Genomic DNA, 72,089 nt, shown 5'->3' with positions numbered 1-72,089 from the left:
TTCCTGCAGCTGTTTGTTTCAAAGCTGTCTGCTGACATTTGTGCTCCACAAAGTTCTGCTTGCAGCCATCAGCTCTTCTTTGTGTCTTTGCTCCAACAGACTCCTTTAAAGTGCGTGCAGAAGAAGCAGCCGTGCACGCTCACATGCACTCTGAGTCCTGCTGCTGTGTTTCAGCAGATGCAGCTGGGAGTCCAGCGGCTGATGTTTGTGAGCAGACAGTGACAGTCTGCTGCAGCTGGATGCTGCTCTGACAGACACATCCTCCACAAACATCCTCACCTTTTCATCCACAAACATCATCACATCATCCATCAAAGCTCCCAGCAGCTTCTGACTCTTCATTCAGAGCTGAAGTCATGCTTGATCAGGGATCAATGTCCAACATTTGCTGCTGACTCTTCCTCATCACTTCCTTCTTCTCTCTGCTTTGATCTGTTGGAGCTGAAAGTCTCTGCTTGAAGGGCTGCAGCAGAGAAGGACTGGAAGATCATCTCCTGAAAACTGGGAGGAAGACTTTCCAGCATCCTGCTGCTGAAATTCTCCCATGATTCAGTGCTGTTTGGAGAAAAGCTGAGCAGAACGAGAAAGTGGACTTTGTCTGCTGTTTGTGCGACAAACGTGATGTATGACAGGGGAAATCCTCGCGCCACACCCCTCACCGGCGTTTCTGAGGAAGTCAGCTGGCCACGCCATCTCGTCACCACCCCCTTATATAGTTTTTTACTGAAGTTCCCCAATTATTTAGTTTTGATTCTTTTCCTTTTGAAGCATAATTTACATGAAAAATCAGGCAACCACCGTTTTCCACAGCAGGAATACATACATTACACATTTTTTATACAAAACATAAATTCCTGATAGTACCATGTCTTAAGAATTTTCCTCTAACTTTGTTTTGCACAACATCAGTGTAATGTGACATTGTCACAGCGTGGCCTAGAGATCTGCTTGGGCTCTACATATTTTCCTTTACTTTCTTTTCCCTCATAAGGTTTGTCTGACATAATTGTTTGGTGTTTCTGACATTATTCTTTTTAATTTTTAAATAGAGATTTTTCAACCACCCACATTGTAAAAATAGTTGTGGCTGTTAGAATAAACCAGCTGCTCCACCCGAGTGAACCATGTATCTGAGCGGAGCAGCCCGTCTCGTAGCTTAGTGTTTGCGGGCAGGGGAGGGGCTTTGTTACGGGGTGTGCTACGGACGAGGCAATCTGGACTCAGGAGAACCGTGTCTCCCGGGAGATTTGTATCTCCAAGCAGAGGAGCAGCTTTGGGACGGGCGGAGGCAGTTTTTGAATAAACAGTCCTGAGAAACCGTACAAACAATCATGTGAATTTGTGTTTCCAGTCAGTTCCAGACAAAATGAAGGCCGATTTTATTCCAATTTAAGTTCATCCATGGCTAAATATTGTTAGCATGACTAACACCCTCCCCTGCCAGCAAACAAGTCTACGAGCTACAAACTATGAGTCCGGCTGCTCTACTCAGAGTCATGAACACGCAACGTGTGTGCATGCACAGTTGCGCAACAGTACGAGCACAATTGATTAATGCGTGTGAACGATTTATCAGATTTAAAAAATTTTTTTTTTTTAAACCACTGGCACTTGGAGGGCTCTCATTGGTTTAGATCAGTGTTTTTCATCCAGTGTACCGTGAGAGATGGTCAGGTGTGCCGCGGGAAACAAATTTAAAAACATTTACATCTCCAGAACATAAGCTTTGTGTTAATCAAAAAGGCTCATGTTTCACACCGAGTAGTTTGTCAACAGCTTTGTGGAGCTCTTTAAAAAATTATGCACCGGATCTCCCATGTCTTTTATAAGAAGGGGGAGAATAACTTTTGACAAGTGTCCAGCTGCAACTTTGATGTGTGATAAATCAAAGGCGGAGTATGCGAATTAGATGCCCGCATGGCGCTTGATGTAAACATGTAATTTGAATTGAGCACATGGAGGGGGGGGGGGGGGGCAATCTTCGGCAAACGTCTGTGCAGAACCACGTCTAGTGATCCAAACGGATCACTGATCCTTTGAGCACACCTAGAAGCTTACCGGGGATCCGTTGTCAGACCGTGTAAAAAGTGAATAAAAGAATGAACCTCAGAGGCGCGAGTCTGTCCGACATCAGCCCCACTGCATTCACTACAACTCCCATGATGCATTAGAATAATGTGACAGCATTTCTTCCTGTGCTGCTGTTAACTGTCGTAAAGCTCAACAAATGCAAACATCTGTTCTAACAGTTTGCAAATATTCCTGATAAAAGCAGGAAAACTGTTTATTTCTCCTTTAAGGTTTTTGTCGAAGAACAAAAAAATTAAAATCAGAGATTTCAGTGTTTGATGAATAAGGTTGAAAAGCACAAACTTTGTCTTTAAAATCAACTCTTTGATCTGGATTCAGGTTGAGGAACTGCAGTTTGTCAAAGTCCAGCTGTGCTGCTCTGGTCTCAGCTCTGAAGTCCAACCCGTCCCACCTGACAGAACTGGACCTGAGATACAACAACCTTTATTCTTCAGATGTTCAGCAGCTCCAGGATCTGGTGAAGAGTCCAAACTCCAAACTGCAGACTCTGAGGTCAGTAGAGGGTTGGAGTCAGTCCAGCTGCTTCCAGATGTTTGGTCCTAAAGTTAGTCTGAGAGCAAAGATGCAGAGTTTCCTGTGAAGCTGCAGCTTCTCAGTGAAGCTCTGAGGAGAATGATGACAGGCTTCAGGACAACAGTCAGCTAATCAGAGCAGCAGAAGCTCCAACAGGTGAAGATGACAGGAAGCTGCTGCTCTGAACAGGACTGAAGCTCCTGCTGCTCTTTCTGCTGCTGTGCTGCATCACTGACTGACAGACCAGGATCAGGAGACACTCCTTCATCTCTGGCTCTACACTTTCTCTCTGCAGGTGGGGGTGGAAGGACTGATGTTCCTCCTGGAGGAGCAGAGAGGAGCAGCAGCAGCAGCTGGTCTGCAGAGATGTTGTGACTGGACGGTGTTCCTGGGAGGTGGAGAGCAGAGTGATGGAGGAATCAGAGGAAGTGGAGATGAGTGTCAGAGCTGCAGCAGGAACTGATCTGAGATCAGCTCCACTGTCTCTCTCAGCATCAAGTGGACAGTTATTGTGCTGCAGCTCCCCCGGTGGACTGATGGAGAACTGCACTTCATCTTCTTCTAACTTGGATCTGAAACGTCACTATAGGTTCAAATAAAGATCATCTTAAAATGACTGAAAAATTTGAAATTTTGAAAACAGTTTTAAACTCAAAAGTACACATCATTAACTTGAAGGAATTATGGAAAATGTTAAAATAAAATTGTAAAACTAAAAAAAGAAATTGTAAAGTTGAAAGAAATATTTGAAACAATTGCAACATATAAAAAGAAAATTATAAACCAAAGACTGTTACCAAACAATAAAAATATTAATGTATTTTCAACTTTTTCCAGTTTCTAGCTCTTTGATTTCTCAGTTTGTGGTTTCAGTTCCATTTTTCAAGTTTTCACTGCTGAGCTGACATGGGGGCGGGGCTTTGAGCTCATTGGCTACCAGCACATGATTTCCCATGTAGTGACAGAGGAAACTCCTCACTACACACTTTCTACTCTTTTCTCAGACAAACATGAACATTTTCACACTTAAGTGATGATGCTCTCCCAAAGTTTGGAACATCAGTGTGTGTGTGTGTGTGTGTGTGTGTGTGTGTGTGTGTGTGTGGTGTTTGTATTTCTACCCTTGTGGGATCCGGGACCTGAAATTTCACCCACCTCGTGGGTACCAATTTTTTCCGTGGGGACCGAAGCTCGGTCCCCACAGGCACAAGCATTGGAATCAATAGAAAAAAGCCTCCTGATATGCCTAGTGCTGTTTTTTTTGCAAAGTAAAATTGGTCCCCTGGAGATGACTTTTCATGACAAGGTGTGTTTCACCATGACACCCTAGTGGTCAGAGTGGGTATAGCAGTGTGTGACGTTGGACTAATGGGGACATTTTCCTGACAAAGTGTGTACTTTTTCAATATCATATTTTATGATTACAAATGTTGAAATTACTTTTGGAAAGTGACAATATTTGTATTGTCAAACAGATATACTTAGTTGAAACAAATTATGTCATTTTTAAAGCCAGGATAACCTGGCAATTTCTACTCAAATGTCAAAGGTAAAAAAGTGAGGCTTGAGGCCTAGTCCTGAAACAACACCTTTTGGGGTCTTGTGAGGGGAAATGTGATCGTAGGAGCATCACACTTTGTACAGTAGCTAAGTACAAGGTTTTAACCATTACTGGTAAGTTTGGTAGTTCTCACTCTAAGCAGATCTGAGAAATTAAAGAAAACACCTCATCAGGAAAATCTAGGATGAGCTTATTGTAAATGTTTGCGTCTCCCTTGGTGGCCCAGATTACGCTAGAGACTCCAAACTCTGGATGGTGCATTAGGGTAACAGCCTGATGTAATGCAAGAAGTTTCAGCCCCCCAGGTCAAAGCATTGTTCCGGTAGCCCCCTGTACCCTTGTTTCGGCCTACTCCAATTCAAGTGTGAAATCAAGATTAAAAATGCTTCCCTTTGGCCAACAAAGCCCATCTTTGACTATGTTGTATCATTCATCCCCCTGATGCAAAATAACTTTGTTGTTTGTTGCTAGCATGATGCTAAAGCTAACTATCTAACCAGGCAAACAAGCAATCTAAAATTTGGTGAACTTATTAAGCACCCCATGAGGGGCTCTCATGTGAATTTTTTCCTGTTTTTAAACAATATTGGCCCAAGGGGGCAGCTCCAAATAGCTGAAAAACAGAAGTTCCAGGGTTCACAGTTTCAAAAATATATGTCTGATTGTGGCAAAACAGACGTCTCCCAGTTTGCGAACCCCTGTACAACATGTTAAAAATGTGGGTGCACAGAAACCCCTAGATATTTTTCATCCCCAAACTCCTTGGAAGAAAAATCAGGAAGACGTACACAGTTACCCCATTCTGAAAGAAAACAGCAATTTTCAAAATGTTTTTGGATGGATTTTCCCCCACAGGCCCATTTGAACCAGTGACCAAAGCCTGGGTTCAAAATTTGAATGTAACTTAAACACTAAAGGTGTTTTTTTTCCCCTAACAGAAGGCATTTTGTTAATATCCATCCAAAAAGGGTTTTTTGTGTAGGTACAGAACACCATCCCTCCTAATGCATTAGCATTAGCATAATGCTAATGCTTATGCTAACGACACACTGCCAGAGCTCCACAACAATATCAGCTCGCTCCAGCATAAGCACCCGGAGGCATTTTACGTGGTTGCAGGAGACTTAAACCATGTAAACCTGACAGACACTTTGTTCAAGTTCCACCAGCATGGGAAATAACACTCTGGACTGTGTCCACATCAACAAAAAAGATGCACACAGAGCTGTCCCCATCCTCATTTGGGCTTCTCCGACCACATCGCAATCGTGCTGGTTCCTGTTTACTGCCCTTTCCCCAGACGCCAGGCACCAACACAGAGGACCATCACAGTGTAGCCCAATGAGACTGCCGCAGCTAACCAAGACACAGACTGGCAGGTCTTCAGAAGGCAGCTTTGCACTAGGTGGAGGAGCACCTGGAGGATTATACATCAGGTGTCCTCAGGTACATCAGGAAGTGCATGGAGAACTTCACCAGCACCATGACTGTAACGTACTATCCCAACCAGAAACCCTGGCTGAACGCAGAAGTGCAGTCTCTACTGAAAAACAGGAATGCTGCTTTCCAGTCTGGTGACAAGGTAGCACTCAGAGTAGTGAGAAGGGATCTGCACGCTGGGGTGAACAGGGCCAAGCATACCCTCAGAGGATCCAGCAACATTTTACGTCCAATAATCCCCGTAGTATGTGGAAGGGCATTAAGTGCATCACAGACTACAACACCAGAGTTGTTCCGAAGACCCCTTTCTACAAGACGCACTCAACCTTTTGTACTGCTGCTTTGAGCTTTGAGGACTCCAACCCTGAAGAGTGGAGAGCCTTCCAGTGTGACACCCGCAGAAGTGAGGAAGACCATCCAGAGGATCAATCTTCACAAAGCTTCTGGACCTGACAACATCACTGGACGGGTCCTGACAGACACCAGCTCACAGAGGTGCTAACAGACATTTTCAACACCCCCCTGAAGCAGGCAGTGTTCCCTACCTGCCTGAAGACCGTAACGATCATCCCAAACTCCAAAACATCCTCAGTGACAGGTCTGACGGACTATTGGCCAGTGATCCTAGCTCCAATGGTCATAAAATGTTTTGAAAAACTGTTCATGACCCACATCACAGAATCCATTGGTGTTACCAAGGACCTGCACCAATATGCATACAGGTCAAACCGATTCACACAAGATGTCACTAGTGGTCCACACAACACTCACCCACCTACAGAATAAGAACTCGTGTGTTTGCCTGCCCTTTGTGGAGTTCACATCAGCCTTCAACATAATCATCCCAAATACCCTCATCCATAAACTGCACACATAGGACTGTGTTTCACTCTTTGCAACTAGGTCTTGGACTTCCTGAAAGACCATAGTCTATGAAGATCTGTGACCCCCCCCGATCACCCTCAGCACGGGCCTCCCACAGGGCTCTGTGCTAAGCCCCGTCCTGTTCACCTTGCTCACGCATGACTTCACAGCAAGTCACTCCAGCAGTCTGATTGTGAAGTTTGTAGATGCCACATCTATACTTGGACGAATCACCAACAACGATGAGTCCAACTACAGGGAGGAGGTGGAGCATTAGGAGGGCTGGTGCAGAGACAACAACCTCTGCATCAATGTGAAGAAGACCAAGGAGATGATCGTGGACTTCAGGAAGGACAGACATCCTCCTCCTCCTCCTCTTTACATCGGTGGGGCTGAGGTGGAAGTGGTTTTTAGCCTCAGGTATTTGGGTGTGCACATCTCCAACGACCTCACCTGGAGCACCAACCCAACCTGCCTGGTGAAGAAGGCACATCAACGCCTCTATTTCCTGATTAGGCTCAAGCGTGTTGTGATTAGAATCTCAGTCCTGACCACCAATATGTGCATAGTGGAGAGTGTCCTGACCTCCTCCATCACTGTGTGGCACGGCAACTGTTCTGTGGCAGAGAGAAAAGCTCTGCAACGGCTGGCTAAAGCTGTGCAGAGGACTGTGGTTTCACCTGCAGTTCACCACTGAGATCTACAAAACTGGATGCAGGAAACGAGCCTCCTGCATCCTGAAAGACCCCAGTCAGCCCTTGCACCCTCTGTTCTCCCTGCTCTTCTCAGGCAGGTAGTGACAGAGCATTAAGAGCAGGACCACAAGACTGAGGAACAGTTTCTTCCCAAAAGCAGTAAGACTGGTGAAGATTCGGTGATATTTGTATCGATTTTAAATGCTGTCAGGCTGATAATTATTTAATTATTTATGAGCGCCCTGCAGCGTTTAACTCTTGTTTTCCATGTAACCCTTGTGCTATCCTAGGCACTTTAACATTGGGAGTTGGGTCATCTAGACCCACTACATAGTGCTCTGAACCTTTTTTCTTCAATGATTTGTGATCTTCACTGGTGTCCATGGATTACATGAAATCTTTCCACCTTTATCAACCTTTGTCATGGTAGGGAGAAGAGGTCAATGTAAGGGTGGGGTCATCTTAGATAGCATAAGGGTTAAGCCTCCGACCGCTAGTTGGCACCGAGCCTCTTTTGGCAGCTGTGATGGTGTGGCTCTACACCCCACCCCAAATGAAAAGATCTCAGTGAGAAGCAACTTGTTTTTATGAGACATGAACCACGTTGACCACAGTCAACGTCACCCCCCCGAAGACGATGACATCACGGCCAGCGACCCCGTCAAAAAAATTAATGGGCCGAAAATCGTGTATTTCACACACAAAAAGATTAGTCTGAAACTGAAGTCGAAATGTTCGTCTTCCCGAGGCAACCAAATCATTAAAGGGTTGCTATGGAGATAAAATCAACAGAAAAGCCGCCATTTTGAAAAACGTGGATTTTTTTAATCATGTGATGACATATAGCTCTCACCAATGGAGCAATGTCTTTTTCTGAGTCAGTTGATGATACTGATCCCTAAGCTAGCACTTTTAGCCACATTAGCATAACTAGCATAGTTAGCATTATTAGCATTTTGAGCAATGTGTTTTTCAGAGAGAGTTGATGATGCTGATCTCAATGCTAGCACTTTTAGCCACATTAGCATAACTGGCATTGTTAGCTTAATTAACATTTTGAGCAATGTGTTTTTCAGACAGAGGTGATGGTGCTGATCGCTATGCTTGCACTTTTTGCCACATTAGCGTAGCTAGCTTAGTTAGCATAATTAGCATTTTGAGCAATGTGTTTTTCTTAGAGAATTGATGATGGTGATCGCAATGCTAGCACTTTTAGCCATATTGGCATAGCTAGTATAGTTAGCATAATTAGCATATGCAGCTTTGACTAGCCTTGATCAAAGGTGGGTGATGAGGGCGGTGAGGCTGGGGAGGGCGGTAAGAGCGGCGGTTGTGCTTAGAGTTGGGCGTGGAAGGCAGATTGCGTCTGCTATACAACGCTATACAACGCTGGTTGCGGCTTTAATTTTTACTTAGGATGGGCACCAAACCCATCCTACCATTGCAACAACACATCATCAGTTGGGTGGTTTGGGGACCACAGGATTTCCTCTCTGCTCTGTGCACATGATATTGTCCTGTTGGCTTCATCGAGCCAGGACCTACAGCATGCATTGGGGTGGTTTGTGGCCGAGTTTGAAGCGGCTGGGATGAGGGTCAGCACCGCCAAACCAAATCCATAGATCTCGACCGGAGAAAGGTAGTTTGCCATCTCTCGGTGGGTGGAGTGTCGCTGCCCCAGGTGGAGGAGTTTAAATATCTTGGGGTCTTGTTTAAGAGTGAGGGAAGATCGGAGTGTAAGATTGATTGGCAGATCGGAGCAGCGTCCGTAGTTATGTGGTCGCTGTATCAGTCTGAAGAGAGAGCTAAGCCAAAGAGCAAAGCTCTTAATTTACTGGTCGATCTTCATTCCAATACTCACTTATGGTCATGAGCTCTGGGTCATGACCCAAAGAACCAGGGCCCGAATACAAGTGGCTGAAATGAGCTTCCTCTGTGGGTTCACACTGTGGGGTGAGAAGCTTGGTCACCTGCGGAGAGCTGGAGGAAGTGAGCTCTTTGGGCATCTTTGCTTAGACTCCTGCCCTCGTGACCCGATCCCGGAAAAGAGGAGGAGGATGGATGGATGGATGGATTGATGGATGGATGGATGGATACATACTGAACCGAAACTCTGTGCCATGTTGCTGCCAGTATCAAATAAAAACACAAATTGGGGATAAGAACGGGTGGAGCAGAGCCTCTGACCAGCAAATGCATGGAGCATCATCCAAAATGCTGTTGGCAAAGCCTGTCAAAGTGCAGACTGTCACGTAAATAAAGCATCTTAGGCACATTAAAGCACTCTCCTTCATCCTGTCATGATGCCTCATCATCACACTTTTTTTGTTTTCTGTAAAGAATTTATGTTTTTATTTTCCTTTATTTTTGAAGCACCGTTCAGGCTCCTGAACCGTTTAAAAGTAAGAAACTAAATTAAGCAATGTTGAAAATAAACAGCATTTATTTCCTCAATCAGCCTTTTAGGGCCTTATTGGTTTAGCAACATCCATTCCATTTTTATTCTTTCTTATAGAAGAATATTTTGTTTTGGAAATCAAACAATGTTGACTGTGCCCTTTATATATTTTAAGTTACCAAAATAAAAGCACTATGAATTTGCTTGGGTAAAAGCAACTTATATATTATATACAGTTGCAGGGCTTAACATTGTGCTAATCAAATAAATTGAATTTTACACTTTTATTCTAATGAAAGATGTATTACTCTTGTTTATCTGCTTATTTAATATAATAATATCCTATTTTCTATTTGCGATTACGTAGGATTTGCTGTGTAAATTAGGGTTCTTAATTACTCTTTCATTTTACCCCCCACCTTAGTAGCTGGCATAAGACATAAATTCTTCCCTGTGAGATTATTAAAGTTCGATTTCTGCATTTATTTATAAACAAAACAAACTTTTTAATGATTACACAAGTGAATATAGGTGCTGTAGTAAAGCTGAGGCACCCATATAGTAAATAGTTGCCAGTTCCTGACTTTTCGGGTTCCCACCGTGACTATCCCCCTCCCCCACCAAGACTGAGAGAAGGGTGAGCAGAGCAAAGCCACACCCGCTCAGCTCCACAGGTGCATCGTCTCCCTCTCAGCTCAGGCAGCAGTGCAGACAGCTAACCCACTGGAGTCTCAGAACGGCAAGGATTTTTCATGGAATCTAGGTAAGTCTCATCAAAACTTTTTAAAAACAGACACTAAATGACTTTGAGACATATTTAGTCTGTCTAGGCATGCTTTTCTCCGGTGGAAATGCTCGAGAGCCGAGCACATGGCGATGCTAGCTAGCTCGGTCCTTTGAAGCTAACGCAGCATGTGCTTGTGGGGAAGCTAGCTTTCCAAATGATTTTGGTCAGGCTGTTACAGATCCTAAATACATTTTAAATTTAATTTATTGAAGTGTGGCCTTAAATGTATTAATTTGTCTTAAATTCTGTGAGTTAACACCCCCCCCCCCCCCCCCCCTTCGCGCTGCGCCAATCTTGCTGCTTGCAGTTTGTGCAAAAGTGTTGATAATTTTGATGCTCCAGCAAAAGCATCGTAGTCACGTCTGCATATCTGGGATCATTACATCGTTTAGATATTCTTTGTACCGGGATCAAAGCTCCCGCTGCAGGAGCTCCGTCTGAGTCACGTGACCCAGTCTCACTGTCCCGCATTAACCCGAGAGGGTAAAACTAGAATAGTTTGAGGATCTCATTTTTTTCCTCTTGATGAAAATAAGAAAAATATCAAAGTTTAGGAGGCCCGACCGAAATTTAATGCTTCATCAGTTTGACATGTTCTTACATTTAATGCTTGTATGTATGCTTGCTTAGATAAACATGTTTATGGTCTTTGTAAATATGATTTATATATTTTAAAATGATCTTTAAAAGGTCTTAAAGTCTTAAATTTAACTTTTTAAAATCTGTAACCATCTTGGTAGTGTTTATGTTTTTTTTTATTTGAAAATGCTTACCAATTTGATTTACTTTGGTTAATTTGTTTGTTTGTTTTAAAACCAGGATCACTTCAGTATTTTGTGGTCTTGTTCTTTAGAGCTAAACAAAAAATGTATGACACCATGATGGTGCCCTGTTGTACGGTAATCAAGTGACTTTAAAAAGTATTTCTGGTTCCAACATTTAGTAATATTTTGATCATGTCTTTTGTTTAAAACTCGAGTCCCGCTTACATGTTTTTATACTTTTGCTTCCTGGTTGGTTCATGGTGCAGTAGTAAATAATTGAGCACATTTAGTACTGAGCATTTATCTAAATACTTTAAATCAAAAACTCAGGAAGGTCCAAAGCTAATGTTCATTTTGTGAACCTCATCTGCACAGACCCACTGCTGGGTCATCATTAAGATAATTGTGTAAAGTAAACTTTGTTTATATAATAGTTTATCAGTAAGGACATTTTTTTAGCTGAGTCTGTCTTTCATCTGAGTGTTTAATTAAACAACCTTTCTGTGTTTGATTCTTAGAAGAACCTTCAGATTTAAAAAGCGTGTGAAGATGCTTAGGGAGCAAAAGAAAAGGTGCCAGAAGAGGTACACAGAGGGCCTGAAGACCAAACATCCACCTGTGCAGGTAAAGTTTTTTTGCCACTGTTTTCAGTATACTATTTATTGGGATCAAAATACTTATTTATAGTAGATTTCTTCTTTGTAACAAGATTCTTAAAAAAATTCACATTGCAAAATAATTTATCATCTCCTTTTTAATAATGTAATATCTATTAGATGTGAAAGCATTGGTTAGCACATTTCTGCTAAACTGATGTAAACGAGTAAAGTCATTTGTGTCCCCTTTATAGCCCTCTGTATCCACTGAAAGCTGCAGCTCCTTGGTTGGATCTTCAGACATCCCAGAAAGAGAAGATGCTGTTGGCAATAGCTGGGTAAGTGTCAAAAAGAACAGCGTTTTTTACCCTATGTTAACTGTTATGAAATTCCTGCTTGCCAGAAATAAATAGCCTGCTAAATGCCTTGGGTGGGGGGAAAAATAAAAATGTGGTTAAAAGTAAAACTGCAAAGATTTAACTTGTAGAGTTTTAATTCATAAATCAGTTAAATATCTTAAAATGTAGATATTTAATTTAGTGAAAAATTAAATCCAACATGTGATTAAACTTGTGCAGTTTTAATTTGTACCTTTTTAATTTTAAAAAGTAAAAATAATCTCTTAAGGAATTGGAACCAGACACCAACACCACTGCCTGTGTCCAACGAGAACAGTCAGATACAGATGAGCCAGAGGTTCCTCCTCTGACAAGAACAGACAGTGTATTTGTAAGTATTTATCATGGAATCCAGCCAATATCAAATACTTTTGTCAATGTTTTTATCAATAGGGCTCAGAATCTTTAGCATCAAACTTTGCCTTAGACCAGGGGTGGGCAAACTTTCTGACTCGAGGGCCACATTGGGTTCTAAAGTTTGATAGAAGAGCCGGACCAGGAGCAGATGCCAGGAGTGAGAATGAAATAATATGGAATCTGGATGAAAGCACTTTTCAAGCAAAATTATATTTTACAACATTTTAGAGTTTTTAAGTTAAAACTTTTGTTTTCATTTTAGAGCCAATTACACTAACAGCTTGATGTATGTTGTGAAAACTCAGAGAAATGCTCCATTCATGTGGTGTTTGAATGATCATAAGAATGAAAAAAAAAAACACATATTCAAACACCACATGGATGATAAAGCGGAGCCCCCAAACCTTTTCTTATGAGGGCCACAATAAGTCTTTTTTCTTTAAAACTTTAAGCTTCTTTATTTTATTGTGAAGCCCTATAATAAAGTTTTATTAATTCATGATCCTTTTAATACAACAAATAACACTATTTATGAAATAAAAAATAACCAAATTACTCTCTGTGATTTTCAAAGACAAAAAGTCAGGAAACAATATGCTGATACATTAAAAAGAAAAAAATAATGAATAGTGGATCCTCTCCCGTCTTCGTCCCGCTGAGACTTTGAAGCTGCAGCTCCTCACACGTCTCATAGTTTGCTCTAATACTGAGCAGCTGTGTCCTGCATGTCGTTTTCTTATCCAGTAATAATGAAAAAAGCAAATTTCTCTGTCTTCTGCTGCAGCTAATCGTATATCTGCGTTACCTTTTCACCAGTACAGAGTTCTTCGTTTTTTGCAGGAGTTATGTTCTGAAAATAACCGTGATCTGTGAAATCCACGGAGTTTGGTTACTTACAGACGTTTTTTTATGGTAGTAAAACTTCTCACTGCCTTAATACACTTTTCTCACACAGACATGAACATTTTCACCTTTTCTCTTGTTTAAATTCTCAAACCTTCATAGAAATTAGGTCCAGGATCTTAGAATGAAAACAAATTTCTGTAGATCTAAAGCGCTCCGCCTTTCTGTACAGGAGACATGGAGATTGACTGACAGGGTCTTCAGCCAATCAGGACACAGAACAGGGTGTTTAAAAAAGCAGCATAATCGATCTAAAAGAATGAGCTAAACTGGGAAAGATGAACTGTGACGTAGAAAGGGAAGACTGTCTTCTGCTCTATTTGACAGATTTTTAGAGGGTTTCAGGTTGGAGCTCAGACTGCAGAAGGGGGGAAGAAAATGTCACTTCTAAAATGGGCAGATAAAAAAAAACATGGGTCTCTGATATTGTTCAATGGGCCGTACCAAACATGGAGGCGGGCCGGATCCAGCCAGCGGGCCGCAGTTTGCCCACCCCTGCTTTAGACTGAACTCTTAACTTTTATAAAATATTATTTACAAAGTAGTGTATTACAATTTAAAATGAAAAACTTGTTTCTTTTCTCCAGCTCACTAAAGACTACTTTACCAAGCATGCCATGGTTCAAGATCTGTCAGACGTCCCCTCAAGCTGCATAGAAACTAAAAAAGCAGTAGCCTGCAGAGACTTTCGGCTAGCAGACAGATTGTGAGGATAATTATTTACTGACGGAGTTTTTTTAAATGTGTTTTTAGCTTTTGTTTATTTTTTCTGATGGCCTGCAATCTACCCTGCTCATTACGTTAATGAGCACTCCATTTTAACACTTGTTCTATTCTGTTTTTACAGGGACTTCGGGACTTCAACATCTTCAACAAAACATCAAATGGAGTCAAGGAGTGAAGACAGTGAATCTGGTATTACAACCCCCCACTTCTAAATTTAATCTTTTTATACAAGCGTTCCCAGTTGAGTTTTAATTGTGAAATCGACTATTTTAGTCAAAATAACTAAACATATTTTGCTTTAAAGACAAAAACAAAACCTAACAGAGTAGTGTGATGTCGCACACAGGGAGTTCCATCTTGCCCTGATAGCTAAAATCTGGCTCAAAACTGTCTGGCAGGATTGATCCAATATTGCTTGTCATTATTTTTGCCCCACTAATATTAGCGTGAGGCTATAAGCTCGTGCTCGCACAAACGGCTATCTGTGACATGGAGGGGAAGGAAGCCCAGTATTGTATTTCTAATGAACCACTGCCTATGGTCTTAAAGAATGTCTTACAAAAGCAACACAGCTTTTGGATCTTGGCTAAAAACTGCACAATCATTATTAGGAGATCACTTTTAACGATTTTGACAAAAGAAAAAAAATGCATGTCTATGAAGACTCTCATTTATCCAGGTTGATTCCATTTCCACATCATAGTACAGGGGTGGGCAATTATTTTAAGTCGCATTGGGTTATAAAAATTGGATAGAAGGGCCGGACCAGGAGCAGATGCGTGGAGTGAAAATGATTTAACATGGAATGTAGATGAAAACATTTGGGTTGAAAATTATATTCTAAAACAGAATATTCTAGAGTTTTTAGTTTAAAACTTTTGTTCCCATTTTAGATCTCTATTTTATTGTGAAGCCCTTTGGTACCTTCAAGGAGTTGTAAAGTGTTGTATGAATAAAGTTTCATTCATTCATGATCCTTTTAAGAAAATAAATAACACTATTTATGAAATAAAACAATGACCAAACAACACTCTCTATGATTTTCAAAGACAAAAATTCAGGAAAAGTATACTGACATTTAAAAACAAAAACAATAAATGATGGATCCTCTCTCGTCATAATTCCTCAGAGACTTTGAGCTCATCTTGCGTCTCACAGTTTGGGCAGCTGCGCTTTCTGTTTTCATCCAGTAATACAGAAAAAGCAAATTTATCTGTCTTCTGCTGCAACTACACATATATCTGTGTTACCTTTTCACCACTACAGAGTTCCCTCCTTTATTGCAGGAGTTTCGTTGTAAAAATAACCGTGATCGGTGAAATCCACGGAGAATGATTACAGACGTTTTAAATTTATGGTAGTAAAACTCCTCGCTGCCTAAATACACTTTTCTCAGACAGACATGAACATTTTCACCATTTTCTCTTGTTTAAATTCTTAAACCTTCATAGAAATTAGGTCCAGGATCTTAAAATGAAAACAAAGATCTGATCGCGATCAAAGATTTCTATAGATCTGAGAGCTGCGCGTTTCTGTACAGGAGTTGAGGCACGGACTGGGGAGATTGACAAGGTCTCCAGCCAATCAGGACACAGAACAGGGCGCACTGTTTAAAAAAGGCAGCATGATCGCTCAGATATAATGAGCTAAACCGGGAAAGATGAAATGCGACGTGGAAAGAGAAGACTGTCTTCTGTTCTATTTGACAGTGATTTTAGAGGTTTTCAGGTAGAACACAGACTGCAGAAGGTGAAATAAAATGTCACATCTTGATCGTGTGGCCAGATTAAAAAAAGTGTTCGGCGGGCCGGACCAAAGATGGAGGCGGGCCGAATCCAGCCCGCGGGCCGTAGTTTGCCCACCCCTGTCATAGTAGTAGGTTTAGGGGCTGTCATCTGGACTTGGTTTTTAAAGTTAGAAAACGTTTCACCTCTTATCCAAAAGGCTTTGTCAATTCTGACAGAAAGCTAAACCTACTACTATGAAAGAAAAAAAATGTACAGTCAGGACCATAAATATTTGGACAGAGACACATTTTTTTCCAATTTAGTTTCTGTACATTACCACAGTGAATTTTCAATAAAACAACTCAGATGCCATTGAAGTGCAGACTTTCAGCTTTTATTCCATGGGTTGAACAAAAAGATTGCAGAAAAATGTGAAAAACTAAAGTTTTTTTTTTTTTAAACACCACCCCATCCTTTCATGGGCTCGTTAGTCATTGGACAAATGAAATAACTGAAAACAAAATGGTCGTTACTAATACTTGGTGGAAAAGCCTTTGTTGTCAATGACAGCCTGAAGTCTTGAACTCATGGACATCACCAGATGCTGGGTTTTCTCCTTCTGAATGCTCTGCCAGGCCTTTACTGCAGCGGCTTTCAGTTGCTGTTTGTTTTTGGGCCTTTCTGTCTGAAGTTTAGTCTTCAACAAGTGAAATGCTCCTCAATTGGGTTAAGATCAGGTGACTGACTTCGCCATTCAAGAATATTCCACTTCTTTGCTTTAATAAACTCCTGAGTTGCTTTGGCTGTATGTTTTAGGTCATTGTGCTTCTGTATTATGAAACGCCGCCCAATCAGTTTGGATGCATTCACCTGGAAGAGATTGTGTTTAAAAAATGCTTTTGTTTTTCACATTTTCATGCAATCTTTTTGTTCAATCTATGGAATAAAAGCTGAAAGTCTGCACTTCAATGGCATCTGACTTGTTTTATTTAAAATTCACTGTGGTAATTGACAGAAACTAAATTAGAAAGAATGTGTCTCTGTCCAAATATTTGTGGTCCTGACTGTAGTTGAAGCTGGACTTGAAGAGCTGCTTCACAGTGCTTCCATGGCTGTTGTGTATGTGCCATTAGGGCATGGGTCTTTAATATTGACATTTTCTCAATTCAGGGAAGACAAAAAGTGTATGATTGTCATTTTAAAATAACCATATTGGTACAATGAACAGGACTCAAGACTGAAGAACGGACACGGCAGTGAAAAAGTCTAAAAGTCTAAGAAGCGACCCTTACAAACAGGTATGCTTCCTACATGTTACACTTTTAAAAGTTTCTTAAAAATGGCACAAACTATGTTTTCTAACAACCATTTTTAAGGGAGGGGGGTATTATTTATTATTACATTTCTTGCTTATAGCATATGTAGTTCAAAGATAAAATGTTACTAATAATTGTGCACAAGAGGTACATGTCATCAAAACTGTCTAAATCAGACTTTGAAACATCTCACTGCCAACATTGAAAGACTTGAGTTTCATGAAATTGTCTTATGTCAGCTTTCAATGAAAATGTGAGGTTGTGTGGTTCTTGTTGGGTTTTTAATTAAAATGTTTTCACAAATGGAGCCCATGGTTTCTACACAGCAGAGAGACTAAGGCATCGATACTGCTGAGACGGGTAACTTTGCACAATACAGAATCATTTCTAACTACACCAGCAACGTGGCTCTGATACTTTCAACACAAGATAAGAAAATCTATTTCTGTGGGCTTTCTTTTCTAATGAACATCTGACATTTAGTTAACACTGTTACAGGTAGTCAGACGTTTTGCTGAGCTTTTGATATATATCGTAGCATCTCCTTAGTTTTTGTAAATAAGAAATGCTCATTACCTTGAATCTGGTCTAATCACGTTTTGTAAGTTGGTGACTTATAACATTTTTTCCTTTCTTTTTCTAAGGAGCTTAAAAAAAAGGACCTGGTCTTCAGCAGAGTGCCGAGCATTGGAAAAAATTTTAGGAATCTGCATTGAAGGTGGGAGGGTACCAGGAAAACATATCTTTCCTGCATAGAAGCTTCGCCGAGGGAGCTGGAAGGACGAACATGGCAGGCAGTCAAGTTTTTTGTTAGGAACAAAATCACAGCACTGAGGCGGTAAAGTTCAAAAAGACGTTAGTTTTTGTTAGTTAGAAAGATTATGTGATTCAACTTTATTTTGTTTTCTTTAATTTAAACCAGTGCTTGTAAATCTAAGTTCCAAATTTAAGCTTCAGACACGTGCACTTATTTATCTTAGTGACCTTTTTTTCCGGAAGCACTTAATTTTCATTTGAAGCACGTGTATCGGTCAAAGGTGACCTTTTAATTTCTGAAGCATTTTATTTGTATTTAAAACAATTGTATAGGTCAAAGGTGACTTTTTTTTCCTGAAGCACTTGATTTCATTTTGTAATTTTTTGACAGGTCAAATGTCACTTTGTTTTTATAAAGCACTTAATTTGAGTTCAACAGGTCTTTGTTTTCTGGTTAAATCTGTGTTTACGTTGTGGAACTCCAGGCCTTTAGGGCTGATGTCATTTTAGTTTTCCAGATCTTTTTGCTCTACCCCCTTCCGATCCGCTGCCCCGGTGATTCCAGTCAGTTAAAAGTAGGAAAGGGAAAACGAGGGGGAGCCCTAACTTTTGTTTTCCAACAACTCCTGCTTCTGATTGACTGAGCTCACCTGGCTCAGTAGATCAACAGGAAGTAGAAGAAGAAAATCTGGAAAACAAGCAGGATGTCAACCCTCCAAACCTGGAGTTCAAGAGCCCTGCAGTAAGTGTGTGATAGAACGTTTAACGGGTCAAAGGGAACCTTGTTCTGTCCAACAGCAGTATATTTAGTTTTATAGATTGGTAACTATAAATAAATTGCCCTTGTCTCTTATTTGCTGTTCGCAGTTTCCTTCATAACAAACATATTTTGACAGTGAATGATGCCTCGCATGTTTGGTAAATGACTTTATTAGTCAGGAAGTGTGAAATGAGTACTACAATCCCAATTGCCTTAGTTACAGAGCTGTTAACCAAAGTTAGAGTAACTACTGTTGTATGGGTGGTCCCCATGGGAAACCAAAATTCAGGTTTATTTTTCATGTTAGTGTTTTCAGTATTTGAAATGATAACACTCCTTGAAAAAAAATTACATTATTTTAGCAGTTAAAACCATCTCAGAAAACCTTGTAGAAAAGGTGGATCCCACCAGGAGGGTCCTAGTCATGGGACCTCACGGGGTAAGAAATACGGGTATGTGTGTGTGTGTGTGTGTGTGTGTGTGTGTCCGTGTGTGCGTGGTGGGGGGGCACATGAACAGACATCGTTCCAGAGCAGAAAAGGCCTCACATTACCAGAACCTCTTTGGAAATCATGGAAATATGTCTCCCGGTAGCCAATTAGCTCAAAACCCGCCCATCATGCAAAAATAGGATCCGTTTGGCAGTGAAAATTTAATTGAACCTAAAAACTGAGAAATGAGAAAAAAATGCTGAAAATACAAAACATTTTTTGATGACAGGTTTATATGTCAATTTTCTTTTTATGCTAGTTTTAAAATTACAATTATTTTTTCCAATTTTCGATGTTTCTTTCAAGTTAACAATGTGTACTTTTAAGTTCAAAACTGTTTTCTAATTTTCTGGGGTTTTTGTATTCACTTTAAGCTGATCCTAATTTGACCCCATAGATCAGTTGGATTCAGATGTTCAGCAGCTCCAGGATCTGGAGAAAAACAGATTATTTTCTAGATCATCACTTTCTTCTTTGATCTACATTTGATGGACAGATGTGAGTTTGTGATGGACCAATCAAGGATTAAGGGAATTATTGATCAGACAGAACATTTCTGGATGACATAGATCTATGTGTGGGTCAGGGGAAAACACAGTCAGGTGTTGAATCCTGGTTCTGACTCTGGAACAGGGAAAGATTTATATCTTTAATACAAAATAACGTATTTCAGTTTAGTTTTTATCTCTGTTGGGAAGTTTGTTTATTTTATGCAATTAAATACTGATATGAATTTGTAACAAGTAACCTTGTAAATAACTGATAAACTAGCCTGGATCCAGTTAGTTTACATTTTAAAGGTGTTACTAAATTTTTTTCCTCTTGATTCAAAGTAAACCTGAACTGGTTTATCTAAACTGAGGTGGATGTACGCTCTAGCTCTAGTGTAAACACAGCTACAATGTGAAGGGGATTGTCATAGATTGTTACCTCTCAGGTTGCCCCTAACCAGGTGCCAGTGGTTGTATTGATGAGAGGGGATCAGATAAAAGAAGAGTTGGACCAGAATTGCAGCTCCAGTCTGCAGTCCAATGGTGGTGACACCAGGCTGGACTCGTGGACTTATTTGAAGAGAGTGAAACTATCACCTTTGTTTTAGGGGAGAGGTGCCATTTCTTTCAATTTGTTTTTCTTGTGTTGCTTTTAGTGGCCAGCATGTAAGTTTGTAACTTTTATTTTGTTTGATCTTAATTAAATCTATTTTCCATGTTTACAAGAGGTGTGTTGTTGTGTTAGCATTGACTCTATGAATTTAAGATGCTTCTACAACAAATTCAATTTATTCTTTATCTCCAGTAGTTTTTTTTTTGTTTTTTCTCTACACATCGTTATCGACTGCACAACAAAGCCTTGTGTGGGCGTCACATAGATGCACATCCACACTGTGAACACTGCTGAACTGAAATACACTGAATTATGACAATTTATGTATATTTATAGACACAAGTCCCCTTCACAACTGATGCAAGACGCTAGCTAGACCACCAGGAGCATCAAGAGGTTTAGAGTCTAACCCAAGTACGCTTTGACACATGAACAGAAAAGGCAGGAATCAAACCTTCAATGTTTTAATCACAGGGAAACCACTCTACCTCTGTGTCACAGCCAACCGCGAACAGCTGTGTGGCGAGTGGCCACTACAGGTTAGAGTGATTGAGAATACTCAGGAGCAACAACCTGGAGAAGAAGCTGCTGGTGAGTTTCTAAAGAGCCACCATAGAGAGCATCCTGACGTACTGCATCACAGCCTGGTACGCAGGATGCTCGGCCGCAGACAGGAAAGTTCTACAGAAGATGATCAACTTGACCCAGAAGATCACCGGCTCCCCCCTGCCCAGCCTAGAGGACATTGCCAGTTCTCGCTACACGAGGAGAGCCAAACAAATCATCAAGGAGTCCTACCATCCCAACCACCACCTGTTCAGACTGCACAAGGCTTGCACAAATAGACACAGCTTTTTCCCCTGAGATGTCAAACTCCATAACAAAATATGAACCTTATAAAACAAAAACAAAAAATAACTGTTTAACAGTCATGTGCAATATTTAGCAGTTCAATAATGGTTATGTGCAATACATGTAAGTATGTGTCCATAGTTCCTCTAATTCTTCTTCTTCTTCTATTTTTATTCTATGTACATATTTATTTTATTTTAGATTTTCCAAAAACCAGGAGATCACCAGGATTTTCGTTACAAGCTTCTTTTGTAACAATGACTTAAGGATTTCTGTTTTACCACTTTCCTCATACACCAGCAGCAGCAGAGCAAGAGGGAGGTTCTGTAGATGTTACCATGACGACGCGTCACACCACGTATCAAATAGTCCGGTCCTTATGAAAAAAAAAAAATTGAAGTATAAAGAATAAAAGATATAGAAGTACTAGTAAGTGATTTCGTTAGTGAGGTGTCAATTAACAGAAATTAATGTGAATTTCTGATAATAGAAACCTCAAATCCCTACCATGACAAAGGTGGATAAAGGTGGAAAGATTTCATGTAATCCATGGACACCAGTGAAGATCACAAATCATTGAAGAAAAAAGGTTCAGGGCACTGTCTAGTGGGTCTAGATGACCCAACTTCCAATGGTAAAGTGCCTAGGATAGCACAAGGGTTACACAAAAAGTTAAAAGAATTTATTGAAACCACCCCATCAATGAAAGTTTGTGAATATAGAACCGGTCTTCTCATTTAGTCCTTAAAGATCCAAAGAATCTGGTCTTCTGGAGTTTGTGCGACCGGCTGACCCACCATGGCTTCAGTCAGCTCCTCCAGCTGTAACTGTAGTCGTTCATGGAGATGTGAGAGAGGGCAGACTGGCCTAAGCTGGGGGGCTGCTGCAGCTGCTCCACCGAGGTGGGGGGCAGGCCGATGCCTGATAGATCCACTGTGGTGTCCTGCAAACAACACAAGCGCAACAGTCTCTGACCAGACAAAACTTGATAGTTAATCATGTTTAGCATTCTATCACAGTCAGCTGTTGAGTTTGAAGGCAAAACTTTATTGATTCAACGAACGGGGCTGTGCTGATTCATGAAGCCAGGACAGCGCACCCAACGGATCCCACTGGGCTTTCAGTGAAGCTGAGGTTAGGATTTCAGAGAAGAATCTCCAACCAAGGTCATGGTTAACATCAGCAAATGAACCATAGGCTGTATTTCTCAGATAAGTAGAGACCACTGACCTTTTTGGTCAAAACCGTTTACGAGAACTCTAGTGAGTGTGACAACACCCATAGAAACTGGTCTAGTATCAGTTCAAATGAAATTTTGCCAATTTAGTCACCATATTCAGTGATATGGACACGGTTATGCTGGAGCCAGATGTCGTCAGTAAGCAAGGATTAATCCAAATTGGTCTGAGTCCTCATTTCTATGGCAAGTAGGGATGTCCCAATCCAAATTTTTGTGCCCCCTTCCATTTTGAGTCATTTTATTTTATTTCTGCCAATATTGAGTCCCGATCCGATACTTTTGTAACACATTTGTAAAAACACCTAGTTAAACATGTCTATTATTTAGGAGTTTATCATTGCTGACAGTGACCCAGCCCCCATCCATGTTCATGTAGAGACGCCATGTGATGTAGGGCTTGGAATCACTGGGTACCTCACGATAAGATTTGCAATACATTGGTCATGATAACGATATCATCACGATATGGCGATAATGTGATAAACGATACAACTCGTCTCCAACAACTCACAATATTTCAAACTTTAAGAAAGAAAAACTTGAAATACTGCTTTTTGGAAAATATTTCCCCATTTATTTTTTATTTTTTGAACAAAATGATAATAAACGACTTGTGTCCTATTTGGTGTAATGAATAACAGACTCTTGTGTAACACTATTGAAATCAGTAATACTCTATCTTTGACAACAATGACAATTTTCATTTGGAAATATCTGTAAAATTTGGTTTAAACAATAGTGAACATGAACAGCAGTGTCATTAAATAGTACAAAATTTCTGTAAACAGGATAAAAATTGAATAAGTTAAGTTGATGCCAGGCACATTGGTATTAACTTTTGAAAAACAAAACCATATCCATCGCATTATTTCAAAAAATTGCTGTAAATCAGATATTAATTCTGTGAACAAAATATAGTGTCTTTGTTAAAAATAAATGACACAGTTTAGTGCAAATGTGGTGTAAACAAAAATAAAATTCAACTGCTTTCAAAATAAATTACCAGGGATAAAATACATTAACTTCAAGTGCATCTAAAAGTAAACAACTTTGTGAACAACACGTTTGGGGAACAGCTGCATGTGGTGTATGTTTATATGTTCACGTTTTTCTGGAGAACCAAAGGCTTTTTAACGTCAAGACGCCGCCCGTCGAGAAGAGGGGTCTAAGGGCAGGGATGCCTCTCTTTATACTGTTTCCATCTCAACCGTAGCTCTGGTCTGGGCGCACAGTGCAGGGATCATTGTTTCAGTATGTCTGAGAGGGAATGTCAAGGCGTGGCTCTAAAGCATTCAATAAAAACCGAAATCCCTCGTTCTCCACCTTGCACGCTGCAGGGACGGAGCCCAATTTGTTATTGTCGCTGCTCTCGCAGAAGATGGTGGTAGCTTCTCTTGGAAAAAGGTATCCACGCCGGGCTGTGTCGGCAGGCCAACAATAGCCAAGGCTTTCTCACACAACTCTGTTGATGCAGCTTCAATGCTGCCACCGCGTCTTTGAACTTGCTGCTCTCGCTATTTTCATTTTTTTCCCTCCGCCATTTTTGTTTGACTGTGTATTCTTCTTTGTCCGCCCGCGACAGCCAATGTTAATTTGTTTAAATTAAACTTAATAACTTTTTCTTTTAAAAGGCTGCTAGAAGTTGAAGCTGGGGTAACTATGGTGCACTGGGGTTCTGTCCTCTTTTCTTTTTTACTTCTACCCTTCCTCTCTTCTCTATTTTTGATCATTATTCATCATTTAGTTCTCCATGCCTCTGTTTGGTGCAGTGCGATTCATGTATTGTCCCTCTTTCCTTCTCCCCTCCTGGGGAGTGGGCGTGCTTCCAGACTCCAGTTGTTTCATCCGTGCTCCAGTTCCTGACCGTCTACCTCGCCTTTGCTCCTGCTCCTACACCTGGCTGTGGATCCTGCCTCTGGCTCATCTCTGGCTCGTCTCTGCTCTGTACCTGACCGAGTACCTCGCCTTTGCTCCTGCACCTGGCTGTGGTTCCTGTCTCCGGCTCGACTCGCACCTTTGACTGTCCCCACAACCACGGCTGGATGAAGCTCGTCTGCTGGACTTTTATATATGTAGTTGTAGATTTAGATAAGTTAATTCTTCTCTAAGAGTTCTGGTAAATCGCCTGTCCGTCCTGGGGGAGGATCCCTCCTTCATGTGGACACCCCTGAGGTTTCTTCGTTTTTTCCGGAATCCGTTTTTTTTGGGAGTTTTTCCTTACCGCGAAGGGGGGTCTAAGGGCAGGGATGCCAGTATAGCTTAGTCAGTTTGTTAGTTCATTTTAGTATTTTCCTATTGAACTCTTTGTATTTGTGATCCTTTTAAGTTCATGTTTTACTTCGAAGCCCATCGAGACGACTGTTGTTGTGATTTTGGGCTATACAAATAAAATTGAATTGAATTGAATTGAACAAGCGCCCCCACCGACCATCCGAAGAATTGTCTTACCAAAGGATGATTAATATAACATTTAAGAGGATCTTAAAACGTAAAAAAAAAGATCACTACTTGATGAAGACAGATCGAGAAACAGTCACGGGACTAAATATCGCGATTTATCACAATATCGATATTTTGGCAAACCCCTAATGTGATGTACTCAGGAGTTGCTGTGATTTGACCATTTCCAGCACTTTTGTAGGATGTAGATAACAAGACCATCGTGATCCTGCTGGGTCAGTGCCCTCAGAAAAGAGCCTTCATCTGAGTATCTGCAAACTAGACTGAGTGACTCCTCCCCCCTGGAATTCCAAACAGGTGGTTTGGTGCTGGTTCCAAGACGCTAAAATCTCATGTAAAAATAAACCACTACAATTCAGTAACCAATTTTGATCTGATACCTATTTTTGAACATATTCTTGTAATCCTCATTTGTTGCTTGGTAATTTTTCAGTGGTTGAAGTCATAAAGCAACCAATCAGAAGCATCCATAAAAGTAGGCGGAGCCTGCTGGCCCCCACTTCCAACGTTGAAAACATTTGATAGATTTGTGTTGTGGCCTTCCAACAAGCCCACTCCTGGTTGGTTGCCATAAAAATGATGACCCAGACTTACTCTAATCAATCACCGCTTACTGACATAGTCTGGTTCCAACATGGCGCCAATATTGTGAAAAAATAGCGACTGAATTTACTTTGATTTTTTGCAGCCAGAAGTAAACCATTTTCTATGGATGACATCACTCTTAAGCCTCATTTCCACTAAGCGGTTGAGTCCCATACAGTATGGTAAGGAGTGCTACGATACAGTCAAGTTCATTTTGGCAATCGTTTCCACTAAGCGGTATGTTTTCACGCTGCATGGGTGGTGTAGACCACTAGAGTGTAGCGCAAGGACTGGAAAAGCAACAACAATCCCTCTCCAGCTGGATGTTCCACCACAGACCAGGCCTTGCTTGTTTCTGCAGGCGTTTTCCACTTGGACTCATGACCAAACAAGTACACAGGAAACCGCAAAAACCTGAATGCTGACAAACGTTGGAAATGTTAGCCTAAATTAGCGCTATATTGGTCGTCATCACTTTCTGCCAATCAACAGGTGGCTACAGCGGCTCCACCCCAGCTGTTCCATTCCACTTTTCAATGGACCTACAAGCTATGGGCCCCCCCCCCAAGAGGTACGGTTTGGTGCTGTTTAATGGATCCATTTTACAATGGAAATGCTCAAAATACCGTACCGCGCTGCTCAGTGGAAAAGAGGTTTTACTCACTCCAGTTAACACATACAGTTAATGGGTTTCACCAGATCTTATCTACAATGCATTTTTCCTTCATGGATGTTGATCCATGAGACTCTGCATTCTCTGAATCTCAGTCCGATTGGTGTTTAACTGTTCTTTCTCTCGTGGACTTGTAACAGGGAGGGGCCCTGCCGATTATGAGACTGGTTTTAAGGAGTAGCAGAAATGTGAATAGGGAGGGACGCTGAGCTAGGAGGCTCTGAAGGAGCTACTCTGGAGAGAGGCTCATAAGGAGCCGCTCCAAAGGAGCAGGCTCGGAACAGGTTCTGAGAGGCGCTAAGCAGACGAGCTCACAAGCGAGGAAACGGCAGGGTGCTTCTTCCAACGACTGGTTGTACGGACGGCTGACCAGGAAGAGCCAGACTAAGCAGCAAACCCACAGGATTGCTGCAGGAAAAGCAGACACCGGACCGACAGCAGAGGAGTCCCCCTCAAATGAACGCTCACCAGGTGGAGCAGCTCTGGGTGAAGCGATTGTTTTACCACTGTTTTTTCGATAATCCAAGGAGATTTTTTTTATTTAGTCGCCAGTGCCGTATTTTTAATATTACTTGCTATTTATTATTTTATCCATTGCATGTTTTTAGTAGTTTTATTGAGCTTTGTGTTTTAACCTGCATGTTTTTTATTGGTTTTATTGGCCTGGTGTTTTAGTTTCTCTAAGTTCTCTCTGGGTTTCTTGTTTTTAGAGAGGCTCCTGGCTCCAACGAAAGGACAGAACCAAAAAGACTCCGCCAACATGCCTCCCCTTTTTTTTTTAAATAAACTCTTTTTGCTCCCCTCTTGAACTGGGTCCTGGGTGTCCTGTCTCCACACACACATCCAGATCTCTGTGTGGATACAGACTCCCTGGATTGTAGGTGGGGGTGACCTATAATGTTTTTACTTTATGTTCAAAGGCGTTTGCGTTCATCACCGCCGTTGGGGCGTGCGTGTACAGAGAGGCGGAGAAGTTCCCCTTCTGTGCAGAACGGAGGAGGCCGATGATGGCGTGAAGGGAGGAGGGCAGAACTGGTCCTGCAGCGTGAAAAAAACAAGAAACTGAAAACCAGAGCTGCCGATAAAACAACCATCATGAAGACAAAAGAGAGAGAAAAGACAAAAATGATGAGCAAATGGGGCAACAGTGTACCTGCAATTTCAAGGCTGCTGACGTTTTGAAATCCAGACTTGACCTGGTTCTTTACATTCACACTGCGGCTCTGGGGAAACAAGTCAAAAGATGGCGCTAAAGGCAAATATAAAATGATTCTGCTTTTCCCTCACCAAATCTAAGCAGTCTTGCTAAACTGTTACCATATTTTTAGGACTATAAATCATGTTTTTTTCAGAAAGAGACTTCATGGGTGTGACTTATACTCAGAAGCGATTTATATCTGATATTTTTATAATCAGAAGATGCAAAAACTGTTTTTTCCAATAACTTTTTCTATGACTCCTTTGTGTTCAGAGAAAGGAAGTAACTCTGGGTATGTGTGTATTGTATTGGTGGCCTCCCCAAATTATGCAGTTCTAGGTCCGCCCAAAAACCAAGGAGTCATTGCTTCTCACATGTTGCATGAAATATTCTAAAATGTTGCAACATTTTTTATTCAAATTTTCAGCTGGAGGCTGTGGGAGGGTGTACCAATCTTAAAGCAGGTATATTACCTTCATACACACGTCTGCAGACTTTTAGTTGTTTTCTACGTATGTTTCGATTGAAATGTTTATGTCAATTGGCTACTTTTGTTTGTTTCACTCAACGGTGGAGGAAACAAAATGATGTACCTTCACGTTCCCATAGAACATTAATAAACGGTTATAACAGACTGCACCATGTTTGCTTTTGTTGTGTGATGTACAATGTACAAAGTACTTTATCATCACTAGGTGAAGGAGACTGAGTGGAAAAGCCTTTAAGATCAACAAGAAAATGTGTTAAAACAGACACTGAAAATGAGGAGAAGTGGGTGGGGCATTCGAGATAAATGACAGTAAATGTTAGGTCTGCACTATAAATCCCAAATTTATCAATATCTCGATATCAAGCTGTGCAATAAGCATATTACAAAAGACTGCGAAAATTGCAGTCAATGGTAATATTAAATGTGCTAAAACAATCTGATGGCAGCTTGAAGTATTTAACGAATCAAATCAATCCTTTTATGCATTTGACCAATTGTATGGAGCTCTTTTATGGTAGATGTTCAACTCCTATGTAGACGAGGGTCATGTGAATTATAAGGGATAATGGCCTTCGAAGTGTGCATTATTGCTTTTTATTTTTTTAGAAGGCCATTAACCCGCTTATACCATGGTCCCTTACAAAAGCAATACATATTAACCAGGTTTTAGTCCTTAATTCTTGTTTTTTTCTTCCGATTTGGATCGCTTTTCTCACAAAAAGCGGACTATTTGTTACGTGGTGCGGCGCGATACGTAACAAAGTCTGTGTCGCGTCGCGCCGCACCACCGCTGCAATCAGGATTCAGCGATATATATATGCTGATCTTTCTGATGGGTTGAATAAAGCATCAGTTCAGAGAGAAAGTTCCTCTCTAACCGCTTGTTTTGGTCCAAATGATGAAGCAAAAGGTTGTTTTAAAGAAGCCGGCGCAGTGATACAAAACATTTAAGCTAGGTGACCGGAACTTCTTTTTTCACCGTGCAGTTATCAGGTTTTAATGCACACCCAGCAGCCAATCAGAATCGAGTATTCACCCAGACCATGGTATAATTCAAGTTATGTTGACTCTTATTTACATGAAACTGTTGCAGTGAAATGGAAATGATGTTTTTGCTTGTTTTGCTATTTCTTTATTTATATGGCTAAAAAATAAAATCTCTGAATTTTTCATTCCAAATTCGATTTTTTTACTTTAATCAATTTTTTCTCCCACCTTTTACTTTCTTTAACAAAAATTTCAAGGAAAAATTAATTAACAAAAATATTTTATCTTATTATTTATCCATTTAATCTTTGTTCTCTGCTTTTGCCGTTTTTACGCCGTCAAAGAAATGTTTGATTTTCTGTTTTTTGCTAAAAAAACGTCCCATAAGAGGAGGGGCTTCAAAACAAGGACAGATATGCTGGCATGACAAGCAGAAGAGCTCTGTGGCGGAGCTAGCAGGGGTTCTGGTCCTTGCCCTTGAGCACCAGCCTTCTCCAAAAGGCTGCCTGGAGCCCCCTGGGGACCCCTGCTCTGAGAGGTTCCTATGCTAAAAGCAAGTCTGACATAACAGAAGGACCAAGACCATGAAAACCCTTATAAACTATTAAAAGAATCTTAAAATCCGTCCTAAAGCTTACAGGGAGCCAGTGCAGAGATTTAAAGATTGGTGTGATGTGATCCCTCTTCCTGGTTCTCATTAAAAGGCGATAAAGGAGACATCCATGAACCTGGACAGGAGTGTACTTCATTTCCAGTTCAGCTTTTAAATAACAGATATCTTCTTTGAGGTCAGTGATGAGTCCAGTAGCTTTACTCAGACATTGTGAGTCCAGGGGCCTCATTTATAAAACTTTGCGTAGGATTTGCGTCAGAAGTGGCGTACGGATGAAACATAGGACGTACGTACGCACAGAAATATTCGGATTTATAAAACCGTGCGCACGCACATCCTACGCATCTTTCCCTTAATAAATCACAACCAATTCTAAATGCAACGCAGCTTTTGCGGCGTCATGACACGCCCATAGTTTCCCATAAATAGTCCGGGAAACGCCCACAAATGAATATTCATTGATTGCGAAACCATGGCAAACACATAGAGGAAATCAAAAAACGTAACTTCACTCAATGTGAAGTAGAAGTTATCGTTGGCGAGGTGGAAAAGAGGAGAAAAGTGTTGTTTGGAGGGCACAGTGTGGCCATTACTAATGCCAAAAAGGCACGTGAGCGGCAAACGGTGGCAGACGCCGTAAATGCTGTAGCTTCACAACCTCGGACAGTGGCCGAAATAAAAAAGAAATGGTCGGACATCAAAGTCGAGGCAGAAAAACGTCTAGCGCTCCATCGCCAGAGTGTGTCTGCCATGGGTGGGGGTGGGACACACCGGAGCTGACCTCTCTTGATGAGAGACTGGCGGCAATTATTAGGGAATCATTTGTTTCATTGTTTCATAATCATTGTTTTATCAAAAATAAAACAAACTAAAGGCATATGCATGAATACCATAATTCCATAGCTTATGAAGAAATGTTTTACTATGAAAACAACTTTCCCCAGTGGACATTTAATAAGTCTGTCTGTCTGTCTGTCTGTCTGTCTGTCTGTCTGTCTGTCCGATTCGCACGCATCTGGCGGCGCGTGCACACGCAGCGGCTCCTCTCTGCCCTACATTCAGTGTTTTTTGGCTTTTCTTTTGGCTTTATCTTTTTGGGTTTCAAGGATTTATTGTTTTTAAAAGAATGTATTTTTTAAGTCATTTATTTATTATTTTATATGCTGCTTGCACTGTGGGATGAGAGGAAAGCAATTTATTGTTTCACTCACCAGAAGGAGGGTCTAAGGGCAGAGATGCCCAGTTTAGTTTAGTCCATTTAGTTTAATTTAGTCATTATGTATTTAATTATATGACTTCATGTTCTTTATGATTTCATGTTTATTGTACAATTATGGGTATGAAGCACATTGAGATGACTATGGTTGTAATATTGGGCTATAAATAAAATTGAATATGATCATATTCATGGATATGGTTTACTGTAACAGACTTAAGAATAGAATGATATAAACCCTTTAAAAATGTTAAAACAATTGAGAACATTTCCCCATTTTTAATTTTTAAATCCCCAAATTTGGGTTTATTAACTTATTTTTTTTAATAGCGTCTTTCATTCAGGTAAAAACACAAAGTGCTTAGTGTAAAAGCAAATAAAACAGTCATAAAAAATGAATATGAATTAAAACTGAAAACACAGAACAATGACACACAACTGGGACACCTCCCTCACCAGATTCCTCCCTCCCCCAATAGAACCCTGAACAGAAATGAAGAACTGCATCTTAAAGTAACCATCTGGCTCGGTTCTGCAGTGCAGAAACGATATAAAGGGGATCCATTAATTCTAAGGCCCCCCTGAGGTTCTCCATCAGGCCGTTTCACAGACGAGGACTGTAATGGTGTAACAAGGCCTCACCGTGTCTTTTGGTCCTAACCTTAGGAACAACTACAGACATCAGAGGACCTCAGGTTCTTATCTTAAAAGCAGATCAGTTAAATAAGAAGGTCCAGGACAATAAAAACATTTATTCACTCGTCATGGGGCTGCTGGAACCTATCCACATACAGGGAAAGGCAGGGGACACCCTGGACAAGTTGCCAGTCTATCACTGGGCCACAATCGAAAAAAACATTAATTAGGAGAACTTTAAAAATCAATCCTAAAACTCACAGCGATTTTAAAACTAGTGTAATGTGTTCCCGCCCCCTGGTTCTTGTCAGAACTTGTGCCGCAGAGTTGTATAATAGTTGTGGGTTTGAAGGAGACTTATGGGGTAAACCACAGAGCGGGGCATTACAATTATCTAAACCACTGAAAATAAAAGCAAGCATCAGCACCTCTGTGCTGACAGAGAGGAATGGGCAGACTCTGGCAGTCTTTTTAAGATGATAAAATTCTAAAACATTTTTAATGTGTGAAATAAAATTCAGATCAGATTCAAAAAGTAGGTTTCTCACACATGGAGAAAGTTTGAAGTTCCCGGGTTTGTGTAAATTCATCTGTCTCTCTGGACTTTTGAAAATCTAAACTGATAGTCCTGTTGGTCCAGAAGTCTACCGCCCTCTTCGTCACAAAGAGAGCTCCTTCTCACCACGACCCATTTAATGAATGCATCATGGTAAACACACAAAGTTTACAAATGTGTTGAGGTGGGCGTGATTTTCAAAAAACTAAATCCAACCAATGATCTGAGGCCTCATTTATAAAGGTTGCGTACGCACAAAAGAAGGCGTACGCCACTCTCTACACAGTAGTTGATATTTATAAAAAGCAAACTTGACGGGAAAATGTGCGGTCCTTCAAGCTCTGACCCAGGCGTACGCACAAAAACGGGTGAAATGAGAAACGGCGACACCGTCGGCAGATGGAAGAAACACGTGAAAGTGAAAATGACAATCCTGCCTCTCATAAATAATACAGTTAACAGAACGAAATAATGTACAAAACTGATATTCTCGTCAATGTGTCCGTCTGGCGGAGCAGATATAGTCAAAGTCAGCTTTATTGTCAAATATGCTGCATCCGTAAGACATACAGCACAGATGAAATGAATAAAAAGTACATTTTTCTTTACTCCTTCAAGCCTGCAGACTGTAAAGGTTTCCAGTGTTTGATAATGTGCCTTAAAAAGATTTTCTTTTGTTTATTTCTTTGCCGTTTGTCACTTAAAATCATCTCGTTGGTCTTTTGTAAAAATCTGGGGTCATAATAACAAACTGTCTCCATGGTTACGGTTGGAGTATGTAGCACTGCTGACTCATTGTAGCTGAACGATGTTAGAAATTATGTAAATTTATGATCTTTTCTATTTAGATTTCATTTTTGTTTATCACACAAGATCATCAGTATCTTAATGAGTTTGGCTCACAAAGCTAGTTGTGTAGTCTGAGTTTCTCCCAGAAGTCACACCCCCTAACTCCATCAACACTAAATAAAGGTCCTAACAGATAGTCTTTATGGACCCATCATGTAAGTGTCAGGAGAAAAGATGGACACTCCCAAATAAAATTATCTACTAACAAGAGATGACCCAAAAAAAAGTAGAACAGTTGAAATGAACTGATATCTAAAACTGAATAGAGATTTAGATACTGACTGACAGACGTTCCACACAATAAGAGTCTGATGGATTTGATTCAACTGCTCTGCAGAATAAGCTTAGTTACAAACACGATTACAAAGCCACTGACCAGGAAAAAAGATTATGAAGAACAGTTTCACAGTTTCTTTAACACACAAGAACTGATATTGATCATGAATCTTTTGTAATTAACTCTGACGTTAATAATCCTGCAACATGAACAGTTCGCTGCTTTCATTTAACCGTGTCTTCTTCTGAAGGAACTGGAACGGACATCAAATTCAAGGATCTGAACACAGAACCTCTGAAGAAGCCATTCATGAATTTGGTGAGGACCTTTAAACCAGCGAGAGTTTTGTTCTGGTTCGGCTGTGACAGAGCTACCTGAAGCCTCCTCAGGTTCTCCTGATGGAACCGTCTCCACCTCTGAGCCGTCTTAACAACTGATACCTCCAGACTGCAGAGTCCTACAAGACGGAATATTTGATGTTCTGGAACAACCTAAGGAAGCAATAATGGAGAGTTTTGCTTTGAACTAAAGTTATTTAGTATTTATAATTTATAACTCTTTTCTCCTCAAAATTGCCACAAGCCGCACACTCCCAATTTAATGAGGATCAACCACTCTTTGCATACACAAGTCACACATGTATACAAGTCACATGTTGTGACTTTCCTATCAGCACATCACTGAGCCCATAATAGCCTCATAGAGGGAGGAGTACATAGTCCATGAGCTTATTTAATTAAACATGCCCAAAACACCCCAAACAGCCAAAACAGCATGGACCTCACTTCAGCTCACAGGTCTCTCAGTTAAGGTGTCAAACTTCACACACTCAGATTCCCCACTTCCCATTAGTCTTAGGGATTTAAGGCAGGGCTAACCCCCGGTTCGCCACACTGTGTTGCAGATTGAGGATGTATATGTGCTGAAACCGCGTGCGTGTTTAAGAAGGAGCATGGAGCTGCAGTGGAACGTGAGAGCAGCTCTCCCCTCCTTCCGCCTGTATCACGGCAGCAATGTGGAAATAACAGGGCTGGATGAAAAACCATATCAGTGAAAAAGAGAGCAGCAGTGACTTATAAGCGCACGCCCGGCACGCGCCTTTGCGCGCGTCGGCGCAGCGCGTGTGCCAGAAGTTTCCTTCCACAACAGTGAAGGAGACTTCTGGCACGCAGCAGAACGGGTTATCCAAACCCGTTGGTGATGGTGGATTTTTTTCACACTGATTTTATCGATTGTTTTTAAACTGGAAGCTGCGTCAAATTGTAGTGGCGGTCACGTGCACGTTGGGTCTAATGGCACCAAAGGATTCTGGGATGCGGCTGAGCATGGGTGTTTCTTTTATTGCATCATCACTTAAGTGTCTAACAACTGAAGTCAGGTCCATGCTGTTTGGCTGCTTGAGTGTGTCAAAGCAATCGCACTAGTTGCTGGACATACAATTCTGCCGGCAGCCTCCCATCTGAGGCAGCCAGAGCACTCCTGGTGACTGTTAAATAAATGCATAATTTAGCTGCATTGTTGAATAAGCTGCAAGATCAAAACTTGGTGACAACAGTTGCTGCTTATAGTCCGGAAAAGACGGCAGGCAGGATGACACCCCTGGGTTACAGCGTTAAGGAAGGTATTCACATGCAAACAATGTTAATTATTTTTTCACTTTTTTTCATCTTTCACTGTTCAGTCTACAAGAAAGTGTGTAGTTACATATTGTCTGAAGTACCTAAATAAAGAAAAATGGTGCCCCTGCCCTTCTATAATCATGTACACGCCCTGCTCTCTGCTGTATGTGAAGCAAACAAGTTAGAGGAGGATCCATGAACAAATTTGGGCTTTGCCTTAGTTTGAAAACGTTTTTTCAGTGTAGAACAGCTGCTTGCTTTGAGAAAAGGACGACACACCACATCCATGTGCCAACCTTCCTAGAATCCCACCATGAAGCAGCATGCAGCAGGTATTGATCAGAAGCTGACTGGAGCATCTTTCCTCCATTTAACACGACCCGTTTTTTACTGGTCACAAAAAGTTTGTTTTTTCTAACTGAATTTCTTTCAGTTGAAAACTCATCAGATGACTTTCTCTAAAGAGGGGAGGAGAACCTGCTCCACCCCCCCAAACAGCTCCAGACACAGAACCGGTACTTTCATGGAGTAGAGCTTCTACTGGACCATCTGCTGCTTTCTGCAGCTCACTCTTGTATCAAGATAAATGATTCACTTCATTTCAAATGGAAGAGTTTTCATGATGTGGGAGTGAAGAGCTCACTGAATGTTCATGAAGGTTTTGTCCACATTGAGACCTGCCATGCATGGAAAACAAATTTATCTCCAAAGTCAGCTGTGTTCTCTACTTGATGAAAATGAAGCAAAAGATCCATGTTACACTGTTTGATTTGGAATGTCTCCAAAACAACAGAAGTCTGTCCTGACAGCATATCTGTGCAGGTATGGAAGAGTTTAGAGGAGGTGGCTGTAGAGTTCCTGACTGTCTGACATTGAGAGGATGTCTGAGGAATGGAGAAGTGTTGTGGTTTCATTATATAGAACAAGGGAGATGTGCAGAATAACTAGAATAAAACTGATGAGTCACATGATGAAGATATGGGAAAAAGAACTGGAAGGTCGATTGAGGTCAGAGAGAACATTTGTGAAAAACAGTTTGGTTTCATTTGGTTTGAGGATGGAGTTGTGGTTTGTATTATGATGTTTGAAGTGACAGATTATGTTTGCAGATGACATTAAAATCTATATTGATAGCAGTGAGCATTTGGAATAACATCTTGAGAGGTGGAGGTTTGGTATGGAAAGGAGAGGAATGAAGATCAGCTGCAGGAAGACAGAGAATCTGTGTGTAAATGAGAGCAACTTCAGAGGAACAGTGAGGTAACATGGAGCAGAAGTGAGGCTGGTGAAGGACTTTTAGTTCTTAAGGCCAACAATCCAGAACAACAGAATGTAGGAAACGTAGAAAGGCGGCCGTGTTGTTGATTTAGAGACTCTGATGCAGAGACAGGAAGCAGAACTGGAGGCAGCAGAGATGAAGATGTTGAGGTTCTCTGTGGGAGAGACTAGGATGGATCAGGAATGAATCCATCAGAGGGACAGATCATGGTAGATGTTGTGGAGATAAATGCAGAGAAGCAGATAGAGATGTTTGGACACTTTGAGAGGAGGAACAGTGATGATGTTGGTTTAACGAAGCTGAGGATGGAACTAACCAGAAGACCAAAGAGGAGCTTCATGCGTTCCACCAATGAGAAAGCTACAGAAAACCTGGACCAGTGTTTGGTTTGGCTACAACAGTGTTGATGAATTCATGAACTGTGAACGAAATCCTGAAAGAACCACAGATCACAAAATCATTTGAAGTTGCTGAGATATTATTTGACTTAAAAGTTGTTTTATAATTCTGAATATTTTACATAAAATCTCAAATAAAACATTTCAGTAAATGGAAACGTCTTTCAGAAATCATCTGTTTGATGAGAACTTTTAAACTATTCGATCATTTAGACACATTCCTCCCAGAGGAAGAATCCAGGATGTATTTGGTAGAGATGCCTCAGCTGGCTCCGCCCACTGAGGAGAAGAAGCTCCTACTGGATGACTGAGCTCCTCAGCTCATCCAACGGAGCATCCAACCACTCTGTGTAGGAACCTCCTTCCAGCCTGAATCCAGGATCTCCTTTCAGTCGTGACTCAGAGGTGATCGTCCATGAAGATGGGAGCAAAGATGCAAAACGTAGAATAAATCCCTGAAGCTTTGATCAGAGTTTTCTAGAATAGTAAAATAGATTAAAGGTGAACCTGTTTCTGTTATAAACCTAAAACCAAACAGCTTTATTTCCATAAAAATGTCTTTAGTCGCTTCTGCAGACCTGAAGACGACAGCAGAGATGAAGATCCTCTGAAGTCATAAAATGTCTCAAATGTTTTCTGCAGGACAGGAAGACAAATGATTTATACTTTTGTATAAAATCCAAAGACAAAGAAAAAATGTACCTTAAAGTCTGGACTTTTCATTCATTCACTGACATTTCTTAAGAATCTTTTAACTCTACATTGAATGTTCTGTACTTCATGAATGTTTGTTTTTTAAGTTTTGTCGTCAAAATCTGAACTTAAAAACGATTTTTCTTAAAGTTTCTGCATTTACAGAAATGTTCAAATAAAGTGTAATATACGACGTGAACAGAGTCAGTTTTCTGTTGACCGTCTGTTTATTTAGCTGTCTCTTACCGCACCACAACAGTACAACACAAATCTCACAGCGACACCTGTAGACACAAAGTGTATAACAACTCCAATACACTACATAAAGGTTTGTAGAATTTAACAGATTATTTCATCAGTGGTAACATTTTAAAAGGAATGAAACCCAACACTTCAGTTCATTTTTTCTTTAGCCATTTTCAAATCAAAACAATAACATTTACACATTGCTCCACTAGAGGGCGCACTGCTCTAAATTACAAACACTATCATGAATTTATGCTGTCACATTTTTAAGATTTTAAGTAATTTTTTTTATCCAAGTCATTTATGTGCTACAAAATAATATTGAAAACTGTAAAAATTCTTTGAAAATCCCAAATCAGATAAATTCAGATTATATCTGTCACTGAAAAATACAGATTTATTAGAAAAATGATTTTGATTCACATTAAACTGAAGGCAATGATAACTATTTCTCTTTACAATAAAGATCAACCAGAGTATTAAAAATTGGAACTGTTGATTCAGACAAACGTCCTTTTAATTTGAGATCAACAATTTCTGTGATGATGAAGAACATCTGACTAAAGGAAACAGAAAAGGAACATGTGATAAAATCCTATAGAATTCTATGTGTTCATGAGCCTTTTGATTTTATGCTTAATTCACAACTACTGGTCCAAAGCCCATTGAAACAACTGTTGTTTTGATTTTGGGCTGTATAAATAAAGTTGAATTGAAAATTGAATTGGATCCTGTTTGAGGAAAGGCTGAGCAGAAATCTTGCAGCTTTGACTAAAGCAGAGGAAGAAACAGAAAGAGAAAAACCTCCAAATCAGTTGATGTTTTACAGAAAACAATCAAATCATAAATCCAGTCAATGATTACACATCAACCAATCATCTGTTGACCACAAAACTGATAAACCAACTTTATGATCTACTCCAGGATCAGACCATGTCCTTCTGTCCAAAGTCCACAGGAATCTGTTTTCTGGCTGCATTCAGAACTGGTTTGAAACTGGAGCCGGTTGGACCTTAGGAACACAAAGCGTTTCCAAAAACCTAGAGGAAGAAGTCAAAGAAAGAACAGCTGCATTTGTGTCAGAGGGGTGAGTTGATGGAACATCTGGGATGGAAAGAATGTGGATGTTTGCATTTCAAAGGCTTTCAGAAGAAGTTCTTGAATGTTAAGATCAGCTGGGAGCCTCTTTGTTGGAATCTAAAGGATCCTGGCTAAGATCAGATCAGATTGATCCAACATTAGTTTGGAGTTCTGAATCATGAAGAGATGAAATGATTTGAAGGAGTTGAAAGGAGGATCAATCATCTGAGCTTCAGCTTTTTCATCCCATTTCATCTGGTTGTGATTTTTCTTTTTTTGGTTCTGTCTTTATCCTTCAACCAAACAAATAAACAAAGTGAAGATCTTCACCTCTGGAGGGGGAGATCATGAGATCATCTGCAAACAGATGGAGGCTTTTGGGGATCTGCAAACACTGACCTCTGCAGGGTGGAATAGGAAGTGCAGCTTGATGTCTGACTGGAGGAAATGTTTAATCTTCATCAGATGAAATGAGAGGCTCTCATGTGAGGAAGAACATCTGAACAGCTTTGATCATTTCCTGCTGCTTTTGCTCTGATGTTGCTTCAATTCTGCTTCAATAAGTTTATATTTCAACTCCTTTCATGGATTTTCTTCAGAGCAGCTCTACTGCAGGATTGGCCAACCCTGGTCCTCAAGAGCAACAACCCTGTCTGTTTCCCAGTTCTCCCTGGAATGTTTGATGCTGACTACCTAGATTGGGTTTCTTCAGTCAATCAGGATATAGAATTCCTAGAGTCAGCTAACCAGCAGCAAGTTGATCAGGGAGAACTGGAACCAGAGATGCACGATGCCCCGAGGACCCCTCTCTACCAGATGCGCTCAACCTTTTCTACTCACCCTTTGAGGACGCTAACATCCCCCCCAGCACCAGACTCACCACCCCACCTGGCGAAGAGCCTTTTAGTGTGATACCCTTTAAGGAGGACCCTCTAGAGCAGGGCTCTACGGGACTACCCTGTCAGACTACAGGCAGGAGGTGGAACATCTGGAGGATTGGTGCAGAGAAAACAACCTCTGCATCAACATGAAGAAGACCAAAGAGATGATGGTGGACTTCTGGAAGGACAGACACCCCCCTCCTCCCCTTCACATCAGAGGGGCCGTGGGCGTGCACATCTCCAATGATCTCACCTGAAGAACCAACAATTCCTGCCTGGTCAAGAAGGCACATCATCACCTCTATTTCCTAAGGAGGCTCAGGCGTGCTGGAATGGGGATCTCAGTCCTGACCTCCTTCTACAGGTGTGTAATGAGAGAGTCCTGACCTCCTGCATCATTGTGTGGCACTGCAGCTGCTATATGGCAGAGAGGAAAGCTCTACAACGAGTGTCTAAAGCTGCACAGAGGACTGTGGGCTACAGCCTGCAGACCACCACTGACATCTATGAGACCAGATGCAAGAAACAAGCCTTGGAAAGATCCACTCACCCCCTCTGTTCTCCCTGCTCCCCTCAGGAAAGAAAGACCAGGACCACCAGACTGAGGAACAGTTTCTCACAGAAGCAGTTAGACTGCTGAACTCTGGGAGATCATGGTGGCCCTTGAAAAGCAGTGCTATGTGATTCTCTTCTGAGCTAAATTTCTGTGCAATAATCATAGGACTGTGCAATACTACATATATAATATTGATAAGTCTCTTACTTCCTGTCCTCATCACACTGAAAATGGCTGGCTGAGAATGCAGCTCCATGTCTCCACCTGGTGGAGGGAGAGCAGAAGTGCAGCAGCTGATGGCAGCTTCCTCTGATGATGATGAGGGTTTCCTCTGCAGGTGAAGGAGGAAGGTGTGTGTGAGCTGATGTGGATCCAGTGAATCCAGCAACATGGATCAGTGGGAAGAACCACAGGAGGGAGCCCCTCCCTCTAAAAGAAGTAGAGATGGTAACCATGATAACCAGAGCAAAGTTCAGAGGTGAGATGAACATCTCCAACTGTCCATGATCTTCTCCATGTCAGAGCTCAGGACTCACACCAGCAACCTTCCTTCTCCACAGGAACCAACCTGAACCTGGATCTGGATCCAGCTGTGTGTCCTACAGGAGTGACAAGTCAAAGGGTTTACCTCCTCTTTTCAAGGACATCAGGCCAGGAGTGGAACAGTAAGTGTTTGTCAGAGTTTTTGGAGGCTGGATTCTAGTTCAGATGATCAACAGTTTTCAGATGAAGGACTTGAGGTCTGGTTCAGTTCTGGATCTCTCTGATCAGACTCACTTGGAGCATCATGTGTGTGATGAGATCTTTTCAGTTGAGTATTCTGAGAGTCTCTGAGAGACATCAGAGATGTTGGAGAAGAAAACATGTTGACTGCTGACTCTGACTGACAGCAGCTCCAGTCTGATTCCAACCAAATCAGGAGAAAAGTTCCAGTTTTCTCTGGATTTGGGAGATTTTCACGTTGAAAATGTCTGAGTTTGGTTTCATAGTGTGGCTGATTTCTCCAAGTCTGACAATTCCACTTGTTTCTCCTCCAGTCAGTCAGGATGGTCTTTTTCTAGAGAAGATTCAGAGGAACATAATCTCCTCAGTCCAGAAATGCTTAAAGAGTATTTTCTGTTTTTTTCTAAAAACTGACATCCTCTCTGTAGAAAAACATCATCCAGAAATGTAGCTGCTGTGCTCCAACAGCTAAACCATGTAGATCTACATGAATTAGATCAGGTGTTAATATGCTTCAGACTAAATCTAACATTTCTGGAATCTAGATTTAGTTTTCTTTGGAAAAACTTCATTCTTATTATTAACTAAACAAAATTATAAAATGAGGACTTGTCGGAGTTCATTTTCCAGCATCCTCCACTTCTGAACCATGGATTCATTCATCTTGAATTCTCTGCAGCTGTTTGATTCCTCCACGTAGCTGATAGCTTGTAGTTTAAACAGTTTTAAACTGTGCGTTGAAAACTTTATGTTCAAACTTGTCTCCTTTTATTCCGTATTTCTTGTATTTATAAGAACTTCCACACGTTGCTTACTTGACAACTTGTTGTCAGAGTGCAATCAGAACCATTACTCTAGCTATCAGTTTGAGATTTTAAAATGGATTATAATATATTGAAATGTAACCACAATATTCTCACACATTCAAAGCCTTTATTCAATTTTGTCATGTATTTGTCTCTTTGCATTTTCAGGGTTGCCAAAACGATGTTCTTCATTATGCACATCGGGGAGGGGGAGGGGGGGGGAGGGGTGTGTGTGTGTGTCTTCTTTCACGTCCTCACTTCCCTCCTTACCGTTCTCATTTTCTCTCCTACTTCCTCTTGACTGAAGTCACTCAAAATAACTAGATGCACTGCACCACAGGGGGCTCTGTACATTTTGGAGAAAATTTACGACTTTTAAATGCGCCTTATGGTCGTATAAAAATCAATAAGATTTCTGAAGGTTAATTCAACCTTTAATCCTTTCACGCCTGACATTATTTCTAATTATATAAAATATTCCTCAGTGATTTTTCCATTCAAGGTGATGCTAAATGAACTGGAGTCCGGGATTTCTGGGTAATTCGTGAATTAGTGACATACGGAGTGAAAGGGTTAAATTATGAAGGTTTTATTGTAACTATTGATGACCTGCTAGTTACAGTGTCTTGTTAAAGAATTCACACCCTTGTATGTTTTTCTCCCTTTTGTTGCTTTCATAAATCACTCATGGTCAATAAAATTTGTCTTTCCTCAAAAAAATTTACTAGAAAAAAACCTTCAATTTTGGTGTGAAAACAGAATTCTACAAAGTAATGTCAATGAAAGAATAAATTAAATGAAATATAATTGTTTGCATAATTATTCACCTCCTTCAAGTCAGCATTTAGTAGATGCACCTTTGGCTGCAATCACAGCACTGAGTCTGTGTCGACAAGTCTCAGTCATTCTTTTATATCTGCAGGAATTTTGCTCCATTCGTCTTTAGAAAACTTCTCAAGTTCTGTCAGGTTGCTAGGATACAGACATGAACAGCCCTTTTAGAGTCCAGCCACAGATTCTCTTTGGGATTTAGGTCTGGGCTTTGACTCATTCACTCCAGTCGCCGGGAGACCAAAACCAACAGTATAAAGTTATCTTGGGGGACGGATAGAGTTATGTTGGGGGCTGGATGTGGCCCACGGGCCTTGACTTGATTTGAAAATATAGGAGTCTTGATTAAGTGAATCAGTGAAAAAGGAACAACTTTCTAATAGTATTTAAAGTTGAACTTCAGATCATATTGAAGTTGATCCGGCCCTGTCATGAAGAGTAAAAATTATAAGGATGTTTTTTTTAAAAAATAAGCACGTTTCTAGTCCATTCCTGTGGTGAGTTATGATTTTTTTAAAGAAATAACCAAAATGTGCAATTCCGCCTCTAGAAAAATTGACAAAAAAACATTTTTTTAAAAAGTGAAATGCATTTAATTTGAGATCTATTGGCCTCTGTGATTGAACGTGTAGTAATTAGTGATTAGGCTACTATGTTGGTTGAGGCATTTTTTCCAAATGAGTAAAAGAAAAAAAAGATGTTTATGCTTTCATGTTACTGGTTTCTTGGGATCAGACGGGTTGAATGTGGCCCCCGAACCAAAATGAGTTTGACACCCCTGTATTAAGAGTTTTGTGGAAGAAGCTAATGAGGAATTGTGGATCCTCCTCTATCTAGTTTTCTTGGGGATGTCAGCAGGTGTGTGTATGTGAGTGTGTGTGTGTCTGAATTCATTTGAAGTGAGAGTTAGATATTAATTATTATTTATTTCACACTGAATATTTAGAAATCTTTTTTTTCCAAACCTTAACTGCAAGACGTTTTTTCTAACTAGACCTCATTAAATGTTAGTTGAAGATCCCCCCCCCCCCCCCCCCCCCCCAGAGAGAGAATCAGCCCCCACCGCTGCAATGTCATCTGTACATTTAATAACACTGTTGTTCTGGTGTGTGGGTTTGCAGTTGTGGGTGTAGATCAGGGGTCTCAAACTCAGTTTACCATGGAGCCACAGCAGGCAGATGATGTGTCAGATAGTGATTGGTCTGGAAAAAGTTCGATAATACCATAGAAGAAGATTTTATGAAGTCTGTTTTAAACAAACATAGAACGAGATTATCTTCTAAACGCACTTTTATTATTGTTATGATTATTATTAAGTGAATGTTTGCCTATAGCTTTTTTTTAATATGTGCGCCCAGTGCTTTGTTATTGGCAGAACAGACCCGGAATAAGGGTTAGGATTAGGTTAATACATGCTAACAACATTTAGCCGTGGATGAACTTATACTGGAATAACATCATTAGGCATTATTTTGTCTGGAACTAACTGTTCACACTAGTTCAGATGACAGTTTTCACGGTTTCTCAGGACTGTTCATTCAAAAGCCGCCTCTGCTAGTGCACACACTTCTTTGCTTGGGGATACAAATCTCCCGGGAGACCCGGTTCTCCGGAGTCCAACAGCTAGCTCACGGAGAGCAGCTGAATGGCCCCTTCTCCAGACTGCACACTATAACAAAGCACCTTCCCCGGCTGCAAACACGAAGCTACGAGACTCCAGCTGCTCTGATCAGAGACACGGTTCACTTGTGGAGCAGCAGGTTCATTCTAACAGCAACAGAGCTTTTTACAAAGTGGGTTGTTGCAAAATCTCTCTATAAACACTACAAAGATGATGTCAGACACAACTTATGAGGGAAAAGACCTTTGGCCAAATGACCCCATAGTTTGAGACCCCTGGTGTAGATGAAAGGATTTAGGCAACAGCCTTGTGGGGAGCCAGTAGCTGTGTTTACATGTCTTTACTCCGCTCAAAGATTGGATTTGAATTGAACTGTGTGCATGTATGAAGTAATATGTGTGACACTACATTGAGGAGAAAAGTCACAGTTTTGAGATTAACATTTTTTTCTAAATTGCGATCAAAATGCTCAGTTTGAAAAACAAAACTTTGTCTTTTTCTTCAGCCAGAGAAACTAAATTGAGGGTAAAAGAGCCTATTTAGCTTCTGAGCCTTGGTAGCAGACATGTTTGATAAATATGGCGACTTGATTGGATAGAATCTAGACCAATCAGCATCAACCCTCTTGTCTAGGATTGGCGGTTTGGTGGAACAAACATCACCCTAAACTCTGAACTAGAGAGAAAGCCAGATGTGAAACAACGCATTTGAAAGAAATTGGGTCGCAAACTCAAAAATGTATCTTGAAAGCAAAAAAAAAAAAAATACTTTGAAAGCAAATATTTAATATTTTCATTTGCAACTTAGAAAGTTTTGTTTTTAAGACTGAACATTTTGATAGCAATTTAGGACATTTTTATCTCTAAACTGTGACTTTTGTTCTCAATATGGAGGCTACAATATCACTGCATATGGAAAGACCCTAAAAACTTTATCAGATCATTAAAAACGTTTTTCTTTTCTGTCTTCTAAATACAAGAGTAACTTCAAAGTAACAAAGTAATGTGCATTTGACTCCATGTAAAAACGTGTTACTAGCATCAGCCTTTTTTTTTCTGGACATGATTGTTTTTGACGAATTCACGATTGTTTGCACGGTTTCATAGGATCGCTCAAAATGTCATTTCTGCGTTCAAAAGCTGCCCCGGAGCTCAAACACCGTCCAGGCCCGCTCCTCTGTTCTCCTGAGAGAGAGTTCTCTGTAGTCAGGCAGCTGACTATGAGTTGAGTAGCCTTAAGTCCATAAGTGTCTCTAAAGGTTTGTTAGGGAGTTTGTTAGGGTGTTAAACGCTGAGCTACAGTCCACAAAGAGCATCCCTGTCAGCTCTCTTTTTGCTCTAGGTGGGACAGAGCATCATGGAGGGCTGTGGTCACAGAGTCCTCTGTGGATGTTCTGCCTCTTTAGGCAAACTGGTCAGAATCCAGACATGGAGGCAGCAGAGACATTAATGCAGCCTTTGACTCAAAGACAGTATAGACACGTCAGTTACTCTATAGACTTGGACAGAGAACGTGTTGATATGATCTATTGGTTTGCTGTTCTACATCTGAACTGTGAAATGAGAAACAAATGATAATTGAAAATTTGAAAAATGAAATGAAAATTGGAATTTAGTCATTTTTATATATTTAGATTATATAAAATATAAACTGATAAGATTTATCAAAGAAGTCCCAAAGTAACTTTATGAATAAGAAATGTAACCACACAGGAACAAAATACTATAAATATTCTTACATGTGTTGTTCAATTGGACCATTTTACATTGGAGTGAATGGAAACTGACTTGTTTGTAGAACATTCTAGCTGTGACATGACTCTGGTTATTTTGGGTTAAACCCACCAGTACAGACAGAATGGATCTGATTGTTGCTGATTCTCCACAGACTGGACCAGCAGAGCTCAGACACTCCCAGTGGTCCGTCTGTCCAGCAGCATCAAACACAGCTGGACTCCATCTTTCTGGTCTGTACATGAACAACAACTACTTTCCCATCATTCTGTCCACAGTCGTCTCCATGCTGCACTTTGGACACCAGTGGACTGTCAGTGTGTCCAACATGGAGCTGATGTTTGGCTCCATGACTTCACTCTGATTGGCTCATTCATCTGGAATTCTGTTGCAGCTGCTGGAGGACAACATTGTCACTTTTGTCAAGAAGGAGCTGAAGAAGATCCAGAAGCTTCTGAGTCACAGGGAGGATGAGGAGGAGCTGGAGGATGAAGATGAAGAGCAGAGGAGCAGCAGAGAGTCACTGATGAAGATCACAGTGAACTTCCTGAGGAGAATGAAGCAGGAGGAGCTGGCTGATGGACTGCAGAGCAGTAAGAGGATTTCTCTGAAGGTTTCAGCTGCTGAGAAATGAAGATTTACTGATGTCTGAACACATGGAACCACAGGGATTCAAACCCTCATCATTCAGGGCTGCAGAGAGTTGATTTACTGTTTGTTGTCTTCATTCAGGATCTCCTGCTGTTTTTCGACATGAAGTCCAATCTGGTCTGAAGAAGAAGTTCCAGTGTGTGTTTGAGGGGATGGCTAAAGCAGGAAGCCCAACCCCTCTGAATGAGATCTACACAGAGCTCTTCATCACAGAGGGAGGAAGAGGAGAGCTGAATGAAGAACATGAGGTCAGACAGATTGAAGCAGCATCCAGGAAAGCAGACAGAGCAGAAACAAGCATCAGACAAGAAGAGCTCTTCCAACTCCCAGCTGGAAGACCAGAACCAATCAGAACCGTGATGACTAAGGGAGTGGCTGGCATCGGGAAAACAGTCTTAACACAGAAGTTCACTCTGGACTGGGCTGAAGGCAAAGCCCACCAGAACCTCCACTTCACATTTCCATTCACTTTCAGACAGCTGAATGTGCTGAAAGAGGAGAAGTTCAGCTTGGTGGAACTTGTTCATCACTTCTTCCCTGAAACCAAACAAGCAGGAATCTGCAGCTTTGAAGACTTCCAGGTCCTCTTCATCTTTGATGGTCTGGATGAGTGTCGACTTCCTCTGGACTTCCACAAGACTCGGATCCTGAAGGACCCTAGAAAGTCCACCTCAGTGGCTGATCTGCTGACAAACCTCATCAGGGGGAACCTGCTTCCCTCTGCTCGCCTCTGGATAACCACACGACCTGCAGCAGCCAATCAGATCCCTGCTGAGTGTGTTGACATGGTGACAGAGGTCAGAGGGTTCAATGATCCACAGAAGGAGGAGTACTTCAGGAAGAGGTTCAGAGATGAAGAGCAGGCCAGCAGGATCATCCCCCACATCCAGAGATCCAGAAGCCTCCACATCATGTGCCACATCCCAGTCTTCTGCTGGATCACTGCTACAGTTCTGGAGGATCTGCTGAAGAGCAGAGAGGGAGGAGAGCTGCCCAAGAGTCTGACTGAGATGTACATCCACTTCCTGGTGGTTCAGGCCAAAGTCAAGAAGGTCAAGTATGATGGAGGAGCTGAGACAGATCCTCACTGGAGTCCAGAGAGCAGGAAGATGATGAAGTCTCTGGGAAAACTGGCTTTTGAGCAGCTGCAGAAAGGAAACCTGATCTTCTATGAATCCGACCTGACAGAGTGTGGCATCGATATCAGAGCAGCCTCAGTGTACTCAGGAGTGTTCACACAGGTCTTTAGAGAGGAGAGAGGCCTGTACCAGGACAAGGTCTTCTGCTTCATCCATCTGAGTGTTCAGGAGTTTCTGGCTGCTCTTCATGTCCACCTGACCTTCATCACCTCTGGACTCAACCTCCTGGAGGAAAAACAATCACAGATCTCTCAGCCTGAACAGGGAAATCCAGTCCAGTTGTACCAGAGTGCTGTGAAGAAGGCCTTACAGAGTCCAAACGGACACCTGGACTTGTTCCTCCGCTTCCTCCTGGGTCTTTCACTGCAGACCAATCAGAGTCTCCTACGAGGTCTGCTGACTCAGACAGGAAATAGCTCACAGACCAATCAGGAAACAGTCCAGTTCATCAAGGAGAAGATCAGTGAGGATCTGCCTGCAGAGAAAAGCATCAACCTGTTCCACTGTCTGAATGAACTGAATGATGGTTCTCTAGTGGAGGAGATCCAACAGTTCCTGAGGTCAGGACGTCTCTCCACAGAGAAACTGTCTCCTGCTCAGTGGTCTGCTCTGGTCTTCATCTTACTGTCATCAGAAGATCTGGAAGAGTTTGACCTGAATAAATACTCTCCTTCAGAGGAGGCTCTTCTGAGGCTGCTGCCAGTGATCAAAGCCTCCAACAAAGCTCTGTAAGAACTCTCAGGAAAATCACCTTCAGTCAACAAATGAATCTGAGTGGAAACATGAAAGATTCAATAACTGCTGTCTGTCTTTGTTTTCTTCAGACTGAGAAGCTGTTTCCTGTCAGAGAGAAGCTGTGCAGCTCTGTCCTCAGTTCTCAGCTCTCAGTCCTCCAGACTCAGAGATCTGGACCTGAGTAACAACAACCTTCAGGATTCAGGACTGAAGCTACTGTCAGCTGGACTGGAGAGTCCACACTGTAAACTGGAGACTCTCGGGTCAGTTTGATTTAAATGTTGATTCTCTGTTTTAGGAGAAAGTATCAGATAGACGTCACTGAAAAAGTAACAACAGTAGGTAGAATAAAAACATCAGTTCAGTTCAAAACCCCAGCTGGGTGTAATCTGATTACATTTTTTTCTTGAATGTTTTTCCAAACCAGACTAAACAGGAGAACCTACGTCCATCCAGGTGTTGATATCTGGGAGAAGTTCATGTTCTGTGTTCTTTGAAAGAAAACATGAATCAATCCCAGAACTGCAGATTTCAATGGACAAACAGTTGCAGCAGATTTCTGACCCACAGAACAGCAGCTCCTTATGAAGAGATATGTTAAACTTCAACAGACTGACAGGTCTTTTTTTTAACACACTTTATTCAAATATGAAGATCAGTTAATGACTTTTACAACAAGAAAATGAAAGAACAAGTGGCATCTCAGCAAAAATGAAAGCATCAAGAGGAGTCTCTTGGAAACATTTTTCCATAAAAAAACATATTACCATAAAAAAAATAAAAAATAAAACAATAATTAACTAACAGAAGAAATGTTCCAATGTGTATACCAATTATGAGTACATAAGCCACCCATAAAGGTAAACAAAACTGTCCCATTGCAAATACACATTTTTCGAAAATGTACCCATCCGGCCAGCCAAAGTGTTCAGTCACATAAGTCATAGAACATCTCTGACCTCAAGTGAAGTTTAGCAGTTATTTCTTTCCATCAAATGAACTTTCCTCAAAGCCTCCGTCCACTGTTCAAGAGTCGAAGGTGAGGTTTTAAGCCAAGAGCTGGTGATCATCTTTTTGACACTAGTAGAAAAAAATTTGCATAAGTTTAGCTTTTCTCTTTTCTTCTCTATAACTTCTTCAGGAAGGATAACTATTATATAGCAAAATGGATTTAATGGCAAATTGACCTGTACTATAACTTTAATATTGTATTGAATTTCCTTGCGACTTTACGATGTGATGATGTCATTTGAAAATGTTTTTTACAATGTAGGATTCAAGATGAAGAAATATTTAATCTGACATTTTTTAAATCAAAGCTTTAAATCAAAGCAAAAATCTATTGAAATTTGAACTGCTTTGTCTTTTTGTTTAAATAATTCAAATGAAAATTAATTTTACATCTTCCAGTTCTCTTTCATCCATCCATCCATCCATCCATCCATCCATCCATCCATCCATCCATCCATCCATCCATCCATCCATCCATCCATCCATCCATCCATCCATCCATCCATCCATCCATTCATCCATCTTCCTCCGCTTATCCGGGACCGGGTCGCGGGGGCAGCAGACTGAGCAGAGATGCCCAGACTTCCCTCACCCCAGCCACTTTCTCCAGCTCCTCTGGGGGGACCCCGAGGCGTTCCCAGGCCAGCCGAGAGACGTAGTCTCTCCAGCATGTCCTGGGTCTTCCCCAGGGCCTCCGCCCAGTGGGACATGCCCAGAACACCTCTCCAGGGAGGTGTCCAGGAGGCATCCGGACTAGATGCCCGAGCCACCTCAACTGGCACCTTTCGATGTGGAGGAGAAGCGGTTCTACTCCGAGCTCTCCGTGGGTGACCGAGCTTCTCACCCTATCTCTAAGGGAGCGCCCAGCCACCCTACGGAGGAAGCTCATTTCAGCCGCTTGTATTCGGGACCTCGTTCTTTCGGTCATGACCCATAGCTTATGACCATAGGTGAGTACTGGAACGTAGATCGACCGGTAAATTGAGAGCTTTGCTTTTTGGCTCAGCTCTCTCTTCACCACGACGGAACGATAGAGCGACCGCATAACTACGGACGCCGCTCCGATCCGCCTGTCAATCTCACGCTCCGATCTTCCCTCACTCGTGAACAAGACCCCAAGGTATTTAAACTCCTCCACCTGGGGCAAGGACACTCCACCCACCGAGAGATGGCAAACCTTTCTCCGGTCAAGGACCATGGCCTCCGATTTAGCTGTGCTGACCCTCATCCCAGCCGCTTCACACTCGGCCGCAAACCACCCCAATGCACGCTGGAGGTCCGATGAAGCCAACAGAACAACATCATCTGCAAAAAGCAGAGAGGAAATCCTGTGGTCCCCAAACCAGATCCCTTCCGGCCCCTGGCTGCGCCTAGAAATTCTGTCCATAAAAACTATGAACAGAACCGGTGATAAAGGGCAGCCCTGCCGGAGTCCAACGTGGACCGGGAACAAGTCTGACTTACTGCCGGCTATGCGAACCAAGCTCCTTCTCTGGTCATACAGAGACCGGACAGCCCTCATTAAGATGGGCAAACTCCCACAATCCCTCCAGCACCCTAGATAGGGTGTAGAGCTGGTCCACTGTTCCATGACCAGGACGGAAACCGCACTGTTGTTCCTGAATCCAAGGTTCGACTATCGGACGGACTCTCCTCTCCAGTACCCTGGCATAGACTTTCCCAGGGAGGCTGAGGAGTGTAATTCCCCTATGGTTGGAACACACCCTCCAGTCCCCCTTCTTAAAGAGGGGAACCACCACCCCTGTCTGCCAGTCCAGTGGTACGGTTCCTGACCGCCACGCGATGCTGCAGAGACCTGTCAGCCAAGACACTCCCACAGCATCCAGAGACTTGAAGTGCTCAGGGTGGACTTCATCCACCCCCGGGGCCTTGCCACCGAGGAGCTCGTTGACTACCTCATGACTTCAGTAATAGACAGCCCCACCCCAAAGTCCTCATTCTCCGCTTCTTCAAAAGAAGGCGTGTCAGTGGGATTGAGGAGATCCTCGAAGTACTCCTTCCACCACCCGACAATGTCCCCAGTCGAAGTCAACAGTTCCCCACCTGCACTGAAAATGGTGCCTGTGGAGAACTGCTTTCCCCTCCTGAGTCGTCGGATGGTTTGCCAGAATTTCTTCGAGGCCAACCGATAGTCCTTCTCCATGGCCTCACCAAACTCCTCCCAGGACTGAGTTTTCGCTTCCGCAACAGTCCGGGCCGCAGCTCGCTTGCCGGTACCTGTCAGCTGCCTCTGGAGTCCCGCAGGCCAGCCAGGCCTGGTAGGACTCCTTGACGGCATCAGCTTGACGGCATCCCTTACTTCCGGTGTCCACCAGCGGGTTCAGGGGTTACCGCCGCAACAGGCACCAGAGACCTTGCGACCACAGCTCTGAGCAGCAGTAGAGACAATGGAGGTGGAAAACATGGTCCACTCGGACTCAATGTCCCCAACCTCCCTCGGTACCTGTTTGAAGTTCTCCCGGATGTGGGAGTTAAAGACTTCCCTGACGGAGGGCTCAGCCAGACGTTCCCAGCAGACCCTCACAGTACGTTTGGGTCTTCCAAGACTTTCCGGCCTCCTTCCCTGCCAGCGAATCCAACTCACCACCAGGTAGTGATCGGTGGACAGCTCCGCCCCTCTCTTCACCCGAGTGTCCAAGACACAGGGCCGAAGGTCGCCTGAAACAACTACAAAGTCGATCATTGACCTCCTGCCTAGGGTGTTCCTGATGCCAGGTGTATTGATGGACACCCTTGTGCTCGAACATGGTGTTCGTCATGGACAAACTATGACGAGCACAGAAGTCCAATAACAAAACACCACTCTGGTTCAGATCAAGGGGGGCGTTCCTACCAATCACACCCCTCCAGGTGCCACTATCATTGCCCACGTGGGCATTGAAGTCCCCCAGGAGGACAATGGAGTCCCCCGTTGGGGCACTTTCCAGTACCCCTTCGAGAGACACCAAGAAGGCCTGGTACTCCGAACTGCTGTTCAGCCTGTAAGCCGAAACCAAAGTTAGAGACCTGTCCCCCACCCGGAGGTGGAGGGACATGACCCTCTTGTCCACCGGGGTGAACTCCAACACTTGGCGGCTGAGCTGGGGGGCTCACGAGTAAGCCCACGCCAGCCCGCCGCCTCTCACCTTGGGCAACTCCAGAGTGGTAGAGAGTCCAACCCCTCTCTAAGGACTGAGTTTCAGAGCCCAGGCTATGTGTGGAGGTAAGCCCGACTATATCTAGACAGTATCTCTCAACCTCTCGCACCAGCTCAGGCTCCTTCCCTCCCAGAGAGGTGACGTTCCATGTCCCAAAAGCCAGGTTCCATGATTGGGGTTTGGGCCGCCGAGGCACCCGCCCTCGACTGCCACCCAAACCACATTGCACCGGCCCCTTTTGGGGTCTCCTACGGGTGGTGGGCCCATGGGAGAGTGGTCCCACGTTGCTCCTTCGGGCTGTGCCCGACCGGGGCCCGTGGGAAGAGCCCCGGCCACCAGGCGCTCGCCTGAGAGCCCCGACCCTGGGCCTTGCTCCAGAGCGGGGCCCCGGTGACGCCAATCCGGGCGATGTAATCGGGTCCTTGTTCTTTCTTGTCATCAGGGGGTTCTGAACCGCTCTTTGTCTGGCTTGCACCTAGGATCTGTCTGCCATGGGAGACACTACCAGGGGCTTAAGCCCCAGACAGTTTAGCTCCTGGGATCACCCGAGCTCTCAAACTCCCCCACCACCTTAAGGTGGCGGTTCACGGGGGAGTTCTCTTTCATTTTAAAGTCATTTGAAATTTATTGCATTTCCATTCACCTTCAGGTATTTGGGTCAAAGTCCAAAAGAAATTGCTCCCCCCTCCCCCTGCATAATGGATTTTCTATTTTTTTTTCCTTTTTTAATTGTTCTGTCCAACAGCTTAGCAAACAGATTAGAGCTGAAGGCTTTTTGTGTTGGACAGGTTTTACTATCACAAAAAGAGGTTATATAGCTTCGAGAAACTAGAGTGTAGCTTTGTATAAACCCTTCTTTGTTGTATTAGTTTTTATTTATTAGTTACATTTAGTGTGTGTGGGGAGGGAGAGGGGAGAATGTGAGGGGAGGGTGGAAGAGAGTAAAATGAAGAGGTGAAAAGGTGGGGGATACAAGCACTGATTTGAATAAGTTATTATTTTAAGCTGTAACAATTATACCAGATCTGCCGGAAAGACAAATGTTACATCAAAGGTGAAAATCTGACACTAAGATGAGCGAAAAAAATCTGTCCATCAATACACTGTGGGTAAGGAGGAGGGATGAAGCAGACAGGGAGCGGTGTGTCAGTGTGCATGTGCATGTGGGGGTGGAGATACATGCATGCTGCCGACGTGAACCGTGTGTTCATAAGGGGAACCAGATCCTACCCAGCCAGACCAGCCAGACCAGGAGAGGGGAGGAGAGCCCCCCAGGCCAGAAGCCCCCCGAGCATCCGGACCCAGGCAGCCCGGGAGGAGGGGACCGCCCACCCCACCGGCCAGGCACAGAGAGGGCCCCCCTACAGGGGCCCCCCCAGCGCCCAGAGGCACAAGCGAACCCAGTGTCCGGCCCCCAGGCCACAAGACAGGAGCGCTTAGCCGTACCAGGCGGCAGCCATGGGGGCCACCGGGCGCCTGACACCGAGACAAGGGCCAGGAACGAAGCCAGGGCCCCCGGAACACATGAGCCGTCCACCACCCGACCGGCGCCCCGTCTCCGCAAGCCAGCCCAGGCACGCGACCTAAGCAACCCAGGGATCGCCACGCACCCACAGCTTCCCCCCATAACCTTACACACTACAACCCCCGCCCCCCCCCCACCATAATATCTGAGCCCCCCTCCCCTAATAATGGATTTTCAATTACAGGTCATCACAATTTTTCAGCCCAAAAGGACATCTGTCAGTCTGTCATCAGGGCGCGTCCCACCTGATTGAATGGACCAAGTTCCTGGACCTCCAGCTGCATCACTGCTCCTGAACACACTTTTCTGTCTGATTGCAGGTTGGAGGACTGCAGTTTGTCAGAGATCAGCTGTGAAGTTCTGGTCTCAGCTCTGAAGAAAAACCCGTCCAATCTGACAGAACTGGACCTGAGCTGGAACAACCTGGAGGATTCAGGAGTTCTTCATCTGTGTGGTTTTCTGGAGAGTCCAGACTGCAGACTGCAGACTTTGAGGTCAGACTCCATGTTTCAGTTGTGTTCAGATCAATATGATATGTACAGATGACTGACTGATGACATGACTACATAACGATGACTGACCCCCCCATTACTATCTTACCGTATGCTGCTGACTGCACTCATTGTGACTCTGAGGCTTCTTTTCCTTTTTTTTTTCTTTTTTCACAAAAGTACATGTGTAAATCAGCTGAGCACAACTCATGTGATATTTTTTCTTTTGTACTTATTCCCCCAAACATCATTACAGTAGGTGAGGTAGGGAGAGCGAGTAGTTAAATGTTTTTGATTACTAGCTAGCCTGACAATAAGTCTGTCCAAAGAAGAATGTTTTAAGCCTAACTTTGAATGTAGAAACTGTGTCGGCCTCTCCTACATGAGCTGGGAGTTTATTCCATAAGACAGGGGCTTGGTGGCTAAACGTCCATGTCTCAGTTGTGTTCAGATCAATGACTGACTGATGACATCACTACATAACAATGACTGACCCCCCCATTCCCACCTTACCGTATGCTGCTGCTGACTGCACTCTCTGTGACTCTGAGGCTCCTATTTATTTTTTCAGCAAGGTATTTACATATATCAGGTGTGCACAACTCATGTGATATTTGCATGTCCAGCTGTGCCGTATCAGTCATGTCAAAACTTTCATCCACAGATAACTAGCTGGGACACTAAGTGCAATGAACAGTGAATCGAACAATTATGTGACAAACATGATAAAAAGACCAATAAGACACTGCAAGATTTTTATACTCTTCTCTTTGTTACAATTTGTTCTTTATCTTATTTATGAACCTTTTTAGTTTTGTTGTTTTGGTGAACTCTGTATTTCACCCTGACTGGAGAGCTGCAGAAGAAAAATTCCAATATACCTGTTTTACATGTATAAATGGCAATAAACTCTTAATCTTATATTAACTTTAACCTTGAAGGCAAGGGCTTCACTATTAAGTATCTTCAGTTCTCCTTGGTGGAGCAGTTTCTCACACTGTCAATAACTGTCTCTCTGTCTCTGGTGGCTCTGAGTCTGAGTGGAGCTCCAAAGACGGAAGCAACAGTTTAGAACCCCGTATTGCAAGACAATTAGTACAATGTACTACTGGCATGGGGGCTTTTTTCTTGTATTTCTACCAAAGATTTATACAAATAAAAACTTGAAATAAAAAAGAGCAGGACACTAGGGTACTTTTTAAGAAGACAGGGCAGCTGATCAAGCCCACCTAGGTTCTTAATTGTGCACATGGCTGCCTCCAGGTGATCTATTTTTGTATTTAATCATAACAGCCTGAAAAGGTTCTTGTATTGTGTGATCTTGTGTTCCTCACAAAACAAGCTTCTCTTTGCGAGCTGGTGTATTTATGTCTGCTCTTTGAGAGAGACAGCAACAGAAGCCCAAGAAGCAGAGAGCTTCTCATGGTATTCAAGACTTAGAAACAGACCCAGATGCTAAAACCCGGAAGGATAACAGGAGAGTTTTTTGGTAAACAGTTTGATTTAATTTTCTTGCAGGTGATTTTTCAAAGGCGGGATCTTCGATTCGAGATTACAGGTGAGTGGCAGGAAGACGTGGACGGAGGGCTCTTGTGGACGGGCTTGATCTGGGAAAACGTGAAACGTGGGATGTACTTTGAGAGCCGAGGGCAGCTTGAGGCGGACGCAGGTGGGGTTGATTATCCGGTCGATGGTGTAGGGTCCAATATAACAAGGAGCCAGTTTGGGGGAGGTCGCCTAAATGGGGATGTTCCTCGACGAGAGCCAAATCCCTTGACCTGGACGGTGGGTGGGTCCTACCACCCTGTGGTGATCGGCGATCTGGCAAATGCTCTCCTTGGTGCAGAGGAGAGCCGCGCTGGTCTGGTGCCAAATCTGCTGGCACCGCTCGAGATGGAGTTGAACCGAGGCACCGCCAGATCAAGTTCCTGTGATAGAAACAGAGGTGGTGAGTATCCAAGGGAGGTCTCCAAGGGAGACAACCCCGTGCCAGAGGAGGGATGATTGTTATGGGCGTACTCCACCCAAACCAGGAACTTGGACCAATCTGCGCCGTTCTGAGCAGCCAGGCAACGGAGTTTTACCTCCAGTTCTTGATTAGCCCTCTCCGCTTGACTGTTGGATTGTGGATGGTAGCCAGAGGTTAGGCTGACAATGGCGCCAAGTCAGTTACAAAAGGCTTTCCAGACCTGGGAAGTAAATTGGGGTCTGCGGCCGGAAACAATGTCAGTAGGAATTCCATGATGATGAAAAACTTGGTCTACCAGTATTTCAGCAGTCTCTGTGGCAGTGGGTAATTGGGAGAGGGGAATTAAACGAGCGGCTTTGGAAAAACGATCAACTATAGTGAAAACTGAGGTAACCCGGGAACAAAATCAACTGCTATGTGGGACCAAGGTCGGCTAGGAGTGGGAAGAGGATTTAGATGACCAGCAGGTGGTGAGTTGGATGTTTTGGAACGGGCGCAGGTGGTACAGTCAGCCAAGTAATCTCAAACGTCCCTATCAATGGAAGGCCAAAAAAAAACATCTTTTAAGTAGGTTGAGTGTCCTACGAATACCACCATGACAGGCAATACGGGAGGAATTAACCCAAGTGATGACATCTGACCTGAGTGATGTGGGTACGAATAGAGTTCTAGGAGGACAAGGAGGGTGATCGGGTTCTTCACCTTGGGCCTGCATGGCCTTAGATTCGATGTCCCAGGTGATGTTCCCTACAATACATGAAGAAGGGACAATGGTAGTTTGAGTGTCGGATTCCGAGTGGTTGTATTATCTGGAAAAAGCATCGAGTTTAATATTACGACTGCCAGTAGGGTAAGTGATTATGAAGTCAAAACAGTCAAAACACAGACACAAGCGAGCTTATCGAGAGTTGAGATGTTTGGCAGATCGCAAATACGCCAGGTTTTTGTGGTCTGTCCACACAATAAATGGATGCTCAGCCCCCTCCAGCCAATGTCGCCACTCTTCCAAAGCTAGTTTTATGGCCAATAATTCGCGATTGCCCACGTCGTAATTCTGTTCTGCGGGAGTAAGTTTCCGGGAGCAGTAGGCACATGGTTTAAGTTTTCCGGATGAGGCTTCTCTTTGGGACAAGACAGCTCCGACACCGGAATCATAGGCGTCCACCTCCACAATAAATTGTCTACGAACGTCAGGTTGGATGAGTATGGGTGTGGAGATGAAGAGGTCTTTAAGTTTCTTGAAGGTGGCATCGGCATTGGAGTTCCAGGTATATGGTTTGAGAACCGAATTGAGTTGGGTGAGAGGAGCTGCAATGGAACCGAAATTGCGAATGAATTGTCTATAAAATTTGCGAAACCTAAGAATTGCTGTAACTATTTTCGAGATTCTGGCACCTCCGAATTGGCGACTGCTTCAACCTTGGCAGGATCGGGACGAATACGGCCTGCTTCTATGATGTAATCTAAAAATGAGATGGATGGAACATGGAACTCGCACTTTTCTGCTTTGACGAATAGCTGATTTTCGAGGAGTCTTTCTAGAACAAGACAGACGTGATGGTTACGTTGTAAGTATGTATGTATGGAAGTAGTAAGTATGTCAGCTAAGTAGACGAAAACGAAATGGTTGAGGGAATCTCGTAAGACATCGTTGACCAGCCTTTGAAAAACTGCTGGGGCGTTTGAGAGTCCAAAAGGCATCACTAGATCATCACTAACCCAGTTGATCCTTATAAATAATATAGTTAACAGAACGAAATAATGTACAAAACTGATATTCTCGTCAATGTGTCCGTCTGGCGGAGCAGATATAGTCAAAGTCAAAGTCAGCTTTATTGTCAAATATGCTGCATCTGTAAGACATAGAGCACAGATGAAATTGCTTTCCTCTCACCCCACAGTGCAAGCAGCACTTAAAAAATACATTATTTTAAAAACAATTCAGGAATTCTTCATCTGGCAAACGAGGACGACTGGCTTATGAGCCGGTTCCCACTTCCTCCAGCCGTCCTGTTGGACCTCTGCGGGCTTTTGGGGGTGTGTCACCCGGTGCATTTGGCGCGAATAAATGAACGAATAAATAAAAATAAATAAATAAAACAAATAAATAAATAAATAAGTAGTGGTAGTAAAAAATTAGCTGAAAGCCAGGTTAAAAAGATGGGTCTTTAGCCTTTTCTTAAAAACTTCAATGGATAAAATTAGACAAATTAATAGATAAAAAGAAATAGCTTTATCAACTGATAAAGCTATTTCTACAGATGTAGATAGATAGATAGATAGATAGATAGATAGATAGATAGATAGATAGATAGATAGATAGATAGATAGATAGATAGATAGATAGATAGATAGATAGATAGATAGATAGATAGATAGATAGATAGATAGATAGATAGATAGATAGATAGATAGATAGATAGATAGATAGATAGACAACTTTATTTATCCATTTGGGAGGTTCCCGCATGGAAATTGACATCTCCATCGCATACAGCACTGGTTGATATACATATAGGAAAAAAGCAGCACAGTAGCTAGAAAAATTAGAACAGTAAGAAAAAGTTTAAATATCTCCAAAACAGCATATACAAAAAAAGCTCATTCAGGCCCTTTCCCTTTCCTTTTCTGTCGCCCTCCCTCCTCCTAAGTGGTGGTTAAAGAGTTTGATGGCAAGAGGGACAAAGGAGTTCCTCAGTCTATTAGTCCTGCACCTTGGGAGGAGCAGCCTCTTGCTGAAGGTGCTTCTCTGGCTACTGATGGTCATGCGCAGAGGGTGGGTGGCATTGTCCAGGATACATGTTAGTTTTTTTAGTGTCCTTCTCTCTGCCACAGTAGCCAGAGGGTCCAGCCTTGTGCCAACCACAGAACCAGCCCGCCTGATCAGCTTCTCCGGCCTGGAGAAGTCTGTCTTTGAGGTGCCCCCCCCCCCCCCCCCCCCCAGCACACCACAGCGTAGGTTAGAGCGCTGGCCACCACGGACCATTATACATCAGCAGTGGCCCGGGAACCTCGAGTTTGACACAAATATCCTAAAGGATTTCTGGTTTCAGAAAAAGGAACTTTGGGAGCAGCGGAGCCAGCTGAAACCCTTAGACCAACAGCAGAACCATCAGCTGCTTCTCTTTAGGGCCACATTCAGACATTTTGGGCCCCATGGATCCAATGTTTTTTAAGGCTAACCTACAGTTTAGTGATGTCAGGAAATACTTTCAAAGGTGAACTAAAGACTATTTTAGTTGTTTTCTGCACAAGCTGCTTTTCTCAGTCTGGATGAAGATAGAAAGGAAAGTTTTGCTCTGCTTCATTCTGGTCTTGTCGTGTACATTTTTTATTTGAATGCTGATTTTCTTTTCTGTTCTCTTCAGTCTTCATCTGAATCTGTGTTGAACCTCATGGAAACTTTGTAACACACTCTTAACAGGGTGATTAGTGTCCGAGCCCATGTAGATAATTCTTTGGAAGTTCTTGAACAGCGCATAGTGTCAATAATGCAACAGTTTGAGCAGCAGTTGGTTGAGTGTTTACAACAACGAGATGAGAAATAGAAGGCTGAAATTCAACACTGAAGTGCACCAGTCCAGCTACTATCTCCACGTCTCTCTCCACTGATGGACCGTGGCCCCATCACCAACACTCCCACAATTTCCATCCGTTTTTGCCACCTGAAGAAAAACATCCTTCTGATTGTGGCTCTTCCAATAACCCACAATCTGGTTCCCTCTGCAACATTAGAACAACTCTCCTGTCCTGAGGTCCCACCTGAGGTCAATAGCCTGCTCAGATCCTGGTCAGGACTGTGTTTAAGCCGACTAGGAAAAACCATAATGGAAAAACACCACATCTTCACCACTGATGACCTTCCCATTCATTGTAAGGTATATCAGGTCTCCCCTCACAAACCATAGATCAGCGCAGACCATGAGAACAAAATGCTGAAAGATAGGAACATTGAGCCATCACGGTCCTCCTGGGGCGCCCCTGTGGTGCTCATGGGGAAACCAGATGGATCTATGAGGTTCTGTGTGGACTATCGAAGGCTCAATGCAAAAACACATCAAGGCGCATATCCCATGCCTTTGGTACACAAGCTGCTTGAATCCTTCCACGTGTAACGCTCAAAAAACTTTTACTAGGTCTTCTGATTGATACACTACCAAGGGGTTTCCTCACCATGAAATTCAAGCCAAACAAACCCAGATGCACACAAACAAAATAAACCAGCCACTACATCTGGAAAAAATATTAGAATAATCCATTGAAAAAAAGTTCCTCCAAAAACAGAAAAATGAAGTCTCAATCTTTGCATGGTACCATGACTTACAAAAAGAATATGTACATCCAAAAAATGAATATTAAGGGTCGGTCTCACCGCTTCCCGAAAACTGCTCCTTCGAGTGCGCTCCTCACGTCCAGAACGCCGCTTTCCGGGACCCGGTCCTCCTGCAAGCGCTCCGCTAAGATGAAGGTTATAATTAAGTATCTCCCGCTATTCTTCCAATACTGTTGGATGAATGAAGAGATGACAAGCTGCGGCTGCAGACTTTCCGCGTCTGGCAACGCCACACCCTTCTCCTTCAGCGTCTGACGTTCCTTTCAGCGTCTCCCGCTCCTCTTTTCCAATCACCTTTGGTTTCCGCCTCTAATGATGGTTTACCCAGTCAAAAGTCCCATAGTCAATGACGCCAATATTCAAATTCATAGGCAGTGCACACAGGATTTTATGTTATAATTCCCACATTTTCTTTTCATATGCATTTTCCCTTGAGCAATAAGTTTCTTTTCTCCTTATATTTTACATTTTCATTCATCGTACCTTTCATTCATTTTTCAATGTGACGGTGTCACACACGAAGCCACCATCTTGGACTTAAGAGTGCCAACGGTCCATCCAACAATTAAAAGCAGCTCTGAACAATGCTCCAGTACTTATGCAGCCTGACTACGCTCTACCTTTTGAAGTTCACACAGATGCCAGTGAAGTCAGTCTGGGAGCAGTGTTGGCTCAACCCACCAGCAAGGGTGATTGAGTGATCGCATATGCCTCCCGAGGTCTAAAAGGAGCTGAGTGTCATTACTCCACCTCTGAAAAGTAGTGTCTGTCAGTGGTGTGGGCTGTGGAAAAATAGAGACACTACCTGGAAGGGGTGCAGTTGACTGTCTTTACTGACCATGCTGCTTTGTCATGGGCGTTCATCCAGACATACCCGGTGGATTCTGCGGCTTCAACAGTTTGACTTCAAGGTTCATTACAGGAAAAGACTGCACAGTATCGTGCCTGATGCTCTGTCTAGGGCGGTATCAGGTACACCCTCTCCACCTGCCCATGCTGCTGTCCTTACCTCCAGTTGTTCCGCTGACTTACCATCATCTCTTGATGAAATCAAAGATGCTGAGAAAAGAGACCCAGATTTAAGTATTCCTACCAAAGAGGCAGAGACAAATAGTAGACCTGACAGGATTGTTTTTTTCATTTTACAAGGCCTCCTGTACCACCGCTCGCCAGTCAGAGATGGTGGAAGTAACACAGAAACACATAGACAAAGTCTTTTGGGACCACCAACTGATAGAGTCCGTCTTGGGTTTACTATCTTCAGCCATGGACACTTGCCAATATCCTGACTTCAAGTCTAGGGTGCTCAAGATGGCCTCTCCGTGGAGGGATTCAAGAAGCTCATGTACCAAAGGTATGTCTGTCTTGTTAGGACCAACATCATCTGAGACCATTCATTGACCAAAAGGGTGTGGCCTCCAATTGGACCAGAGCTGGTGGAGGCAGCCTTAAAGGCACCACTATGACCTCCAGACCATGAGAAGGGAACCTTGCAGCAACATTCTCCATTGCAGCTTGGCCCTCTTCTAAATTTTGTTATGTAATTCACCACCTGTTCAGTTGTGTGTTGCACTTTAGTGTTGTGGTAGTATTTCGTATTAGTTCTTTGTAGTTTTTGTTGTTTTGTGCCCACTCTGTTTAGTCTTTTGGTTTGTAGTTATGTTAAGTGAAGTAGTAGGTATGAACTGCCATTTTCTTTAGTACTTGTTTTCTCCTGTTTTTGTTAGGTTATGGAGGTTAGTGTTTGTCTTTGTTTTCCCTTTTCCTTTGTATAGGTAAGAAAACAAGATTTCAGTTAGGGGGTGTTTTGTTTGTTATTTTGGCCTTGGTTCACCCTAAAGCCTTTTTGCTTCACTTTTAGTTCTTCTTGGTGGTTGTTAATTTATTTGTAAAATATTTGTTATACTTTTGTATGGAAACATTTGTTTGGTGCTGTGTTGATTTTAAACTTAGGTAGCCAAAAACTTTACTTTTGAATGTTATGCCCCCCCCCCCCCCCCCCCCCCAGGTACCACTAGAGACAGAAGGGGGTGTTACATAATTGGGGGCTCGTCCGGGATTTGAGTTCACATCATTTGTGATTTGACCTATGTGGGTTTTTGTTCAGTTTTGATTGTGCTTAGAGACTTTGGTTAAAAGTTTTTTGTTCACTTGGTAGACTTGGTTGGCTAGTTTTTTTCTTTGTGGGCCAAATTTTGGCATTTGAAGAGCATTTTGAAAGAGTAGTTGTCTGAGCAGGGGGTGCTCCAACCCTCAGGCAGACCTAGGCTGGAAACATCATTTGGAGGTGGTGTAGGCGACAGTGTAAGAGTGGAGGCTGCTGCAGAAGTTGCCAATGCTACTAACCCAATCGGTCGAGGGCAGGTCCATAAGTTCCTGCAGTCGTAGCTGGTGCAAAGGCAGACCCAATTGTATTGCTCCAGACTGGGGTTGCCAGAGAGGATGTCCACTGCTCATCATGTCTGTGAGTAAAAACATTGCTCTTGATTAAGTCACTCTGTACTGGGACTTCAGACAACTCATGCAGTAGTAATATTATTTATTTTCACATCTTTTAGTTTTGCTTTCACAGACTTTGTTTTACTTTCACATACTTTGTTTTACTTTCACATTCCTTTAACTTTGCATTTCAAATTTCTTTATAATTGCAATTTCACATTCTTTTAGTTTTGGCATAAGACTCTGTGCAATTCCATGAGACAAATTTCAATAAACTTTTGGGTAATAACTACCCTAACGGAGCTCACAGGTGGAAGCCGGGGAGGAGGGTGGGGCGACAAACGCAGTGCTTCAGTAAAGAAGGATGAACAGCTTACACACCTGGACTGCACAGGTGAGTTGATTAACTGAACCACCTTAGTGGAGTAACCAAAGTAAACACGTGCTAGAGTTGTCTGCCCTGAAACGCTCCCAAGGTCGCTCACTTCAGTCAGACAACTCATGCAGTAGTAATAATATTTATTTTCATATCTTTTAGTTTTGCTTTCACATACTTTGTTTTACTTTCACATACTTTGTTTTACTTTCACATTTCTTTAACTTTGCATTTCACATTCCTTTAACTTTGCATTTCACATCCCTCTAGTCGGCATTTCACATTCCTTCAGTTTGGCATAAGACTCCATGAGACAAACTTCCATAAACGTTTGTGTAATAACTACCCCAAACACCAAATTCATCAAGGTTGGATAGAATTTAAATGTATATCAGTGTGTAATCACATGAAGTGTATTTCTTTTTTGAACACACTTTATTCAAGTATGCAGATCAATTACTGACTTTTACAGCACAACGAAATGAACGAAGACAGGAGTCTCAACAGGAGTCTTTCAAAAACCGTTTCCCAGGACTTAGAAAATATTACCATAAAAGTAAATAAATAATGAAACAATAATTGACAAAGACATATTACATTGTACACTGATTATGAGTGGAAAAGCTGCCCATAAAGGTAAACAATACTGTTCCATTGCAAAAATACCCTATGCTAAAATTTATCCATCTGGCCAACCAAAGTGTTCAGTCACAGGAGTCCATGAGTCATAAAACATCTCTGACCTCAAATGAAGTTTAGCTGTTATTTTTTCCATCAAGTAAACTTTCCTCAAAGCCTCCAGCCACTGTTCAAGAGTCGGGGGTGAGGTTTTAAGCCAAGATCTGGTAATCATCTTTTTTGCCACCAGTAGAAGGATTTGTATAAGTTTAGCTTTTTTCTTTTCTATACCTTCTTCTGGAAGGATGCCTATTATATAGTAAAGTGGATTTAATGGCAAGTTGACCTGTGTTATAACTTTAATAATGTTTTGAATTCCTTGCCAATATGGTATCAGAACAGGGCAGTCCCAAAAAATATGTGTGTGATCTCCAATTTTATTGCATTTCCTCCAACATAGATCAGATTTATTTTTGTCATATTTAGATATGGTGTAAGGAGTCTTGAAAAATCTCATCATAATCTTCCAGTTGAACTCATTCCATGTAGGACTGTTTGAAATTTTATGAACCCCCTCACAGATTGATTCCCACTTTTCATCCTCAATGACAATGTTTGCCTCCAATTCCCATTTTCCTTTCAGATCTAATGAATTATCTGACAGGTGTGCCTGCAGACATTGGTACAAATTTGATACTATCTTCTTCCTTGATTTATCAACAATGCTTTTGATCATTAACTGTTCTATTTGAGTTGGTGGTTGTACATGAAGTGTATTTCAGAGGCATTCCATATTCAGACTTACAAGTATGACTGCCATGTGTGACCCGGCACCATTGACCGTTTGGCCGCTCCCGTTCGAGTACAGCGCCAAGAAGGGAACATGCTATTTATTGAGTTTGCTATGTGTGACCCGGTACCATTGACCATTGGGCCACTCACTTTCGAGTACAGTGTCAAGCGCCAACCTGTAGACGACACAACTTAACATACAAATCCAAAGTTTCCACTGGCATGATGATGAAAGCTTAAGTGACATCCATAATTTAAAAGCTTCCATCTGAGAACTATGAACGAGCTTAGTGCTATGATTTCGATGCTTCCATCCGGCACCTATGATACAAGCCTAGGTAACCTCAAATTTCGAGCTACATGCATATTGCAACACTGCTTAAGAACGTCCTAATTTTGAAGCTTCTACCTGGCAATATAGTTTTCTTTAAAATCTAGTCTTAGATTTTGTAAGCCATTTTGATGCTAACATACTGGTTAATTAAAGTAAGAAAACTAATTGAAACTCAGGAGGTTTACCACCCTATCACTTTCAGTGCAGAGTAGGTACGTGAAGTGCAGTCGTCGTTGCAGCTCCAGATCTTGTTGAAGGGGCAACAATCTCCAGGGAAGCTGCACGACGAGCAGAAACTGTGGAACTTGGAAGCCATCCGACTTTGTCGAGGGTTTTACATCATCCTCTAGAAACTGAATTGCTGACCGGGGAGTATGGGTCACAGCCTCAGGAAGCGAGGCATGCTCAGGAAGCGATGCATAGATAAAAACAAAGCAGTATTAGTCTTGGCAATGAATACATAAATAATTTAGAACTGATCAGTTTAGAATGCTCAAGATAAAAGGGGATAACGTGCTTTTAAGAACAATTCTGAGAAGTGAAAGCAAGTAGTGAGTTTAAAGCGAAACGATCAGAGCACAGATTCCGACAAGAAACGACAGTTAATATGGAACCTGCCGTAATATTAACACCAAAATAAAAATTTTACATACACCAATGGTAAGAGAGAAGTAACCTTTCGTCATTTCCGGAAGGACACACCTTAAGAAGGCCGTCGAGGAGCAGGCAAATAGAAGGTAACCAAGGTCCGAGGAGATTACGTAGATGAGGAAGCTCGCCATCCCACGTAGCATGGACAGCAGCTCAGCTGGATTTGATGTTTTATACTTGATACCATTGGTACTCAATAGGTGGACAACAACAGCACAGATAAGTTAAATATCAATCAGCAAAGGGGGCTAGGATACCACAATGAAGAACAATTCGAGAATGATGAGGGATCGTAGGTTCTGATAGTATTTAAACTGGCCGAACCTTATGCATTTAGAGGCGGATGAAAACAAGTCTCTGAATGGAAATACTCTTAGTCGAGTGTCATCTGCTCGAAGCAGGGCAGACTGAGGATTTGTTTACAACACAAAGTTTTTACTCTTGGAACTAAAGCTAGAGATCGTCGGTGATAATTTCTAAAGAGAGGATAAATTCGCTCGTAATGCAAGTTATTTAAACACTAAACCAAGTCAAAAGATGACGCAATAACTATTTATCATCGCACTTCCTAAAACAACCTTTGTAATATTCCTCATATCTGAATTCTCTTAGAACCACATGATCCTTGAATGGACTATTAGAGCTGTATATTTGGGTTTAATGACCAAATTTCCGGCGGCTGGACATTCATAAACCTGTCTTCATAGAACTGTTTTTCCCCATGATTCAATGAAGTTCATTGTGTCTATAAGTTCTATTAAACACTTAAATTATTTTTTTATCAGACACTGGGTTTGTTTTGTGCAAAACGTACCGACATGTTTCGGCAGAATGCCTTCCACCTTCGTCAGGGTCGTCATCAGGTGGTGGTGTGTGACGTCTTTAAAAACAGCTGATTGTGACTGAGGCGGAGTCACCTGTTAAACTTTGACAAGTGACTCCGCCCCTTGATGTCCGTTTTTTGCTGGAGGATGTTGCTCCGGGTGTGAGAGAGCAGGAAAGCCCCCTCATCCCTGTTCATGGAAGTGTGGGCTCGCTTTCTTATCTCCACCGCCTCCATGATCCATCTGCGGTGTCTGTTTCCTTCAGTGCGGAGGACTTTGGCCTTTTCCCAGTCCATGATGTGGTTTTCTTGTTTGCAGTGATCCGTTATGGCTGATTTAATATTTTCTTGTACTGCCTGTTGTCGTCTGGCTCTTGTTAGTATTTTATTTGTTTCCTTTTCACATTCTTTTTGATGTTCCATTTTTCTTGTGATGAAAGTGCGTCCTGTTTCTCCGATGTATGTTTTATTGCAGGTGTGACATGGGATTTCATAAATGACATTGCATTTTTTATTTTGTTCAATCTTATCTTTTGGGTGAACCAGTAGTTGCCTGAGCTTTTTATACGGTTTCACTGGGGTGTTGATGTGATGTTTTTTCATGGCTCTTTGGATGTGTTATTCCTCTGATGTACGGCAACGCAACCATTCCTTTGTTTTCTGTTTTTTTCCTCAGATTTTTCTTCTCTACTTCCTTGTATTTCCTCTGCTCCACCTGTGTTTGTCCCTTTTTTATGGCCCATTGAGGATATTGACATCTGGTTAGAGCATTTTTTATGTGTTTCTTCTCCTCCGTTTTGTCTTCCCCGTCCGTTACCAGCTCTGCACGCTCAAATAAGGTTCTTACAACGGATATTTTGTGAGTGGTAGGATGTTCTGAGGTCCATAATAAATATTGGTCTGTGTGAGTTGGTTTCCTGTATACTTTTATTTTTATGTCTTTGTTTTCCATGTGTCTGATGTTAATGTCTAGAAAGTTGGAGTTGTCTTTTTTCTCTTCATGTGTGAATTTGATTTGTCCCGTATCGTCCATGGTGTTCAAGTGGTCTGTGATCTCCTGCGTGTGTCCTGCTTTGATCTTTTCCAGAATGTCGTCAACGTAGCGTTTCCACAAGGTTGGACGGCAGTGCTCTGGTGCGGATGTTATTGCTTTCTTTTCCAGGTCCTCCATGAAAAAGCTGCACATTGTGGCTGATAGTGGGTCACCCATGGGAAAGCCTTCTTTTTGTCTGTAAATTGTGTTGCAGAATTGGAAATACGTGGATGTAGTTAATAAATGGAGGAGTTGTGTAATGTCGTTAACTGTGAGGCATGTGCATTTCCTTAGCGATTTGTTTGCTGTTAACTGTTCCTACACTATTTGTAGTGTGACTTCTACTGGAGCCCTGGTGAATAATGATATTACGTCATGTGAAATGAATATTTCGTTTGCTTCCATCTTTGTGTTTTTGAGTTCTTCTGCCAGCTGTTTTGCATTTTCACAATGGTAGTCTGTGTTTCCTAGGAGGGGTTTTAAAATGTCGGCAATGAATTTGGATAGGTTGTATGTCACTGATCCCATGCTGTCTATTATGGGCCTCAGTGGTGCTCCAGGTTTGTGGATCTTTGGAGTGTCATAAATCCGGGGGATGATGCTGACTATTGGTATGAGATGGTTATAGGTTTGTTTGTCTATTTTCTTTTCCTCCTGTAACTGTTTCAGTATAGTCTTGAGTTTTCTCTTCTTTGCTTCTGTGGGGTCTCTTTTCAGGACCTCATAGGTGTTCCGGTCTTGAAGCATCTCATTCATTTGTTTTTCATTTTGTTCTGTGTCCATGATGACTGTGGTTCTGCCTTTGTCTGCTGGTAATATTGTGATTTCTCTATTGTTTTTCAGATTGTGGATGGCTGCAATTTCTTCTTTAGTTATGTTACTTGATGGTAGTTTTGCGGTTTTGAGAATGCCTGCTATTTCATTGCGTAGTGCTGCCTTTTCTCCTGGGTCCTGTATTTTTTCACATGCTAATTCGGTGGCTACGATGAACTCCTCATACGGGATCTGTTTTGGGGTTATGGCGTAGTTTAATCCGTGTGATAATACGCTGCGTTCAGCTTCGGATAGTGTGTGTTTTGATAGGTTGGAAATCCATTTATCATTTATGGTATTTTTTAGTTCTTGCTTTTTTTTCAAGTTTTGCTATGTGACGTGTTTTTGTTTTTTCGTACTCACTGTTGTGTACGTTGCATAGATGTCCTCTCAGGTTTTGCTCTGTTTCTTTGTCAAGCGAGTGTCGCTGTGTGAAGTCCTGCAGTTCCTGTTCCAGCTGTGTTTCCAAAATGTTGATCTTGTTTGTTGTGCACCGTATTCTTTCTTTGACCAAAGCCCTCCGCACTCTTTTGATCATCCACTCTGCGTTGTCAGTTCTGATCGGGTTCTTTATGTTGAGACTGGTTGGAATAATCTCTTCATCCCGGCAGAGGAGGTTAAACCGCAGATGGTTCCTCTGGCGCGCCGGTTTACGTTCCAGTTTTTCCAGCCGCCGGAGTTCTCTCATGAATAATTGTCCGAAACTTTTTCGTAATGATTCAATGAAGTTCATTGTGTCTATAAGTTCTATTAAACACTTAAATTATTTTTTTATCAGACACTGGGTTTGTTTTGTGCAAAACGTACCGACATGTTTCGGCGGAATGCCTTCTGCCTTCGTCAGGGTCGTCATCAGGTGGTGGTGTGTGATGTCTTTAAAAACAGCTGATTGTGACTGAGGCGGAGTCACCTGTCAAACTTTGACAAGTGACTCCGCCCCTTGTTTTCTGTGGGTGCAGCCACAGAAAACAAGTGGAGGGAGACCAAAGACCTGAAACAAACATCGTTATAACAAAAAACACTAAGCATAGAGAATTAGAGACCAGAAAAGCAAAACAGAAATATACAGAACAACGGGAACACCGGGGGACAGGACTGAACTACCCAGAATGAGGAAACAAGATGAACGGATAACATTGGGGATGATGCACGCAGCAAAATACAGGCCCAACCCCCCCAAGAAGGGGGGTCAAACAATCCGATGAGAACGGGGGAAGGACATCATGACGGAGAAGGGGAACAGCAAGCCGGAGAACCGGTAACAAACGCAGTGCTGCAATAAAGAAGGATGAACAACTTACACACCTGGACTTAAATAGAATACTGCACAGGTGAGTTGATTAACTGACCCGCCCTAGGGGAGTGGCCTAAGTAAAAGCCTGCCTGAGTTGGCTACCCAAAATGCTCCCAAGGTCGCTACCTCTCAATGGAACGGAGTCTGAGATTTAAATGACTGCGTATGAAGATTAATTCAATTCAATTCAATTTTATTTGTATAGCCCAAAATCACAACAACAGTCGTCTCAATGGGCTTTGAAGTAAAACATGAACTCAAAAGGATCATAAATACATAGAGTTCAATAGGAAAATACTACATCCCTGGCCTTAGACCCCCCTTCGCGGTAAGGAAAAACTCCTAAAAAAACGGATTCCGGAAAAAAACGAAGAAACCTCAGGGGTGTCCACATGAAGGAGGGATCCTCCCCCAGGACGGACAGGCGATGTACCAGAACTCTTAGAGAAGAATTAACTTATCTAAATCTACAACTACATATATAAAAGTCCAGCAGACGAGCTTCATCCAGCCGTGGTTGGGGGGACAGTCAAAGGCGCGAGTCGAGCCGGAGACAGGAACCACAGCCAGGTGTAGGAGCAGGAGCAGAGACGAGGTACTCGGTCAGGCACAGAGCAGAGACGAGCCAGAGATGAGCCAGAGGCAGGATCCACAGCCAGGTGTAGGAGCAGGAGCAGAGACGAGGTACTCGGTCAGGCACAGAGCAGAGACGAGCCAGAGATGAGCCAGAGGCAGGATCCACAGCCAGGTGTAGGAGCAGGAGCAAAGGCGAGGTAAACGGTCAGGAACTGGAGCACGGATGAGCCAACTGGAGTCTGGAAGCACTCCCACTCCCCAGGAGGGGAGAGGAAAAGAGGGACAATACATGAATCGCACTGCACCAGACAGAGGCATGGAGAACTAAATGATGAATGATGATCAAAAATAGATAAGAGAGGAAGGGTAGAGGTAGATGAGAAAAGAGGACAGAACCCAAGTGCACCATAGTTACCCCAGCTTCAACTTCTAGCAGCTAGTCTGACAATAAGCCTGTCCAAAGAGGAACGTTTTCAGTCTAACTTTGAATGTAGAAACTGAGTCGGCCTCTCTTCCATGAGCTGGGAGTTTATTCCATAAGACAGGGGCTTGGTGGCTAAACGCTCTACCTCCAACCGTACTTTTACTAATTCTAGGAACCACAAGCAGTCCTGCATTTAGTGAGCGTAGTGTTCTGATTGGATGGTAAGGGACTATGAGGTCCTTAATAAAGGACGGGGCCATTCCATGTAAGGCCTTATAGGTTAACAGGAGGATCTTGAACTTGATTCTAGAATCAACTGGGATCCAGTGAAGTGAAACTAACACAGGAGTGATGTGATCTCTTCTCTTAGTTCCTGCTAATAATCTAGCTGCTGCGTTCTGAACAAGCTGGAGACTTCTTAAGGAACTCTTAGGACACGCTGCTAACAGCTAAGATTACGTCCATCAAAAAAGTAACACAGCTCATCAGTAAAAGAAAGAGTTTTTGCTTGAAGAAAAAGAATGGACAAAGTAAACACACGAGTTTCAATCTCATTTCTATTTTCATTGTGACGCATATATATATTTCTTATCCAATTTTTCCAACTTAAATGAATGACTTCCATTGGTAACAAGTAATTGAGTTAAATTTATTCAACCTAATTTCTTACGTCTATAAAACTCAATAATTGTTAATACAACTCAAATTTAAATATTTATTTAGCTAAATGTCATATTACTCCAATTTCAATTAATATTTTTTCCATCTTAATTTATTATAATTCTTGAACCCTCATATGTCTAATTTTGAGCCCAATAACAATAACAATAAAAAGAAAACAAACCATGTTCACAATTAGTATTCTTTCATTCACCAATTTTCCCACATTGTCATTACAATGAGTTGCAGTAGGAGTGCTGTATGATCTCATCATTCTCTCTCTCCCTCTCACTCATGGTGTAGAGACGTAAGCATAGTAGGACAAAAATAACTTGGCAAAACACAGTAAAACAGCTAAACAACTAAACACATTTGGTCAAAAACCCACACTTAAACCAAAATCCATCCAGACAGGCAAAGAGAATGGTATCCCACAATTCCTTGCGGTACCGATCTAACAGCAGCACCAAAGTTACACCTACTTAATTGAATTAATTTGAATGAAAGTAGAATAACTGTTTGATAACCATGTGTTATTTTTAAGCTGACTTAACAAAAAAGTGAATGATTTATGTTAACTGAAGCAAATAATTAAGTTAGATCAAAGTAAAAAAGTTTAATTTTCCAACATCCATATGTGGTCTTATCATCCTCTCATGGTGGAAAAAGTATTATCTGAGCTTCTTCATCCACTAAATCATCTTTAAATGGACAGACCATGCTGCTTCACCTCTCTGAAAACAAACTAACCTTCAACTAAACCTGCTCCAGACCAGGTTACGTTCACAGCATGAGTTGCTATGGCAACTTAACATACCCTAAAACGTACATCCTTTTTTGGAAACGAAAGCTGAGGTTATCAACTTCCTTAGCCTCAAATTTACCCTGAACCATGGTTC

The 72,089-nt window shown here is 42.3% G+C and overlaps 2 protein-coding genes and 3 long non-coding RNA genes across 5 annotated transcripts in view; 4 read left to right on the top strand and 1 right to left on the bottom strand.

Annotated features, from left to right (window-relative positions):
• The first annotated feature begins 2,518 nt into the window (after positions 1 to 2,518).
• Positions 2,519 to 6,180, top strand: LOC111948460. The gene is made up of 2 exons (XR_002874479.1): positions 2,519 to 2,583; positions 2,900 to 6,180. It is a non-coding gene; the product is annotated as an uncharacterized LOC111948460 (long non-coding RNA).
• Positions 6,181 to 21,766: 15,586 nt separating this feature from the next.
• Positions 21,767 to 27,915, bottom strand: LOC105358841. The gene is made up of 2 exons (XR_002874472.1): positions 26,965 to 27,915; positions 21,767 to 22,042 (listed from the first exon to the last, which is right to left on the bottom strand). It is a non-coding gene; the product is annotated as an uncharacterized LOC105358841 (long non-coding RNA).
• On the top strand, positions 26,261 to 26,866 carry LOC110014646. Its single transcript, XR_002874463.1, has 2 exons — positions 26,261 to 26,543; positions 26,768 to 26,866. It is a non-coding gene; the product is annotated as an uncharacterized LOC110014646 (long non-coding RNA).
• A 10,189-nt stretch (positions 27,916 to 38,104) lies between the features above and the next one.
• On the top strand, positions 38,105 to 56,059 carry LOC110014466 (NLR family CARD domain-containing protein 3-like). The gene is made up of 9 exons (XM_023949654.1): positions 38,105 to 38,201; positions 39,969 to 40,109; positions 40,192 to 40,296; positions 45,500 to 45,578; positions 45,740 to 45,938; positions 46,078 to 47,863; positions 47,960 to 48,133; positions 53,885 to 54,002; positions 55,574 to 56,059. The coding sequence occupies exons 2-9, from the start codon at positions 40,021 to 40,023 to the stop codon at positions 56,057 to 56,059; spliced, it is 3,036 nt and encodes a 1,011-aa protein (XP_023805422.1). The 5' UTR covers positions 38,105 to 38,201; positions 39,969 to 40,020.
• Positions 56,060 to 69,459: 13,400 nt separating this feature from the next.
• Positions 69,460 to 72,089, top strand: part of LOC111946432 (NACHT, LRR and PYD domains-containing protein 12-like) — a 5,721-nt gene continuing 3,091 nt past the window's right edge. Inside the window, exon 1 of the mRNA XM_023949651.1 lies at positions 69,460 to 69,494. Coding sequence (XP_023805419.1) covers positions 69,460 to 69,494 — 35 coding nt within the window. The remainder of the gene's footprint in view (positions 69,495 to 72,089) is intronic.

Source organism: Oryzias latipes, chromosome 2 (assembly GCF_002234675.1).
Source record: "Oryzias latipes chromosome 2, ASM223467v1".
In the NCBI taxonomy this organism is placed as follows: Eukaryota; Metazoa; Chordata; class Actinopteri; order Beloniformes; family Adrianichthyidae; genus Oryzias; species Oryzias latipes.
This window is presented reverse-complemented; position numbering and strand designations above follow the sequence as displayed.

Excerpts from the sequence above, each read along its gene's own strand:
- LOC110014466 (XM_023949654.1), top strand. The coding sequence starts at position 40,021 with ATGGATCAGTGGGAAGAACCACAGGAGGGAGCCCCTCCCTCTAAAAGA. Across the intron at positions 40,110-40,191 it reads AACCAGAGCAAAGTTCAGAG|GAACCAACCTGAACCTGGAT; the intron begins GTGAGATGAACA and ends CCTTCTCCACAG. Across the intron at positions 40,297-45,499 it reads ATCAGGCCAGGAGTGGAACA|ACTGGACCAGCAGAGCTCAG; the intron begins GTAAGTGTTTGT and ends GATTCTCCACAG.